The sequence below is a fragment of the Gorilla gorilla genome, chromosome 1, assembly GCF_029281585.2.
Source record: "Gorilla gorilla gorilla isolate KB3781 chromosome 1, NHGRI_mGorGor1-v2.1_pri, whole genome shotgun sequence".
NCBI lineage: Eukaryota > Metazoa > Chordata > Mammalia > Primates > Hominidae > Gorilla > Gorilla gorilla.
The window spans coordinates 7,673,731-7,745,819 of record NC_073224.2 but is presented as its reverse complement, the minus strand read 5'-3'; the positions used below and the strand labels follow the sequence as shown (position 1 = coordinate 7,745,819).

The 72,089-nt window shown below is 37.7% G+C and overlaps 3 protein-coding genes across 3 annotated transcripts; 1 reads left to right on the top strand and 2 right to left on the bottom strand.

The window, feature by feature from the left end:
• Positions 1–21,751: 21,751 nt before the first annotated feature.
• Positions 21,752–26,964, bottom strand: OR6F1 (olfactory receptor family 6 subfamily F member 1). The gene is made up of 3 exons (XM_004028723.4): positions 26,649–26,964; positions 24,205–24,268; positions 21,752–23,133 (listed from the first exon to the last, which is right to left on the bottom strand). Exon 3 carries the CDS (start codon positions 23,069–23,071, stop codon positions 22,145–22,147), a length of 927 nt encoding a protein of 308 aa, XP_004028772.1. The 5' UTR covers positions 23,072–23,133; positions 24,205–24,268; positions 26,649–26,964; the 3' UTR covers positions 21,752–22,144.
• Positions 26,965–33,260: 6,296 nt separating this feature from the next.
• OR14A2 (olfactory receptor family 14 subfamily A member 2) lies at positions 33,261–66,040 on the bottom strand. Its single transcript, XM_019032842.4, has 5 exons — positions 65,717–66,040; positions 42,599–42,672; positions 41,289–41,546; positions 40,385–40,485; positions 33,261–34,366 (listed from the first exon to the last, which is right to left on the bottom strand). The coding sequence occupies exon 5, from the start codon at positions 34,345–34,347 to the stop codon at positions 33,403–33,405; it is 945 nt and encodes a 314-aa protein (XP_018888387.3). The 5' UTR covers positions 34,348–34,366; positions 40,385–40,485; positions 41,289–41,546; positions 42,599–42,672; positions 65,717–66,040; the 3' UTR covers positions 33,261–33,402.
• OR14K1 (olfactory receptor family 14 subfamily K member 1) lies at positions 41,343–46,673 on the top strand. The gene is given in 2 exon segments (XM_019032852.2): positions 41,343–41,479; positions 45,728–46,673. Coding segments are annotated over 2 exon segments (1,083 nt in total).
• Positions 66,041–72,089: the final 6,049 nt, after the last annotated feature.

Below are 72,089 nucleotides of genomic sequence, written 5' to 3'. Positions count from 1 at the left end.
CTTAGATATTTTTGGCTTTAACCTCTTATCAAATGTATGATTTTCAAATAGTTTTTTCCATTTCATAGGTTGTCTCTTCACTGCTGATTGTTTCCTCTGCTGTTTACAAGCTTTGTAGCTTGATGTAATCACATTTATTTTTGTTTTTGTTGTTTGCAATTTTAGGATCAAATCCAAGAAAGTCATTGCCAAGACCAATTTCATGGAACTTTTCTCTTATGTTTTCTTTTTGTACTTTTACTGTTTTAACTTTTACCTTTGCGAGTATAATCTATTTTGAATTAATTTTTGCTTGCAGTGTAAGATAAGGCTCTAACTTGATTCTTTTGCATATGGATATCTAGTTTTCTCAGCAACATTTATTGAAGAGACCGCCCTTTCCCCATTGTGTGTTGTTGACATATTTGTCAAAAATCAATTGGCTATAAATACATGTATTTATTGCTGGGCTCTCTATTCTGCCCCATTGATCTGTTTGTTTTTATGTCAGTAAGTTGTTGTTTGGATGACTATAGCTTTGTAGGAGATATCAGAGTAATACTGACCTTGCAAAATGAGTTTAAAGTAATTTCTTTCTATTCCAATTTTGTAATTTTTTGAGAATAATTGTTACTAATGTTTTCCTTAAATGTTTGATAGAATTCAGCATTGAAGCCATTTGATCTTGACATTCTTTTTTTGATGGGAGATTTTTACCACTGATTCAACGTCCTTATTCACTATTGGTGTGCTCAGATTTTTTTTTTTTAATAATACAGTTGTGGTAGGTTTTATGTGTTTAATAATTTGTTCAGTTCCTGTAGGTGTTCCAATTAGTTGACTTATAATAGTTAATAACAGTATTTTATGATCCTTCATATTTCTGTGGCATCAGTTGTGTAAGGTCTTTTTTAATCTTTTATTGAGTCTTGTCTTTTGTTTCTAAGTTATTTTGTCTATTTTTTCAAAAAAATTATTTTTTTCATTGCTCTTTTGTAACTTTTTGTCTCTATTTTGCTTATTTCTGCCCTAACCTTTATTGTTTCTTTTCTTTTAATAATTTTCAATGAAGTTTGTTCTTATTTTTCTATTTACTTGTGGTGCAATATTAGGTTGTTTACTTAAGATCTTACTTTTTTGATGCAGGTGTTTATTGGCATAAATTGAATTTTTAGAACTGATTTTCCTACATCCCAAGATTTTGATATGTTGTATTTTTTTATTTGTCTCAAAAATGTTTTTAATTTGCCTTTTAATTTCATCATTTACCGATTGGTTGTTCAGAAGCATTTTGTTCAGTTTCCATGTATTAGTAAACTTTCCAAAGTTCCTCCTCTTGTTGATTCATAGTTTTATATAATAAAATACACTATAAATTTTAATATTGTTAAATCTGTTAAGACTTGTTACGTGGCTTGATGTATGATCTATTCTAGGGAATGTTCCATGTGCAATTGAGAAGCATGTGTATTCTGCAGCTGTTGGATGGAATGTTCTGTAAATATCTGCTAGGCCCATTTGGTCTAGAGTGCAGTTTAGTTCTGGCAGATTTTACATGTCTAGGAATTTCTTCATTTCTCCTAGCTTATCCAATTTGTTGGTGTTTTCTTGTTCGTAAGTGTCTCTTATGTCCTCTGTATTTCTGTGGTATCAGTAGTAATGTGTCATTTCTATTTCTATGTCTCATTTTTATTTCTATTTTATTTGAGTCTTTCATGAGGCTGTTTGTCAATTTGTTTATCTTTGAAAAACAATAACTCTTAATTTTGTTGCTCTTTTCCATTTTTTGTCTCTTTTATTTAAATCTGCTCTGAATCTTATTTCTCTCTCTCTCTCTCTCTCTCTCTCTCTTTTTTCTCTAACTCTGGGCCTAATGTGTTATTTTTTCCAGTTCTTTGAAGTGTAATTTTATGTCTTTTTTTATTTGGGAGCCTCTTTCTTTTTAGATGTAGGCTTTTTTTTGCTATAAACTTTTGTCTTATTACTACATTTTTTAATCCCATACATTTTGGTATCTTGTATATTCATTTTGTTTGTCTCAAGATATTTTTAATATCCCTTTTATTTTCTATTTGAACCGCTGGTTGTTTCAAAACATGGTGTCGAATTTCCATATATTTGTGAATTTTCTGATATTTATTCTCTTCCTGATTTCTAGTTTTATATTGTGTACTCATGAAAAATACTTGATAGTATTTCAGTCTTTTAAAATGCTAAGGCTTGTGTTGTGGCTAAACATATGATATGTCCTGTAAAGGGTTTCATGTGTGCTTGAGAATAATGTGTATTCTGCTGCTATTGAATACATAATATACATTCTGTATGAGTGTGTTATAATTTAATCTAAATTGTAGTTCATGTCCAATGTTTTCTTATTGATTTTCTTGGTGGATAATGTATCCATTGTTAAAAGGGAGTAGAGAAGTCCCCTGCTCTTATTATATGGCAGTTTATCTATTTCTTTATATGTACTAATATTTGCAGATCTGATAATATTAATATTTTACCAGAAGGTGGGAAGGAAGGAGAGGTGAAGAGAAGTTGCTTACTGGGTACAAAAATACAGTTAGATAGAATACCTTCTACTGTTTGTAGCACAGTATGGTGACTATAGTTAGCAAAAATTAATTGTATATTTCAAAATAGCTAGAAGTGAAGATTTAAATGTTTCCAACAAGGGAAATGATCAATCTTTGAGGTGATGGGTATTCTAATTACCCTGATTTGATAATCACACATTGTATGCATGTATCACAGTGCCGTATGAACCCTATAAATATGTACAGTTACAGTTATACTTTGATAAAGATACTGCAAAAGTTAAAAAATGAAAAGAAAGATCATATTAAAACAATGAGGAAAAATCTTGATGATATTCATTTATAAAGAATGGATGTGTTGCACTGTGTACTAGTGTTAAAATACAGTTTAAATGTGCAGTTATAAAAATGTTGTTACTAGTGAGGGAAAAAATAAAATGAAATAAAACAAAAACTTAAGCTTGGAAATAGACTGTAGCATACATAATGTTTTGGTATTTAATAATTTTTGCATTTAAAATCAGTAAAGAAGTAAATTATCTAGAAAGAAATTGTGGAGTAATTAATTAGTCCTTTGGGACACAATAACTCAGCTCAAAACCACATTCTCTAAACCAAAATTAATTACAAAAAATATGATTTCAAATAGTAAAATAAATAAAACTACAGAAGCTATCAGAATTTTTAAGAATTATCACTTCAATCTAAGGATTTACATTCTTGTCTGAACACAAAAGCAAATACAATAAAACATGACTAACAAAAAATTCAAATTTATTATTGAAATTATTGTAAAGAAATACAATATAAAATATAAAAATATTGGAAAAGAATATTTGGGATATATACGACGAACTAAATTCAATATTATGTTAAGATTACAATTAATTTAGTGGCTTAAAATAACAATGAAACAAATTTATTAACATACATTTATATAGTTTAGAAGTCCGAGATTGGTTTCACTGGGTTAAATTTAAGCCATCAGCAGAATTATATTTCCTTCTGGAGGCTGTAGTGTAGAACTGATTTTCTTGCCTGTTTTTGTTTCTAGAGGCCATTCATTTTCCTTGGCTATTATCAGCTTCCTTCATGTGAGAGCTAGGATCGTTGTACCAACTCCTTCCTGCCCTGCCATCTTTCTCGTTCTCTTACATGTGCCTCCCTCTTCTACTTTTAATGAATGTTGTGATTACATCAGGCCCACCTGAATCATCCAGAATAATCTCCCTATTTTTAGATCAGCTGATAAGCAAAGTTAATTACATCTGAAACCTTAATTCTATTTCCCCATGTAACCTGACGTATTTACATGTTCTAGGGATTAGAACTTGGACATCTTTGAGAGCTCATTATTCTGCTTATTATAATTGCATGTCTCAAACATCATTGATGAGGCAAGTTTTCATTTTAAAACAAAACTTCAAAAAGTCCATTGCTTTTGTTATCACAAAAAAATTGTTAACTGACTCAACTGAACATCTTTACATGAAAATATTTATTTTTGAAAAGACTTTAGTGTCTGAAGTCTGGATCAAGTACAAACTTCACATTCAACTCACCTGCCCATGTCTGGGCAAGTACAAAACTCACATTCAACTCACATACCCATGTCTGGCAAAATTGCTACACTGAAACAAAAACTAAACTAAAACGTACAAAATAGCAGAATAAACTAAAACAAAAAATAATATAAGCCCTAAATCTGAAGTAGCATATTTCAATAAACCATCAAAAACTGTTAAACCAATCTCATGCAGTATAATTTTCTATAAACCTTAAGGATATTTGATGACAATACAATTTTTATTATTATTATTATACTTTAAGTTTTAGGGTACATGTGCACAATGTGCAGGTTAGTTACATATGTATACATGTGCCATGCTGGTGTGCTGCACCCATTAACTCGTCATTTAGCATTAGGTATATCTCCTAAAGCTATCCCTCCCACCTCCCCCCACCCCACAACAGTCCCCAGAGTGTGATGTTCCCCTTCCTGTGTCCATGTGTTCTCATTGTTCAATTCCCACCTATGAGTGAGAATATGCGGTGTTTGGTTTTTTGTTCTTGCGATAGTTAACTGAGAATGATGATTTCCAATTTCATCCATGTCCCTACAAAGGACATGAACTCATCATTTTTTATGGCTGCATAGTATTCCATGGTGTATATGTGCCACATTTTCTTAATCCAGCCTATCATTGTTGGACATTTGGGTTGGTTCCAAGTCTTTGCTATTGTGAATAGTGCCACAATAAACATACGTGTGCATGTGTCTTTATAGCAGCATGATTTATAGTCCTTTGGGCATATACCCAGTAATGGGATGGCTGGGTCAAATTGTATTTCTAGTTCTAGATCCCTGAGGAATCGCCACACTGACTTCCACAATGGTTGAACTAGTTTACAGTCCCACCAACAGTGTAAAAGTGTTCCTATTTCTCCACATCCTCTCTAGCACCTGTTGTTTCCTGACTTTTAAATGATTGCCATTCTAACTGGTGTGAGATGGTATCTCATTGTGGTTTTGATTTGCATTTCTCTGATGGCCAGTGATGGTGAGCATTTTTTCATGTGTTTTTTGGCTGCATAAATGTCTTCTTTTGAGAAGTGTCTGTTCATGTCCTTTGCCCACTTTTTGATGCGGTTGTTTGTTTTTTTCTTGTAAATTTGTTTGAGTTCATTGTAGATTCTGGATATTAGCCCTTTGTCAGATGAGTAGGTTGTGAAAATTTTCTCCCATTTTGTAGGTTGCCTGTTCACTCTGATGGTAGTTTCTTCTGCTGTGCAGAAGCTCTTTAGTTTAATTAGATCCCATTTGTCAATTTTGGCTTTTGTTGCCATTGCTTTTGGTGTTTTAGACATGAAGTCCTTGCCCATGCCTATGTCCTGAATGGTAATGCCTAGGTTTTCTTCTAGGGTTTTTATGGTTTTAGGTCTAACGTTTAAGTCTTTAATCCATCTTGAATTAATTTTTGTATAAGGTGTAAGGAAGGGATCCAGTTTCAGCTTTCTACATATGGCTAGCCAGTTTTCCCAGCACCATTTATTAAATAGGGAATCGTTTCCCCATTTCTTCTTTTTCTCAGGTTTGTCAAAGATCAGATAGTTGTAGATATGTGGCGTTATTTCTGAGGGCTCTGTTCTGTTCCATTGATCTATATCTCTGTTTTGGTACCAGTACCATGCTGTTTTGGTTACTGTAGCCTTGTAATATAGTTTGAAAGGTAGTGTGATGCCTCCAGCTTTGTTCTTTTTGCTTAGGATTGAGTTGGTGATGCGGGCTCTTTTTTGTTTGCATATGAACTTTAAAGTAGTTTTTTCCAATTCTGTGAAGAAAGTCATTGGTAGCTTGATGGGGATGGCATTGAATCTATAAATTACCTTGGGCAGTATGGCCATTTTCACGATATTGATTCTTCCTACCCATGAGCATGATGGAAGGACAATACAATTTTTTTAAGTTGAAATGTTGGCTGACTTGTCATTTGGCAAATTAGCTTTTTTTTTATTTGACCTCATGAAGTTGATTTTTCAGTTAACTGTTTCTGTAAGTGAGGCTTTTAAAATAAATAAATAAATTAGTAAATTCACCTTTTGAGCAATTAGTTTGCTGTGAATTTGGTCATTCAGTAAATTAGTCATGAATAGATTTTGATGAATTGGTTTCGATCAAATTGGCCCAATTTGTAGTAATAAGTCCTAAGGTTCTGGGCAAGATTAATTAAGACTGAATAACTCTGGGCTAGCTGAATGGTGAGTATTTTTATTTGCCAAGTGGTATCCTCCATCCAATGAGACTCAATCTCAGCGCAGTTTGCTATTATCCTGAACTGCATGGACATGCTATGTTTTTGATCCTCAATCAAGGATCCTGGATTCAGTACAAGGCAGATGAGTTAGAAAGGAGATTTGAGAATGTAGAAATCCCACAATGCTAGGATTTGCTGTTTTGAGGGCTGCTGAAAAGGGAGATCAATGAGAATGTCTTGGTTACAAGGAGGAGGTACCTCAGAAGGCTCAAGAGGGAAAATTGGTAACAAGGGCCCCATGTATGTCAGGGAAACAGATGTGTTCTTTCTTCTGATAGGGAAAGACCACCCACATGAGCCTAAAAAGAAGCTGTGGACCGCAGCACAGCACCAAATGCAAGGGCTCCTTTTAGCAGTCTGGCTTTACCCATCCTCAGAGCTTCTCTGGAAAACCAAAGATCTCCTAATTTTTAGTGGAAGATGGGTGTGGAGAGAGGAAACAAGCCTCACAGAAGCCTGTATCCCATAATTAACCTAAAATCAGTCTCAGAAGAAAGGACTTCAAAAGAGAGGATAAGGATAAATGAACTTAGACATCCCAACAGTGACAGCAGGGCAGGCAGAACGTAGGCCATACATAGGCTTTCTGACCTCCAGAGTTGCTTAACACCTGGTCTTTGTGCCTTCTTTCATACTCTGGGAGAGAAATGGTGTGCTACCAAGCAGGAGACATTGATTCAAAGTACATTCTGCAGGCTGCAACTTTATCTCCCTTATAACCTGGCTATCAAATCAACCAAGGCGTGAGGGAAGGTGGAGGACAAGGAAGATGTGAGGGAGCAGACCTTGCCTGTTCTTGGATCCTTGACAGAAAGCTCTTCTAGCCTTTGTTCAAGATTCCTATGAAGAGTCTTCATTCTGTAATTGGGTTTACCTGTGTAGTCAATCAGCGGGGTCACTTCTTGTCAGCCCCCTTCCACCCAGTCCCCAAGCGTCCTGCTAGGGCACCTCCTCTTTCCATACAAATGTGGCCTCCAGATCAAGAATTCATTGACTATGGTCCTCTCCCATGGGAGGATGTACACGTAGGAATTGTTCACTCTCTGTTTGAGGGCTGTGAAGATGCTGCAAATGACAACTAGAATAAATACAGAGCACATGAGCCATGAAAAGCCCATGACTCCGTATAACAGGAATTCTTCCTGTTAGGTGGCACGCTTCCCTGTGTGTACCCTATTAGAAAAATACGTGATATTATACATGAAAAACCATAATCAATGATAAAATGAATATCAACAATAAAAGAATTCAACATGGTAGCAGGATATAAAGTTAAGATGCAAAAGTCAGTAGCATTCATATAACAAATGGTAGCCATAAAATATAATGAATAGTTAAAACCCAACTTACCAAAAATTGATCTGAATCCATGTGAAGAAAACCATAAAACATCCTGAAAGATACCAGATAGACAAGGCAAGGAATAGAACAGTATAGACCATTTCTTCTCACTCCACTCTACTAAGCACAACTATAAAACCTGGACAACTATAAAAGTGAAACCACAGAGCAACGTTTAAATGTGGTAGGAAGAATGCAACCTAGTCTGGGAATCCAAAACTGGATGAACAACACAATGATGGGGTATCCTAGTCCCCCACTTGACTCAAGAAGGAGAAACAGACCCAATCTTTTTTAATTCCCAACATACCAACAAACACAGACCAGCTAGGCTTACCCTCCCACAGGTCAAACCATACTGCATTACTATAAGAGCAAGAGCAAAATGATCTCACTAACAATTAGAAGGCAAGGGAAGCACTCTACACTCTTGTCAGGCCTGAGACCCTCCAATCCATCTAAACCTGCTAACCCTACTGCTGAGAAGAGCCAGCAAGAGGGACTCTACCAAAAGGAGTAATATTTCTGGAAAGTCTCTATCCCCCAGCTCCTAGAACAGCAGTCCTTAACCTTTTTGGCACCAGGGACCAGTTCTGGGGAAGACAATTTTTCCATAGATGGAGGAGGTTAAGGGATGATTCAAGTGCATTACATTTATTGTGCACTTTATATATATATTTACAACTCACCATGATGTAGAATCAGTGGGAGCCCTGAGCTTGTTTTCCTGCAACGAGACAGTCCCATCTGGGCATGATGGGAGACAGTGACAGATTATCAGGCATTAGATTCTCACTGGAGTGCACAATCTAGATCCCTCGCACGCACAGTTCACAGTAGGGCTCACACTCATATGAGAATCTCATGCCATCGCTGATCTGACAAGAAGCGAGATCAGGAACCATAATTGTCTGTGGCCAGGGGATTGGGGACCCCTGCCATAGGAGACCCCAAAGTAGCCAAATATGACCACCAGCAAATATGATTATCCCAAAATAGGCACAGTGAGAGGTCAAGGAAACCTCTTTTCTCCAGAAACCTGATACTCCCCTCCCATGCCAATTGGGCCTATCACTACTGATCCTTCAGCTATTGAAAAGACAATACAACCAACTTTATGCTCATAAATTCAACAACTTAGAAAAAAGAATAGACCAATTTCTCAAAAATTGTAAACTACCCAAACTCAACGAAGATGAAGAGGTAATATGAATATTCCCATAACCGCTAAGGAAATTTAATTTATAAATTAAAGCCTCTGACAGAGACATTTTCAGCCCAAAATGGTTCACTAAAGAATTGACCAAACTTTTAAAGAAAATATTAATGTGGATTTTATACAATATCTTATGAGGTTAATTTTTGTTTTGTTTTGTTTTGTTTTTGAGACAGCGTTTGCTCAGTAGCCCAGGCTGGAGGGCAATGGCGCGATCTCAGCTCACTGCAACCTCCACCTCCCGGGTTCAAGCGAGTCTCCCATCTCAACCTCCTGAGTAGCTGGAATTACAGGAACCTGCAATCCTGCCTGGCTAATTTTTGTATTTTTAGTAGATACGGGGTTTCACCATATTGGCCAGGCTGGTGTTGAACCCCTGACGTCAATTAATACAACAAAGAAAATATAAAAACAGTACACACACAAAAAACTACACTATTTCTTATGACCAGTGACTCTTATGAGCCTAGATATAAAATCTTTAAAAAAATATGAAAACAAATCTAACAATGTATAAAAAGTATGGGATAACACAACAAAGGACATTTACTCCAGGTATGCAAGCTTAGTTCAATATTTGAAAATTAATAGAATCAACTATGTTAACAGGGAAAAGATGCAGCAAAAGCATTTGTCAAAATTCAGCTCTTATTTATAATCATTTTATTTAAAATTTTCAGCAAGTCAAAAATAGACAAATTATCTTAACCTGCTGAAGACCATCTACAAAAAAATCTACAGGTAACATCAGACTTAATAAAGACTAAATGCTTTTCCAAATAGTAGGGAACAAGGTAAGAATGTCCATTTTCATCTTTCTTACTCAATTAAAAGGTACTGGAAGTTCTAGCTTCTATAATAAGAGAAGGAAAAATAATAAAAGGTATAGAGATCGGAAAAGAAGAAAGAAAACAATCTCTAGTTGCAGATGACATTTTGTCTATGTAGAAATTCCCAAAGAATCTGCAAAAAAAAAGATAAACATCCAATTTTAAAAGGAACATAAGACATGGATAGATATTTCACTAGAGAGGATATACACATGGCAAATAAACACATGAAAATATGTTCAAAATGACTAGCCGTTAAATAAATGTAAATTTAAACTGTCACGAGTTACCAGAATGACTATTTTTTTTAAAAATCAGGATAAAGAAAAACTGGATTGCTTATGCATTGCTAGTGGGAATGTAAAATGGTACGGGGCCTCTGGAAAACAGGTTCATCAGGTTCTTATAAAACTCAACATGCAATTATTATACAATCCAACAATTCTACTCTTGGGTGTTAATCCCACAGGAATGAAGATACATATATATACATATATATTTCATATATGCATATATGTATATACATATATATGCAATATGTGCCATATATCTATATATGCAATATGTGCCATATATCTATATATGCAATATGTCCCATATAGCTATATATACATATGTGCCATATATGCACATACATATATGTATACACGTGCATACATACATGTCCCATACATGTATACAGGTACATACATACATGTCCCATACATGTATACATGTATATACATACATGTCCCGTATGGGTGTATGTGCATACATGTCCCATATAGGTATATGTACATATATGTATGCACATATATGGCATATATGTATATATAGATATATGTATATACATAGGTCATATGTATATATACACATATGTCATATATGTATATATACACATATGTCATATGTATATATACACATATGTCATATGTATATATACACATATATGTTACAAACTTGTACATGAAAGCTCATAGATAGAAGTTTTCTTCATAATTTTCAAAAAGTGAAAGCATCCCAGAAGTCCTTCAATAGGTGAATGGTTAAATGAACTGTGAAACATACATAGCATCGTATGCTACTTGAAATAAAAAGAAGTAAACTATTGATATACATAACAATTTTGATAATCTCAAAGAAACTATGCTGAGTAATAAAAGGTAATACTATAATATTACAAGTTGTATGATCCACTTATAAAACATTGTTGAGATAATAAAATGTTAGGAAAGGATACAGATTGGTGGTTGCCAGCGATAAAGGATAAGCAGTGGAAAGGAAGTGGTTGCTATAAAAGGACAACATAAGAGACCCTTGTGGTGATGGAACTGTTTATTATCTTTGCTACAGTGGTGAATAAACCTTCACATGTGATAAAATTATACAGAAATAAATTTGCACACACAAATAAGTGAAAGTAAAATTGGGGAAATTGGAATAAGATTGTGAATTTTATCAATGTCAATTGCTGTTTGTGATATTGTACTAAAGTTTTGCAAAATGTTACCATTGTGAGAAACTAGTAAACTGTACCAAGAACCTCTTAGTATTATTTCTTAAAACTACATGTGAAACTAAAATGACCTTATAATAACAAATTTTAATGGAAAAGTATACTTGCATAAATTGAAATGTAATCTATGTTCTAAGTTAGAAAGTCTCATGAAATGGTCAGTTCTAAAGTTATTTTTATACATTTAATACAAAAGCAATGAAAACTGCAAGCTTTTTGGTCAAGCTAGACACATGATCCTAAATCATGAAAAAGTAAATACGTAATATTAACTAGAAAAATACTGAGCAGAAATAGTTAGGAGGCAGGATTTGCTGTATTAAATTTTAAAATTACTGCTGAGAGTATAATAGAATAATGAGGCATTGGAGCCTGTTTGAAAGGAGAGAAGAAGGAAAGAGACCAGGAAGTGAGGGGAGGGAGATAGAAGACAAACCTAGAAATAGGTCCTACTACATATAGAAATTTAACATATGATAAAATCACTATTGCAAATTACTGGGGCAAAGATAGTTTTTTAAATATATGGAGTTAGAACAACTGTATAGTTATTTGCGAGAATCAAAATTAGATTCATTCCTCATGTTACCCACAGGAAAAAAAATGGTTCAGAGATCTAAATGTAAAACTGGAAATGTGGCAATTACAAATACTAGGAAAAAATGGATTTTTTTTCCTGTACTCTCAGAGTAGGGAATGGCCTCCTAACCAAGACTTAAAATCTATGTGCAATAGAAATATAATCTGTTTGACTACATAAAATTAAAGTAAAATACAGGGGGAAAACACCATGAGTAGTTAAAAATAATGGAGAAAAAATATTTGTGGCATACATTATAGGTGAAAGGCTAACATCCTTAATATATAAAAAGATTAAACATTGACTAAAGATTTTTAAACTCTATGGAAAATTGCAAAAGATATTAGAGCAATTCATATAGAGATATGAAAATCGTTATTAGATATATTTTAATGGTGAATTTCACAATAATAAGATAAATGCAAATTAAAACAACCTTAAGATACCACTTCTCATGAAACTGGCAAAAATGCAAAACCTTGACAGGGCATTCTGTTGATGGGAATGTGGAGAAACAGGCATTCTCACATATTATTCATGATAATACAAATGATGCAACCCCATTTTGGAAATTTGGGTTATATCTAACAAAACTAACTAAACATCGACCCAATAATTTGCTGATAACCAGAAAATAGATCTCTGACAGTACAAAAAAGATGTAGAAAATTATTCATCACAGCACTATTTATAATTGCTAAATATTGCAAAATAACTTCAATATTCAGGCATAGAAAATTGATTGAATAAGCTTTTGTACATCTAGACAATGGAAGCATTATGCAAATGTAAGAAAAGAATGCGGTAGATCTGTATATAGCGTTTCCGAGAAATATTGCTAAGTGAAAAAAGCTAACTACTAAAAAATATAGAGTACAACCTCTTGTATAGAAAGAAAAGGAAAATAGGGAAAGCATATCTGCTAGCCTACAAATGAAAACAAAGAAAATAAAAGTAAAAAAAATTTTAGTGTATTAGCTACAATAGGTGAAAAGTGGGAAGAAGTAAAAGGTATAGGGCAGGGAATATCCCTTCTTGCATGTATCTTCTTGTGCATTTTTGACTTCTGAAGCATGTTAGTATTCTTCATATTCAAAACATAAAATAAAATCTATAACAATGAGAAACACGGAAGTCCTAAAACTGAAAGAAAATAAAAGCAAATAAACTCAAGCATACTTGAAATGAATATCAGATACACACTGAAGGGGGAAAAAGAAGACAGAATAAAATAACAAAACCAGCTTAGTAGTAATATAGTCCTTGATCATATGTAATGTTATGGGTGGGGTGAAATATGGGAGAATTGCTAGCAAATCCTGAACTACTTTTAATAAATGTATTTGTTTATTTATCTAAGTTTTGTTTTAAATTCTGGGGTACATGTTCAGGTTTGTTACGTAGGTAAACTTGTGTCATGGGGGTTTGTTGCACAGATTATTTCATCACCCAGGTATTAAGCCTAGTAGCCATTAGTTATTTTTCTGGATTCTCTTCCTCCTCCCACCCTCCACCCCTGATACGCCCCAGTATGTGTTGTTCCCCTCTATGTGTCCATGTGTTCTCACCATTTAGCTCCCACTTAAAAGTGAGAACATGTGGAATTTGGTTTCTGTTCCTAGGTTAGTTTGCTAAGGATTATGGTCTCCAGCTCCATCCATGTTTCTGCAGACGACATGATCTCATTCTTTTTTACAGCTGCATAGTATTCCATGGTGTGTATGTACCACATTTTCTTTATCCGGTCTATTTGTGATGGACATTTAGGTTGATTCCATGTCATTGCTATTGTGAATAGTGTTGCAATGAACATACGTGTGCATGTGTCTTTATATATTGTAATGATTTATTTTCTTTTTGGTAGATAGTAATGGAATTGCTGTTTTGAATATAACGACTAAATATAATTTAATTTTACCCTCACCATTGTACAAAAATTATGTGTGCATAGATTTAATTTTTAGATTGATTGTTATATTCCTTCAGTGCTGTATTTGTTGTACAAAGGCAATTTATTATGGTTAAACCTATTTTTTTCAAACTTCTATTTTCCTTGATGGGGCATCTATTGTTTTTCCACTGCCAGTAATTTATTACTGGAAGATAATTCTGAATAATAATGTATTTTATCTACAAATGTATCATCGTAAGTTATAGGCTAAAGAAAGAAGAAAGAAAAGTGAATCAGAATTCTAGTAGTCAAGTATATTTGCTTGAAAATTAATTATGCAAATCATGCTTAAGTGGGGTGTGTTTTTAAATCAGTATAGAAAGAAAAGACCTGAGTCAATGAAAGCATTCTGTTCATTTCGATACTCCTTCACTTAACATTAAGTTTTAGATACAATTCCATATCAAAATGATTCATTCACTTGAAAAGCTGAAGACTACATTCTTCTTTTCAGTACTGAGGTGAGTAGCAGAAGTAGAGAGGTGTTGAAGATAACTCTTGTTGAGATAGATAGTAGGTGCTGCTTTTGGAGGTTTTGGAAATTGAGGCCTAACCTATGGAAGCAGGAAGGCTATTCATCCTCAGAGGGTAGCAATCTGATTTTTATTAGGAATTTTGATTTTTAGAAATCTCCAATAATATGTTTAGGAATGCCATGGATTTGAAACTAATCCTCAGAGTGAATAAATGAAGGGAACAGATCAGGTATGCAGTGTTTTTTATGAGTACTGTATTAGGGTTCTCTAGAGAGACAGAACTAATAGGATATATATTAACATATATATACATGTATGGAGAGTTTACTAAGTATTAACTTACGTGATCACAAAGTTCCACAATTGGGTGTCTGCAAGCTGAAGAGCATGGAGAACCAGTCCGAGTCCCAAAACTGAAGAACTTGGAGTCCTATGTTGGAGGGCAGGAAGCATCCAGCCCAGGAGAAAGATGTAGGCTGGGAGGCTAGATCTTTCCTTTTCATGTTTTTCTGCCTGCTTTATATTCCCTGGCAGCTGATTAGATTGTGTCCACTACATTAAGGGTGGATCTGCCGTCCCCAACCCACTGACTCAAATGTTAATCTCTTTTGGCAACACCCTCACAGACACACCCAGGAGCAATACCTTGTATCCTTCAATCCAATCAAATTGTCACTCAGTATTAACCATCACAAGTCCACCCTTTGTCAACTTGAACCCATACACATCTCCTGAAATCATACCTAATCTTCAAATAAAGACAATAATAAGGTCATAATTATGCCTAACATAATACAACTATCCCTCATACAACTGGAAACACACCAATCCCCAACTCAAATACTATTACATAAAGTTAACAATATTTAAATGCTGATATGAAGTCAATAAATTTTATGTCACATGATAAAGGAAAAAAGAAATAAAATACAGATATTTTCTTAATACAAGTGTATACATGCACAAACATGTTTTTAACAAAAGAAGGAAGACATACTCAATGACAATTACAGTCCCCATTTCTGCAGCTGGTCATGGGGTCACAGTTGGTACTGATGACTACCTTCTTCTACTACCCATTCTGTATTCCCTTTGCCCTCAGCAAGCACCTCAACACATCATGGTTATTTTCCTGATGCAGTGACCCAAACTTTCATTCCTGAAGGGTCTGGGCCATTTATAGTCCTGCCTGGATTGGGCTGTTGTAGTTTCCCATTGACATTAATCACAGGACATGGTAATACTAAGAGATGCCCTCATGGATCTCCTGTATTTCATGCATACTCTTCTTCACCTCCGTTGTGGAGTAGTAGACTGATTTCATCTTGATAGTCTGGGCCAATCACCCCAGGCTCCAGCAGATCCTGAAGGCACAAGTAAGTTACATGAGGAAATGGCTCAAATGCCCATAGTCTCCACTCCTGCCACCTGCCTTCTCTCCCCAAAGCCTGCACCGATGGCCTCATCAGGAGTTCCCTATGATAAGTTGACAGAGGAAGAGATGACTAGGGCCTGTTTCACAGATGGTTCTGCATGATATGTAGGCACCACCAGAAAGTGGACAGCTGCAGCACTACAGCTCCTTTCTAGGACATCCCTGAAGGACAGCAGTGAAAGGAAATCTTCCCAGTGGGCAGAACTTCAAGCAGTGCACCTGGTTGTGCACCTTGCGTGGAAGGAGAAATGGCCAGATGTGTGATTATGCACTGATTCATGGGCTGTAGCCAATGGTATGGCTGGATGATCAGGGACTTGGAAGAAGCATGATTGGAAAATTGGTGACAAAGAAATCTGGGGAGGAGGTATGTGGGTGGACCTCTCTGAGTGGACAAAAACTGTGAAGATATTTGTACCCCATGTAAGTTCTCAGCAATGGTTGACCTCAGCAGAGGAAGATTTTAATAATGAAGTGGACAGAATGACCCATTCCGTGGACACCACACAGCCTCTTTCCCCAGCCACCTCTGTCATCACCCATGTCTTTGGCCCATGGACAAAGTGGCCATGGTGGCAGGGATGGAGGTTACACATGGGCTCAGCAACATGGACTTCCACTCACCAAGGCTGACCTTGTTACGGCCACTGCTTAGTGCCCAACTTGCCAGCAGCAGAGACCATCACTGAGACCTCAATATGGCACCATTCCTCAGGGTGATCAGCCAGCTACCCAGTGGCAGGTTGATTATATTGGACCTCTTCCATCTTGGAAAGGGCAGAGATTTGTGCTCACTGGAACAGACGCTTACTCTGGATGGGAGTTTGCCTATCCTTCAAGCAAGGCTTCTGCCAGGACTACCTTCCATGAACTCATAGAATGTATTATCCACTGTCATGGTATTCCACATAGCGTTGCCTCTGACCAAGGCACTCACTTTATGGCTGAAGAAGTGCAGCAGTGGCTTATGTTCATGGAATTCACTGGTCTTACCATGTTCCCCATCATCCTGAAGCAGCTGGATTGATAGAACGGGGGAATGGCCTTTTCAAGTCACAATTACAATGCCAACTAGGTGACAGTACTTTGCAGGGCTGGGGCAAAGTTCTTCAGAAGGCCATGTATGCTCTGAATCAGCGTCCAATATATGGTACTGTTTCTCCCATAGCCAGGATTCACGGATCCAGGATTCAGTGGGTGGAAATGGAAGTGGCACCACTCACCATCACTCCTAGTGATACAGTAGCAAAATTTTTGCTTCCTATTCCCACAATATTACGTTGTTCTTGTCTAGAGGTCTTTGTTCCAGAGGGAGGAATGCTGCCACCAGGAGACACAACAATGATCCTATTAAACTGGAAGTTAAGATTGCCACTTGGACACTTTGGGCTCCTCCTATCTTTAAGTCAACAGGCTAAGAAGGAAGTTACCTTTCCAAGATGGAAGAGGTCCAATATAATCAACCTGCCACTGGGTAGCTGGCTGATCACCCTGAGGAATGGTGCCATATTGAGGTCTCAGTGATGGTCTCTGCTGCTGGCAAGTTGGGCACTAAGCAGTGGCCGTAACAAGGTCAGCCTTGGTGAGTGGAAGTCCATGTTGCTGAGCCCATGTGTAACCTCCATCCCTGCCACCATGGCCACTTTGTCCATGGGCCAAAGACATGGGTGATGACAGAGGTGGCTGGGGAAAGAGGCTGTGTGGTGTCCACGGAATGGGTCATTCTGTCCACTTTATTATTAAAATCTTCCTCTGCTGAGGTCAACCATTGCTGAGAACTTACATGGGGTACAAATATCTTCAGTTTTTGTCCACTCAGAGAGGTCCACCCACATACCTCCTCCCCAGATTTCTTTGTCACCAATTTTCCAATCATGCTTCTTCCAAGTCCCTGATCATCCAGCCATACCATTGGCTACAGCCCATGAATCAGTGCATAATCACACATCTGGCCATTTCTCCTTCCACGCAAGGTGCACAACCAGGTGCACTGCTTGAAGTTCTGCCCACTGGGAAGATTTCCTTTCACTGCTGTCCTTCAGGGATGTCCTAGAAAGGAGCTGTAGTGCTGCAGCTGTCCACTTTCTGGTGGTGCCTACATATCATGCAGAACCATCTGTGAAACAGGCCCTAGTCATCTCTTCCTCTGTCAACTTATCATAGGGAACTCCTGATGAGGCCATCGGTGCAGGCTTTGGGGAGAGAAGGCAGGTGGCAGGAGTGGAGACTATGGGCATTTGAGCCATTTCCTCATGTAACTTACTTGTGCCTTCAGGATCTGCTGGAGCCCGATCAAGTATATACTACTTCTATTTGATGATGGAATGCTGCTGTGCACAACCCACTTTATGGCTGGATGGGTCAGAAAGCACCCAGTTCATGATAGGCAGTTCAGGTCGCATTTTGACTTGATGACTTATAGTCAATTTTTCAGTTTCCACCAAAGCCCAGTAACAGGCCAAGTGCTGTCTCTCAAAAGGAGAGTAGTTATCTGCAGAAGATGGCAGGGCCTTGCTCCAAAATCCTAGAGGCCTCCACTGTGATTCACCTATGGAGGCCTGCCAAAGGCTCCCAGACAGCATCACTATCTGCCACTGACACCTCAAGCACCATTGGATCTTCTGGGTCATATGGCCCAAGTGGCAGAGCAGCTGGCACAGCAGCCTGGACCTGTTGCAGAGCCTTCTCCTGTTCTGGACACCACTCAAAACTGGCAGCCTTTCAGGACACTTGATAAATGGGCCACAGTAACCCACCCAAATGAGAAATGTGTTGCCTCCAAAGTCCAAGTAGGCTCACTAGGCATTGTGCCTCTTTCTTGGTAGGAAGGGCCAAATGCAGCAAATTATCCTTCACCTTAGAAGGAATATCTCTACAGGCCCTATAACCACTGGAACCCTAGAAATTTTACTGAGGTAGAAGGTCCCTGAATTTTAGTCAGATTTATTTCCCATCCCATCCTTTGGCATGCAAATGTCTCACCAATAAGTCCAATGTGTTTGCTACTTTTTGCTCTTTTGATCCGTCAGCATAATGTCATCAATGTAGCCAATCAGTGTGATATTTTGTGGAAGGAAAAAGCGATCAAGATCTCTCTGAATAAGATTATAACACAAAGCTGGAGAGTTGATATACCCCTGAGGTAGGACAGTAAAGGTATATTGCTGGCCTTGCCAGCTGAAGGCAAATTTCTTCTGGTGGGCCTTATCGACAGGAATGGAGAAAAACGCATTTGCCAAGTCAATGACTGCATACCAAGTACCAGGAGATGTGTTAATTTGCTCAAGCAATAAAATTACATCTGGTACAGCAGCTGCAATTGGAGTCACCACTTGGTTAAACTTAAAATAATCCACTGTCATTCTCCAAGATCCAAATGGGAGAGTTGAATGGGGATGTGGTGGGAATCACCACCCCTGCGTCTTTCAAGTTCTTGATAGTGGCACTAATCTCCACAGTCCCTCAAGGGATGCAATATTGTTTTTGATTTACTATTTTTCTAGGTAGAGCAGCTCTAATTGCTTTCTTTTGGCCTTTTTCACCATAATAGCCCTCACCCTACCAGTCAGGGAGCCAATGTGAGGGTTCTGGCAGCTGCTAAGTTCTGCTAAGTTCTGGCACTGGGGAAATGACGACAGGATAAGTCTGGGGACCCACTGGACCCACTGTAAGTCAGACTGAGCTAAAATTCCATTAATTACCTGACCTCCCTAAGCCCCTACTTTAACTGGAGGTCCACAATGATATTTTGGATCCCCTGGAATCAATGTCAGCTCAGAACCAGTGTCCAGTAGTCCCCACAATGTCTGATCATTTCCCTTTCCCCAACGTACAGTTACCCTGGTAAAAGAGCAGAGGTCTCCTTGAGGAAGGATGGGAGAAAGACTCACTGCATAAATTGTTGGCAATGTAGTGGGGTCCCTCCTCAAGGGGACCCAGCCTCCCCTTCAAGGTAGCTACACCCACTTTGCCTTTTACAGTTGAGTGCTGCTGCTTAGCCCCTGACTCCTTGGGATCCAATTATTTTCATTGTATTTAAATTTTGTAGTTGAGTAACTGCAGTTCCCACAGTTAGATCTGACATACAGAGAATAGCAATTACAGAGCTCTTCAAAGATGCAGGTGCTGTCCTCACAAATCTAATTCGCAAGGCATTGGTCAAGCGTATATCTTTTGGACCCTCCCAGCTGGGATGAGTAGGTCTAAAGTGACTAATCCACCCTACCATCCCAATCTCCCTAAGCCTTTGGATCTGTTCCTCTACATTAAACCAACGGAGATCAGGCATTTCCAGCTCACTCACAGTGGGCCATATTTCAGCTAAACAAACAAATAAACTATTAGAACCTTTTTTAGCTCCCTGATCTGCAAATTAAAAGCAGGGTCCCTACTTAGTGGGCCCAAATCAATAAATTCAGCCTGATCCAATTTTATGTTCCTTCCACCATTATCCTATACCCTTAATATCCATTCCTATGCCTGTTCTCCAAATTTCTGTTTATATAAATTACAGAACTCAAACAGTTCTTTTTGAGTGTAGCACAGCTCCTCAAGGGTCACACTCTCAACCTCACCTCTAGGGACCCACTGCGACTTTAGTCTAGTTATAGGTCTGGAAGTAAACAGAGGCATTGGGGGTGGCTGCTGAGGAGAATCAACATTATCTTGCCTGGCAACTGCATCAGGGGAGGCCACCACTGTTGCCTCGGTCAGATGTTCAATGGCAGAAAGCATCCAGCACAGGAGAAAGATGTAGGCTGGGAGCCTAGGCCAATCTCTCCTTTTCACGTTTTTCTGCCTGCTTTGTATTCCCTGGCAGCTGATTAGATTGTGCCCACCAGATTAAGGTTGGGTCTGCCTTTCCCAGTCCACTGACTCAAATGTTGATCTCTTTCGGCAATACCCTCACAGACACACCCAGGATCAATACTTTGTATCCTTCAATCCAACCAAGTTGACGCTCAGTATTAACCATCATAGGTATCTTAAGAGGTAGACTTTCGACATAGATACAACTTCTGAAAGTTAATATGCATCATTCTCACAATGAGATATCTTCCCCTATTTTCTTCAAACATATAGCTTTCTTGTTCTATATTATACCACTTTACTTTTGAAACCAGAAGGGGTTTCAAATCATACAAACAAGCAAGGTCTGAAGAGTAGCTTCTTTTCTTTTCTTTTCTTTTTTTTTTGAGACAGAGATTTCGCTCTTGTCGCCCAGGCTGGAGTGCAATGGCGCGATCTCGGCTCACTGCAACCTCCGCCTCCTGGGTTCAAGCGATTCTTCTGCCTCAGCCTCCCAAGTAACTGGGATTACAGGCATGCGCCTCCACGCCCTACTAATTTTGTATTTTTAGTAGAGACGGGGTTTCTCCATGTTGGTCAGGCTCGTCTTGAACTCCTGACCTCAGGTGATCTGCCCGCCTCGGCCTCCCAAAGTGCTATGATTACAGGCGTGAGCCACTGCGCCAGGCCTGAAGAATAGCTTCTATCCAGCCCCTTAGGCATTTCTTTGAGAAGCAGACTACTTTGTCTACTTTGTACACATGTGAGTCAATATGAGTAAGACAAACAGAATATCCCTGCAGCCTATGTTAGCCTGCTGGAGCCCCCATTTTCCACAGCCATACAATAATGAGGAAAGGGAGGAGAAGGGACCTATCATGTGTTGGTGGTTGAAAAGGAAAGTATTTTGCTTTCTGTGGAATGCAGTACTTTGGAGGAAAATCAGATAGTTATTACAATTATTGTTTCCTATGGTTATGTTTTCCCTGAAACCACTGGATGTTCTATACTTGCTGACTTGACAATGGAATCTTTAGTATTTTTCCTTTTCTATGATCAATATTGTTATGCAAGAAACTTCTATTGCTTTGTTCAAACTCTCCTGCAGTCCCGTTTATCTACTTTTCATCATCCACTTTTTGGATTGCTTTGTTCACTATCCTTGTGAAACAAATGTGGCACCTTGTAATGATCAAGTTCTAATTCCATATCTGTCTATTTTACTATACATTATCAAAAAATACTATGCTGCAATAAGTGCACACACTCTAATTTCAGTTACATGTTTTAATTCATTTAACCTTTGCCTATTTCTCTTCCCTCGTGTTCCACAAATGTAGTTCTCAATATTTTATACTAAGACAATTTTGCTAATCTTTAAAAAGAAACAAGAATTTAGAGTTGATATACCAAAGCACTCTTTTTATTGCAGATGTCTCTAATTTATAAACCAAAGTCCAGAGCAAACCCAATTCAATGTATAATTATTTTTTGCTTAAAAATCCCATTTGCTTATGTCAAAACCTCCCATTTTTATCATACATGATAATGTATAGAAAATACAGTATTGCTTGTTTTGTTTGTTTGTTTTTTCTCTGTGTACCAAGAAAGATTTGCCCTATTCCTCCACATTCTTACTTGGAACCTCTGTACAGATGCAGAGACCATTTACAGGACATCTGTTGTGGCAGAGGAGATTTATTTTCCCTTCCATTTCTTCAGCAAAGTCTCTCTTACTTCCTTATTACGAAGCGTATAGATGAAGGGGTTTAAAACTGGAGTCACCACAGTGTTCAGGACGTGGACAGCTTTGATCAGATCCAAGGCGTCTTTGATAGAGGTGCGGACGTGAAGGAAAATTGTGGACCCATACCAAATGAGCACCACGGTGAGATGCGAGGAGCACGTGGAGAAGGCTTTGCTCCGGCCACTGGCAGAGGGGATCCTGAGGATGGTGCTGATGATGTACACATAGGAGACAAGGGTGATGAGGCATGAACTCAGGATAACCACAACAGCAATCACAAAGGCCACAAGCTCTACTGCCTGTGTGTTGGTGCAGGCCAGGGCAATCCAGGGTGCAATGTCACAGAAGAAGTGGTTGATGGCACGGGGGCCACAGAAGGACAGGCCACTGATGAGGGCTGTGGGCACTGCAATGGCCACGAAACCACAGACCCAGGAGCCCAGGGCCAACTGCGCTGAGAGCAGGCTACTCATGATGGCTCCGTAGTGTAAAGGATAGCAGATGGCAAGATAGCGGTCATAAGCCATGGCTGCCAGGAGGAAGTACTCTGTGCAGCCTAATGAGAAAACAAAGTACATCTGCAAAAGACAGCTTGTAAATGATATGGTCTGACTTCTCCCCCGTAGGATGGCCAGTGCTTTGGGCACTGCTGCTGTGGTATACCAAATCTCCAGGAAGGAGAGGTTGCTCAGAAAGAAGTACATGGGGGTATGCAACTGATGGGAGGTGCTCACCAACATCAAGATAGCCACATTACCACTAACTGTGAGGATGTACATCACCAGAAAAAGCATGAAGAGAGAGAGCTGAAGAGTTTGAGAACCAGGAAAGCCCAGTAAGAGAAAGTCCTGGGGCAGAGTTTTGTTGCCTGTGTCCATTGTGGTACTTAAACCAGAAAACAGAGTCCCCGCACTGAGCCCTTTAACCCAATCACACAGTCCTAGAAAGATAAAAAGAATGGATTCATGAAAGAGCTCCAATAATTAAATGTAATTATTGGAGATATGATGTAACTTTCATTGAATGCCTGCTCTGTGTTTGGAGGCATAGTTAATATCAGTTATTTTAATGAAACAGTGAGATATGTATTATTATAACCAATTATCAGTTTAGAAAACAAATGTGCAAAAAATGTCAGCAATTCTGGAAAGACTGCACTGATAGCTACATTTCAGCTCCAAGATTCAACTCCAGTCTTTCTGCCTTCATCCCACTCTGAGTCACATTCCAGCTCAGTCCCAGATTACATCTAAACCCAGAAAGCGCTGACTGAATTTACTACATTTTAACTAGACTCTGCATGCCCCTGGCCGAAACATGTGATTTTGTCTTTGTTTAGAAATTGGCCCACTAAACCTAAGTTCTAGTCACATACGTATTTAGCAGTTGTAGCTTCTAAATTGATCTAATTCATAAGATTTGTCTTCAAAAATAATGTTCAAAAGTCACCAAAGGTAACTTTAAAATTAGTTTCAAAATGAGTTTTGTCTTCTCTTGATGATTTCATGTTTAAACATTATATGACAGATACTTCTCATCAAAAAAATATATTTCCATATTGAACAATACACTGAAGCTAACAATCTAGGAAATCCTGATGCCCACTTGGAAGTGAGTACACTGAAAGCAGGTGAAGGGCAAAAAATCATTGTGAAACCAGTTTTTAAAATTCTCATAGTTTATTTCTAAGCACTAGTTTTGAGAATAGAGTCTGTAAATTCGAAGGTCAATTGGGAAGCTATTACTGTCAAACGTACAGGTGACCAAAACCTATGTTTAGGAGACAGAGTTTTGAAGAAAGACAGTGAAGACTTTGGCGGCTTCATTCTAGGAATTCCCTTATAAATAGAAATGTTCTCTCTCCATCGTCATGTGTCGTACCCTCGCGTTCACCGACGCCGAATGTTGTTTCCCGCATAAACCCAAATGTGCTGCACGTATCCACTGTCGCTAAGGGCAGTTAGACTGTAAAATGGGTCTACAAAGTAAGCGGTGCATACATTGGCTTCACCTCATTGACGGCAGAAGCGGCTTCCAAGCAGTGCTTCTCAAGCTCTAATGGGCACATGAATCACCTAAGGGTATTGCCAAAATGCAAATTTTGATTAATGCACCCTTGACATACAGCCTATGGTTTTTCATTTCATATGTTTCCAAATGTCACTGGCCAGGACCATACACTGAGAAGCAAGGATCTAGCATCTTTCTCATTTTATAAAAAGGTAATAAATCTGCAGCTTTGCTTGACTGGGTAATGAAGAAGTTCAGAGTATGCCACCATAAAATGTGCTCCTCTGGCACTGGATTATTTTGAACTGAAGACACTTGTGAAAGACAAAAAATAGAGAGACACAAGAAAAACTCTCTGGCCGCCCCCTTTCTACCAGGAAGGATTGGATGATTTTTAATCACCAAAGACAACTCTAGGGTCTTATCGTCCTAGAGAAGGCAACAGAGGAATATACTCAACAGACCTTGCTTAAATAACCCTTATATTCCACTAATCTCCCCATATATCTACCTTCCCACAATTCATACCCCTGAGAACCCCTTCCTTTGTCTTGTCGCTTCTCTACAAATTTATTGTATTTTTGTTAAAATACTATATAAGACCAAGTTCTAACCAATTCTTTGAATTACTCATCCCTGAATTCTCCCGTGTGTACGTGCAACGCACTTGTCAATAAACTTCTGTTTTTTTGTTGCTTATATGTCTTTGGTTAGTCTAAATTGCAGGATTCCACCCACTGAACCTAAGATGGGAAGAAGGAAAATATTTTTTTCCTCCTCTACACTGGTAAAGGAGCCTAGATTATGAATTCATTACCCTAATACAGAAAAAAATGCCCTAGATACTGATGGGTGACATAGAATAAGAAACACAAAGAAAAGGTGTTCTTTAACAATAAATACTAAATAATAGATTTGCAGATTTCTTAAAGCTAATATATTCCAACATATGTATCATTCACGGCCAACCCGTACATGTAATAACTATTTTTGAATTCAAGTGCCAGTGTCAACTGTTAATGTCTTTTGGTATAATCCATTTTTTTTTTCTTTAAAGGCCATCAGGGAGCATTGTTAAGAACAGCAAAAAGTAGCTACCATAGTGAATGGTGAATTGCCAGTCACTAGACTGTTAGCTAACGTGATCTTTGTAAACCCTATTAGCTTGCTTTTATCCTACTTGTTTCACAAATGAGAAAACCGAAACACAAAGAAGCTGAAGAAGTTATTCAAAGTGGAGCCATGACTGTCAGTCCAAGATGTCTGATTCTGGAGCCAAAGCACTTTGAACTTGAGGCTTTCAGATATTTTTTATAGTAGGTTCCTACGGCATCTGATTGGCAGATTTAAAAAATATTTTAATTTATGTTCCAATAGAAATCGCTGGGCAAAGCTATTTTGAAAAGCTAGTATGAAATAATTCTATCTTAATTCTTAACTTCTATGAGTAATGTGAATAAGGCAATTATACTCATAATTTTCTATATTCAAAATTCAAAAATCATTTTGATAACTAAAAATTATAAAATAAATATCCAGAACCATATTATGAAATGACATTTTCGTATTTTACTTTTAATTTTGCTGCTGAATTTGTCAGATACCATGACCTAATATTTACGTGAAGCACATGATGATCAACCCCACATGTGAAAACCTGTATATATTGCTCTAGACTCGAGTGTTTCTAGTTTTACTTCTAAGATAGCCTAAATGGAAATCTGTGGATGTGACTTAACAAGAGCTTAAAATAAAAATCAGAGAAAAATATAGTTTGATTTATTAGGTTGAAGTAAATTGCCTTTTAATTTTTCAGATTATCTAACAGATTAATCTTTCTTATATAAGTAGATTGAATTTTTAATAATTTTTTTGTTTGAGTATAAGTAATTTTAATTTCTTACATCTGAAAAATAATTTTAAATACATAATATGACAGTTATTTTTTCATAGAAAATGCAATATCTTATTTAAAAACACCTACATTAAAATTGTTTCTTACTCTCAGGAGGTTTTCAGTATTGATTGAATACTATAATGGATCAATCATATACCACAATTTTGTGATTACAAATTTACCCATCTGGCGGACGTGGTGACTGACACCTCTAATCCTAGCACTTTGGGAGGTCAGGGCGGGGGGATCACTTGAGGACAGGAATTTGAGACCAGCCTGGGTGACATGGTGAAACCCCCTCTCTACTAAAAATACAAAAATTAGCCAGGTGTGGTGGTGCATGCCTGTAGTCCCAGCTACTCGGGAGCCTGAGGCAGGAGAATCATCTGAACCCAGGAGGCAGAGGTTGCAGTGAGCCAGGATCGCGCCACTGCACTCCAGCCTGAGTGACAGAGTGAGACCCTGTCTCAAAAAAAAAAATTAGAAATTACCCATTGATGAAACACTGGACAGAACTTGTCGAATGCAGAATCACCCTTTTCACTTACCCAGTTGAAATTCTTTCTGCCATAAACTCCAAAAGCTTTGTCTCTTGACCTTACTTTTACTCATTTTTTATTCCATGATTTTCTTTATTTAAAAATAATATATTTTGATTGCAATTATTCCCTCTATATCTCTGTTTTTCTTTGATTATCTTGCTATTTAATAGTGTGCTTCCTTCGGTTGAAATCCATTACTCCTTTATTAACTCAAACTTTCATAATCTTTGAAATTTGAACTCAGTCTTTTTCTGTTTCCTTTTGTTCTTATGCTCTGACCCCATTCTGTCCTAGTTCCATTCCACTTCCCTTTTGTTGTTTTGTATTTTCTCCATCTCTCTTCATCATAATTGGCACGACTCTGGAAACCACTTGTTTTTAAGTAATTGCTTGTGTACGGATGAATCTTCTGGGAGATGTAGTCTCTCTCAGGTATCTAGGGCTAGTTCAAAAAGACATGATGCCCTTGCACTAAATCTTTCCAAATGGATGACTTCAGAATGTTTTCAGTTATTTAATTTAAACAACTAAATTGTAAAGTTATTGGAACAGGAAAAGGATATCTCTTTGGGCTTTATATACGCTAATCTAAGTATTTTGTCTTGCGGAGAGTTTTTAGCAAATACAGCCATTTAATAAGTTCAACAAGTTTGTGAAAAACTCTTTAAAACAAATCAAACAGAATAAAATTGGACAAATGACCTTAACTAAAAATATAATTAAGTAATATGAAGCATGATATAACTAGAAATTTAAAATTATCTCTGAATTAAAAAAAAATCTGCCTGGCTGTTCATCAGACTAAAATAGCAAGGGAAGAAAAAGCCAGTTATAAATATATCAGAAAACAATTTTACCCAAGGACGTGTTGGAGTTGTAAATTGTCATAATGATTCCCTTCTTTGAGTGATAACTGTTTTCTCACTGAGAAAATTTCTTATTTAAAAATCTTTCACATCAGAAATTTGTTGTTTTCAATCATATGGATAAGAAAAAAATATGACACCCTTTCTAGGAGTACCTAATTCACACTGACAGAGACATACAACCTCACATTCTATTCGAGGAGCAGAGCTTCAGATAAAAAGTTTCTGAACACAAAATTTCTCATGTATCTTAATTTTGTAGTTTCCAAGGAAAAAGAACATTTGTGTCCAGATCTGATGTTGACCTTCCATAAGGAGCTTTCTTTGCTTTCCGCCTATTAAATCACTTCTTTTAAATTTCACCTTAACTTCACCCTTCCCCAAATTTAAAATAATTGTCTTTTACATTGTTTAATGAGATGCCCTGTGATCCTTGTGATTTGCAGCCTCCTTTACGTCCATGGGTCAATAAAGCTGACTGCTGGACTATAAGGATGCCTCTAGAAGACTTAGGCTGATTGAGCTCAGGTAAAACTAGAAGAGTGAAAACACATGCCGTGATCCTTCTACAGAAATATTTCCTAAATTCTAGAAAATTCACTTGCAAACTTATAATTGTTCTACACAATTAAATTTTAGTTAAAGGTATATTATCATCTATGTGCTCGTAGGGTAGGGAAAATGGCTTTCCTTCACCCTTCTAGGTTCTTTGACAGGGCTACAAATTAAATTGCCACAAGACAGACTAACAGGAGAAAAATTACATTCAATAATGTTCATATACACAGGAGTCCCACAAAATATGAGATTCAAAGAAGGGCCACATGATTGAGGCTTATATAACACCCTTAGCTATAGATAAGATTAAGGGGTAGGGATCTCTGGAGCGTAGCGTTGACAGGTTATGGGAGCATGAGGGGGAAAAATGTATTGTGCATACACATTGTCTTGTTATGCAGATAGAAAGTATATCAGATAATGAAAGTTGCCCTAGAGCAGCCTTCTTCCTGATACAGATACATTTTCTATTGTAGATTTTCTCTAGAGATGTAGTTTTTTAAAAAATAAAAAAGTAGCCATGTCTGCAGTTTCTCAAAGTAACCTGCTGGAAATTTGCCCAAGAAGTATACTTTGAGGTGACGTATTCTGATCTCTTACAGTCATATTTTGGAGTTGTATCCTAAGCCCCAACACGTTGATAAGCATTTTTTTAAGTTATTGAGAAATAAATCACTGTGCAAAACAACTTAAGAGATAGAAAAGAAATAATAGAATTTTTCTCCTTTGCTGTTTATATTTAATATTTTTAGTTTGTTTGTTCATGTGAAACAATCTGAAAATTCTACGGTAACACCAGTAATGCTTATGTTTGGGCTCAGAAAATGATACCTCAAAGTATGACACTTTGGCATGCTGAGTACTTTGGAAAAACTGGATAGCTATATGCAGAAGAATGAAATTGGACCCTGTCTCACACAATATGCAACAATCAATGCAAAATGAATTAAAATTCCATGACTTTGGTCTGAGCAATGATTTCTTGGATAAGACCCCCAAAACACTGGCAACAAAAGCATTAGACAAATGGGATTGCATCAAACTAAAAGGCTTCTGCATAGCAAAGGAAATAGTTAACAAGAGACAAACTGAATTAGGAGAAAACTTTTGCAAACCATATGTCTGATACAGAATTAATATCTGAAATAAATAAGACACTAAACGCAATAGCAAGAAAACAAATAATCTAATTTAAAAATGGGCAAAGGACCTGAACAGTTATTTCTTAAAAGAAGGTATATAGTCAACAAATATATGAAAAAGTGCACAGCATCCCTGAAGATCAGGGAAATGCAAATTAAAACCACAATGAGACATCACCTCACACCTGTTAGAGTGGCTATCATAAAAAAGATAAAAGTTAAGTGTCAGTGAGGATGTGAACTTCAGCATATTTAGGTTTGTAATTCATCTGAATTTTATTTTTTGTATGTGTAGTGTAAGGTGGATTTTAAAAATATTTAATTCTATTTTTTTCTACATCATTTTCCTTTCTAGTCCTTCCTTTTCCAGTGACATATGATTTATCCTCTGTCATATTCTGGTCACCATTCATGAATGGATTGAGTTTTCTTCCTTTGGTCCATTTTCTATCTCTAAACAACCATAATCTTTCAATTACTATAATATTATAGACATGTTTATATCTGAAAAGCCATTACTCTACTTCTTACTTTTTCATCTTAAAAATTGTTTTAATTTTCATGGCTGTTAAGTTGTGTATATGAATTTTTTAAAAACTTAAGTTCCATTTTGAACTACTTTAAGACTTCAAATGAAAAGTTTATTGGTTACTTATGGAGAATCAACACCTTTATTGAATCTTCTCATCCCTGTACACAGTATATAATCCAACTACTTTCATTTTGTTCGTACTTTTAGGTACTTAAAAAATTATATTCTCCAAAAGTTATTTTTCCCCATTGATGAGTTATTCTCAGATACCATATACTTTTCAATGTTCTTGTGAATATGTAATCCATCTTTAGTTTCTTTTACTGTAGGACTCTCCTTGGTCATTTTGCCCCCAAATTTGACTTTTTGAGCTGTCTCATCAGTCTCTTACAGGATGTCTCATAGTATTCGTTTGTTCAGTTGTTTCTCGTGTGGTATTATTAAATTTCTATCTTCTGTTTTTCTGAAAACTGGAAGTTAGTTCTGAGGCTTGATTAAACTCCAGGTTAAATATTTTAAGAGAATATTTCAAGGGTGATGTAGTCTACATATTGTAACATATCAGGAGGCACATAAGTTATTTTACTATTATTGTTACCAGTTTGATCAATTAGATTATGGAGGCTACCATCATTCTCTTTATTGTAAATACGGAATAGATAGTTTGAGGTTAAAAGCTTGTCATTATGAAGATATCTCATTTTCTTGCAACTCTTTTTCTAGTGGTTTTATCATCCATGGCTGATTCTTGCCTGAATCAATTCCAATATAGATGATTAATATTATGAATTTTTAAATTCTATTATTTCTTAAATATTTACTAGCTGTCAATCTTCTAAAAATGGTTTTTTATCAATTTTTCCCTGGTAATTAAAACATATTATAGAAAAATAAGGCACTGATATAATTTGGACAGCTGTCATTAAGATGGCTAACTAGAAATGCCCAGCACTCACCTACTCCACAAAGAAGGACTGAGATAGCAAGTAAATAGCCAAATGTTGATGGCACTGTCTAGGAGAGAATGCTGGTATCCAGCAGGGAAGCAAAAGGAACCTTCTGAGGTATGGAAACTCAAAATGGTAGCATAGAGAAGGAAGTAAGGCAGCCAGTTGGATGGGCTAGGAGCCACGAAGTACTTCCCTTCTCATATGGAAAAAAGGTAAATGAGAGATCCATGTAAGTACACATGTAGGCACCTGCACACACTGTCCAGAGGCTGAAGAGTGGTGTGTCCAGCCTACTGGAACCCACACACCCCACCCAGGAGCCTGAGGGCCAGCCTGCCCAGCCTGCTGTTTCTACAGCCAGCATCCTTGTTACACACTCAAAGGTCCAAAGACTGGCCTACTGAGGGTTTGCTGCCACTACTGCTAGCACTTGCACACACCACCAAAAGGCCTAAGCACCAGTCAACCTTGTGTCCCCATCTTCAGCAAAGGCTAGTCAAAGCATCTGCAAACAACTGCAACCTAAGCCACTAAGGAACGCACAGAAACTACTGACATTGATAACGGTAAAAGAAATCATACAGTGGTTACAGTATGGTGTATATCCAGAACCAAAGCCAAAGCAATCTGCCCAACCAAAATTGAAGCCACATATATAGTAAGAAAAAGTATTTCTTTACAGAAGCTACTCCATAAACCTGGAAGAAGTGACTGTTAAATGAGATGCACAGATATCAACATAGGGATGAAAGAAACACAAAACAGCAAGGAAACATGACACCTACAAAGGAAGACAATAATTCCCCAGTAAAAGACCCCAAAGAAAAGGCATATAAAATGCCTGAAAAAAAATTATTCTCTGAAAGAACCCGAGTGAGATACAAAAGAACACAGATAAATAATACAAAGAAATAAGAAAAAAAAATCATGATCCGAATCAGAAATTCGACAAGAAATAGGTACCGTAAAAAAGAACAAATAGAAATTCTGGAACTAAAGAATTTAATGAATGGAATAAAAATGTAATTGAGAGCTTCAACAAAATACTAGATGAAGTAGAAGAAAAAAATTTTGAACTTGAAGACAACTCTGTTGAAATAATTCAGGCAGACAAAGAAAAACACAAATACTCCAATTTGATTATTATACATTATATGCCTGAATCAATATATCATATGTACCCTATAAATATAGACAATTATTGTGTATCAATAAAACTAATAAAATATAAGAAAAAGAGGACTATAATTATAAAATATCAGATGCTACTAAAAAACGAAAGGGAGGACACTGAAAAATCTCAACAGATTCTCCACAATGCACGTAATTTCTTAAATATTTAAACCAAAAACATTTCACCAATATAATTTAACTGAGGGTAGGGTAACAGTCTTTTCTCTTTTACAACTCTGCCTACTCAACTCTGACAATAGGTAGATGTACATGTCAAAGTAATTGATTCATGTTTAGCATACATTTTTTTCTTTAAAGGGAAAGAACAAATAATTGTGTGATTTTCCCTCTGGTAGAACTTAAAGGAAATTTTATGTGTAAGATATATCATGAAAGTTTAATTTAACCTTATTTATATTTTTAGCATCTTATTTTGGTATGGTAAAAATCAACATAGCTGTCAGAGGATATTTGGGACATGATTAAATAAGATAACATGTGACTCAGAATTAATACCTGGCCATCTAGTTAATTCAGTGGTTAATAAAACATTAGTAACATGATTGAAAAAAGAGCATAATAATTGAGAACAATCTTAGGAATATTTGTATTTTTTCTTAGATAAATAAGAACATGACAAAGTCAATATAAAACCCACAAAGTTATTGTAATAAGACACAGAATCTCTAGGGGGGTTATATAGAAGGTAAAGAAAAAGGTTTCACATTGTAGACACTAGTGGTTAAACCAAAGGAAGTCTATCACAACTGAATGACTTGGGAAATCATTTTAACACATTTCCAAGCTTCTTTTCAGAATCAGATTTAAAACATTATTCTTTATACAGGGAGAGGTGAAGGCCTTTCTGAACTATAGACATGCAGACACATAGAAACACACAGTTCTCAGACCTTCAGAACTCTGCCTGGTCTGTTTCTGGAAATACTATTTACTGGGTGACCACCACTTGCCTAGGAGACCTTGGCTCAGACATGTCTTCTCACCTCTGCTTTAGGTGTCCTGCCGATTGTTTACAGATCTGGGCACACCTCTAAAATGGCCTTAGCTCACTGTGTTATTTTTGCCTAGTATTTGCTCAGCTCTAGCTAGATTCTCAGGGGAGTCATGTGAATTTTATCTGGGTAGTATAATGCAAATGCATTATACTGCACTCATTGAATCACCTCAGCATTTTTAATTTGTTCTCACTGAATAAAATAGAGAAAATGGGTTATTAAGAGACCAAAGATGAAAGCATCATGTTAAACAGAACCAATTCTTTCAGAAAGTTATAATACAAAGGCAGAAATGCTTTGTCATAGAAGAATACCAAATGATTACTATAACACTATGTATTATCCTGATGTAATGCAATTAAGTGACTTAGAAATAGTCAGTTAGGCTCTTGAGTATTTATTTCTTCAGGGAAAAAATAATTTGAGTATATTGCTTTCTTTTCTCAGGTCTTTCCAAAGTTACAAATAAGGAAAGTTTCTTGTGATCTGTAAGGCACTGTATCACTGACAGAACTTGAAAGTGTTAAATGAAGTAAGCCTCCTGACCATATGTTTTCTGCAACAACCTTATCAGAGCACGTTTCATGTCATTGTTCCGCAGGCTGTAGGTTACAGGGTTAAATACTGGAGGCATCACAGTGTAGATCACAGAAAGCAGCCTGTCAATAACAGATGGTGAATTTGAAGGTGGCTTAAGATAAACAAAATAAGCAGTTATGATAAAAACAGTGAAAACAATGAGATGGGGGAAACATGTGGAAAAAGCTTTGGACTGACCTTTAGTGGTAGGGATCTTCAGTACAGTGGAGAAGATATAAATGTAAGAGATCACAATACAGATGAAACAAGAAATGCTTAAACACGCACCAACTCCAATACCTGCATAAATTACCGTTAGTGTTTCAGAACAGGAAATCCTTAGTAATGAAGGAACATCACAGAAAAACTGTGGAATCACACTGGAGCCACAGAAAGGCATGGAAAATGTGCCAGCTGTGTATACAGTACCAAAGAGCCCTCCAATGGCCCAGGAAACACTTGCCATTAACACACAGACTCCAGTATTCATGATTACCTCGTAGTTCAGGGGACAGCAGATGGCTACATAGCGGTCATAGGACATGGCAGTGAGGATAAATATCTCTCCTGCTGAGAAGGAAGTCATTAAAAGTAGCTGGAAGGCACATCCTAGAATGGAAATGGAATTGTTGTGGGTTAGGTTGTTGACAATGAATTTTGGGATTGGAACAGACACCAGGAAGACATCCAAAAAGGATAAGTTCTTCAGGAAGAAGTACATGGGTGTTTGGAGATTTACGTCCAGGGTAATGAGAGCAATGATGAGAAGGTTACTCATTAGGGCTGCCAGGTAAATCAGTAGGAAGAGCACACCATATAAAATCCGCAGCTTCTGGATATTAGAAAACCCCATAAGAAGAAATCCTGTCACCAAGGTGACATTGGCCATACTAGATTCTCTTCAGTGCCTGTCAAGGTGAGAAAATATGCAAAAAAAGAATAAAGGAGAAAAAAATTAAAAAATTAGTCTATACAGACTAGCAAGAGTCATATTGATATACAAAAATATTCAGTGGAAAGGAGTCATGTACCTACCTAAAATGGCTCTCCATTTACTTAAAACTTCATTGTTCATTTTTTAAGATAAACTCCATGAGTAATGTGTAAATTCCATGAGACTTTATGAGTTTTACCTAATCCTATAGCCTCAAACTTAATTTGTTACAAGACACATGTAACTTGACTAAACACAGAAGCTTTTCCAACCCACTGAGAATTTGCATCAAATTATTATTATGCCATGCTTCATGATGAATCCTTTGCTTTCAGAAAAGCAATCCAAAGGCCCATGTCTTTAGATTGTGTTAGTATCCCTAATATCCTATACAGGTGCAAAATATCAATTATCATGTGATGTTGTAAACATGAAGTCACACTTACAGATGTATTGAATAACCTAACACAGGTAAATAACCTTCTCTATTCTAATGATAGTAAGCAAGGGAAAATAAACAAGGATTTGTTGTTCAATGTTTGTAGTATCTTGAGGTCATGCAATTCTAACATAATGAATATCTCACTTAGTGTAGAAATAAAAAATGAATTATTTAGCAAAATTTCATGTTCTTTGAATGTGCATATGTGTACTAAAGCCACATCATTATAAGGGTGGTTGATTTGTTTATAAAGGAATTTTGACAGGGCACCATGATAAAATGGCTTTCCCATCCTAACTGAATAATTTTTCTTGATCATGGTCAGTTGTCGATAATTTACTTTGTAAAACTATCAAATATCTTCTTTCAGTGTTTAAAATATTTCCCTCAATTATTAGTTACTGATGTAGAGTTATTTATTCTTTATTGAAAAGATCAAAAAAATGTTCCATATATATCAGACATCAAACTAGATGGTAGAGATTTAAAAAATAAACAACTTTGTTTTTTCCTAGGAGCTTTCTGTTGATGGGAGGAGGCAGAAAAAGAACAAATAAATTAGCAAACAAGATAAACTCAGATTGGGGGAGGCATTAAGATAATATAAAGGTGTTATTTTAGAGATTAACCAGATGAAAGGGCTTTCTATGTGGGTGACCTGGGGGCTGACAACAAAATGAAGAGAAGAAATACAGGACAAAGATCTGTAGAGAAGATGCTTTAGGAAAAGAAGCTTAAAAAATAAAGTAAAGGTTATGGACATTTGGATCACATGTGGAGAAGCAGTATATAGTGAACTTGGAAAATGTGGTAGAGTGATTCAATAATTCTGAAGACATTTATTAGCTTACTTCAATGGTCAGTCTGGAGAAATACACAAGGAAGGACAAAAGGGAGGAGGAAGGATAATTAATTTTTTTTGTCTGCCCTAAATTTCCTTAATATCTACAAGATTTTAAAAATTTTGCTTTGAAACAGAGTACTTTAACATTTTACCAATAGAAATTTGAAATTAATACCGTAAAATAATTCCAATTTTTCAACCACATGGACACAGGACTACTCATCAGATGTCCTTAAGGAGATAATTCCATCACATCTACACAAGGGTAGAAATATTTCTTCCAGAATAAAAAGTTTAATTTGTCAGTTGATTACCTGAAATTAAAACAAAACATCTAGGTTCCTTCATAAACTCCGTGTCAACATAGCACATGATTCCATCTCCAGACTTTTGGTAAAAGACTCAAAGAGCTCTGCAAAGCTGTGGTAGTTTCTTCACATGGAAGGATGCATACTACCACAATGAGGAAGGCTATTTGCCTTTCTTTTATTTCAAATTTGACATAATTTGTAAACGTCTATAGTCAAGGGACTGCAACAAATTATTTTTAAGGCACTTGGCTAATACTTTAGAATTCCCCAAAGAAAAATGTTTTAAATATTTTCTGAATCACCTTGTTAAGTGATTATCTCTTAAGACCATTAGCATTATAATCACATGTGTTTTCTGTAGCGAGGAAACAACTGTTTCCAACGTAGGTCCAGAACATTCTGAAATACACTGTTAAGGACATGACTTAGTCTTTTAGCAGAAAAATAATAAAGTACTCAAATATTCCCTTAATTCTACTTATCATAGAGTTATAGGCTATAGGACAGTGATAACCAAGCTATGTAATATACTGTATAATAATCATCTGAGCACTTTGCTAAAAATGAAGACTCCTGAAACATACAACAAGCCAACATAACATAGTTGAAGATTTGCTTGTAGCTCTGTTCCCCTTTAGACTAAGAGTTTATATTAAGGCTATGGTTAAGTTACTTAAAATGGTTTCTTTCTATTTTCTTTTGAACATGGTTATGTTTTTCATTCGAACCATAGTTATTTCATTTGATTTGGTTTGCATTTAATTTTAAAGTTTTTTGTCCTTTACTTTTGTTGACAGTTTTTATATGTAAAAAATCAATATGCTTCTCCAAAGTAAAAATACACACAAAAACCCCACAGAATACTATTCTCAATGAAATGTCACTCTCTATCCTTTCCACCCCATTGCTCGAGATCTACAGAAAAGCAATTTCAGGGTTTACTGGTTTGTTGTTTGCAGGTTTCAATTTTACAAAAAAAGATTTGCTCATGTTTTCTTGTTACTTATAGCATACGAAGTATCCTCCCTTACATTTGATTCTTTAATGTAATAAATGCTGGCAAACATTAGATACAGTTTATGGAAACTGCCTTCATTATCATTATTTTTTAATGGTTGAAGAATACTCCAATGTAAATATAGGTAATAGTTTATTCAGTAATTACTATATGTTTTGGTATTTAGTTTCCAAAATTTTGTGGTTATAAACAAAGCTGCCAAATAGAAACCTTGTGAACATTTATTAAATTACAGGAGGTACACTTCAGGGTATTATATAAATGAGTCAAAGGTGGCTCCTGTAGATTGGCCCTCACGTAGTTTACTTCTTCACAGTTAGCTGTGACAGTTAGCTCAAACCCTGATGACACCAAACTCAAATTGTTACACATCCAGTTGATTCAAACATAGCAAAAAAACCTCACATGTTTTAGTCATATATAACCTGCCTACTTCTACCCTGCATAACTGCACCCAACATCTGCTAGCTATAATGAAAATTAACCCTGGGGCTATAAAACACTTCAAACCACTTACCCTGCCAGATAATTTTTGTTTTTTACTGTTTTATTTCCTCTTTCTTTTCCTCCATTTCTTCTTTCCTGCCATTTTTCAGTGATTATTTGAATAATTTTTAAAATTTCTTTTAAAAATTTGTTGGTTTTCTAGCTGCTTTTTATTGTGTATAGCTGTCCCAGGAATGAGAAAATATACATATTTAACTTTTTCTAACTCTACTTATAATTGAAAATGCACTCCTTCTTGTAAAATAATATCTTTGGCATTTACACATGTATTAGTCAGGGTTCTCCAGAGAAACAAAACCGACTGGATAAAAAAATATATATATTTGAAGGCCTGGAAATGGGAACTCTGATGTTGGAGGGCCAGGAGAAGGTTGCTATCCCAGCCCAAGAAGAGGGTGTGAATTCACCTTTCCTCTGCCTTTTTGTTCTATTTATACTCTCATTGGATTGGATGATGCCTCTCCACCTTGGTGAGGGCGAGTTTCTTTACTCAGTCTACTATTTCAAATGCTAATTTCTTCTGGAAACACCTTGATAGACACACTCAGAAATAATGTTTTACCAGCTACTTGGGCACTGTTTAGTCCAATCGTATTGACACATAGAATTAACTGTCATAGCCCATATATGACCATGTCTGATACTATTAACTTTTTTTAGTATTTCAGTATATTTCTTGTATTATTTATTTCATTCTAAAGATCTTACTTCAGTGTTTCTTACAGGCAGTTTTGCTGTCAACAAATTCCTCTTAGGCTTTTTTAATCTAGTGCTGTCTTTATTTTTCCTTCATTCTCAATTATATTTTTGCTGGACATGAAATTTTTGATTGATAGTTGCCCCTCCAAACCTTTCAACCTTTCAGTATGCTGAGGATGTTTTTCTGTTCTCTTTGTGTAATCATCATTTCTAGTGAGAAGTCATTATTCACAGTATTTTTTCCCTTTATGTAATATATTACTAATTTTTTCTTGCTGCTTTAAAGATTGGTGCTTATACTTTACTTTCAACAGTTTTACTATTATTTATTTTTGTTTGAGTTATTTGTGTTTGTGTTCTGACTGAGTTTTTTAGCACCTTGTACCTACAGATTTCTATTTCCCTCAGATTTCAAAAAATATTGGCCATTATATCTATAATTATTTTTTCTGGCATGTTCTTTTTTTTTCTCCTTCCAATTCATCAGCTTAGATAATTTATATGCTCTATCTTCAATGTGCTTACTCCCTCAGAAAAATTTTAATTTCAGAAATGGAAATTTTCAATTTTGTAATTTCTATTTGGTTATTTTAAAGTATTTCTATTTCTTTGTGGAGAAATCCCATTTGTATACTGAGATTTCACATGTATTGAAAACATATTTTTTTTCTTAATTGAGATAAATGACCAATATAAGTATCTTTGTCTGTTTGCTTCAACATCTGGTTCATCTTGAGTTTGGCCTAGATTTATTTTCTTTTCACATCTTAATGGGTTTAATTTTTAGATTCCTCATATGATGGGTAGAATTTATCCTGAATATTATGAAAGCTGAATTGTAGAGATTCTACATTTTATTTTATTTTTAAGTGAGTATTATTTCTACATATTAACAAGCCATTTCTTCATTGGTCTTGAACTACAATTTTTATTTCATTTGCAGTAGCTTCCATTTCATTCAGATCTTGGTATGGCTGAATATCTTTCGGTCTTTCTGTGCATGTGTGATTCAGGGGTAAGCCAGAGATGTGGGTAGAAAGTGTTTGGCCTAACTTTTTTTTTGTATTTTACTTTAAAGATCTCTACACTCAGGATTTATAGTCCCCAGTCTTCTCTTTTCTGGCGCCCCAATCCAGAAAAAAATAGGATCTATCTCTATCCATTTTGGCCAGCATCATAAGCTCACCACTGTTGTGTTGCTGTATGAATTGCACATATCCCAACACTGAAAGCTGTGATGGAGGAAACTAAAATGGTTAAGCGTCCTTACAACACTTCTCCAAGTGAACAGAAACCTTTGGCCACAGTCTGCCAGCACTTATTCAGGTGTTTTTTATATTATGTTTAGGTTTCACATGTGCTTTCTGTTGGAGAAAAGGAGGGGTCTGAGGAGCTCTTTCCTAGTCCATCTTATTTGGAAGTAAAACCTCTCTTTTAGCAAAACCGAGCATGGCCTTACCAAATGACCTAGTGATTTGGTCCTTTGGTACTTACCCAACTGATTTGAAAAGTTATGTGCAAACAAATCCTGCATATAAGTGCTTATAGAAGTTTTATTTATAATCACCAAAACTGAAAGAAACTAAGTAGTCCTTCAGTAGGTGAGTGGATAAAGTATACTTCAACAATACAGTAGAATACTAATCATCAGTAAAAAGGCATGAGATACCCACACAACAACATGGATGAATCTTGGATGCATTTTGCTAAGTGAAGAAGCAAGTCTGAAAGTCTGGCTTCTTTCAGACTCAGCGTGCCCTTCCCCCAGGCAGGATATGTTTGTAGTAAAGTCTTTTTGCCTGGAGTGGTCCTTTGATCTGGGAAGGCTCTGGGCATGCTATGGTTACTTTTTCCACCTTTTTGCCGGTCCAGGAGAGATTCTTTCTTGGCTTTTTATTTGAAAGCCTTAGTGGGATTCCTAGATATAAAACCAATGAAAGTACGAGGTCCCCCTGAGACTGCGGCCCTCAGGAGTTTCTTACTCTTACACCATCCTGAGAGCATTCGGAAATTCATCAAACTTGTGAGCCTTCCAGTTTATTATTTCTGTGGCTTTCGTTCCTAGTGAGCAGATCTTAGCTGTGACTCTCTATATTCACCTGTCTCTCTAGATTTAAGGATTAATTTCCATAATAATGGACTAAAGACGAAAAATGAATAGATACACTTACCTCATTATCAGAAAACTGATTTGAAAGATTTGAAGAAATTTGTGACAAAAATCCTCAGTAACCTGGTATTGAAGGTAACCTCTTAAACTGATAAAAGGCATCTGAAAAAGAAACAAAAACCAAAGAAATGCATTGGACTATGGAACAATTCCTATTTTACAAACCTTCTAAAACTTAAGGAAAGACATTTCCTGTTTATCTGTTCAATCATGCTATCTGCTCATTCTACTCCCTCACTCCCTGTCCTTTCTAGCCTTCCTCACTCTCCCTATATAACAAAAGCCCTTTCTGCCTGACCATTTAGAGGACTACAGGTATCATGCTTGGGGAAATTCTTTCTATTGCAATACTCTTTTTGAATAAGTTATCTGCTAACTCAAAACCAAGAAGAACAAAAACAAAAGCCAACAAAATGAACAAAAGACAAAACCCTGCAACTAATATCATAGTTAATGCTGAAAGCCAGAATGTTTATTCTGTAGATCTGGATCAAAAAGGATTATTCTCTCACCACCTCTATTTAGCCCCAAGCAGTGAAAAAAGGTAAGAAAAAGAAAAAGAAAATTCATTAAAAATGAAGAAGTGCAGCTTTTCCTCACAAAATGAGTATCTACGTAGACATTTTGAGAAATCTACAAAACAGCTACCAGAGCTACTATGCTAGTTAAGAAGGTTGCATGATAAAAATCAGGCTGTTACATGGTATTAAAAAACAAATGGAAATGGAAAGCAAAAACAATATCATTTACATTATGTTACAGGTTGAACTGTGTCTTTCCAAAATTCATCTTTTGAAGTCCTAACCTCCAAGACCTCTGAATGTGACTGTATTTGGAGAAAAATCCTTTAAAGAGCTTATTAAGATAAAGTGAGGCCATTAGGATGGTCCCCAATCTAAACTTACTGATGCCTTATTAGAACAGGGATTAGGGCACGCAGAGAGACCCTGGGGGCACGCATGCACAGAGACGACCACAGGAAGAGGCGACCACAGGAAGAGGCAGCAAGACAGTGTCCATCTGCAGCCCGAGGAGAAGATTCAGAGGAAACCAAGGCAGCTGACGTCTTGATCTCAGATGTGCAGCCTCCAGAATCGTGAGAAACACCCACTCACAGACGACGTGTTTAAGCCACCCCATCTGTAGTATTTTGTCATGGCAGCCTAAACAAACAAATACAGATTTGGATCAAACTCATGAAGTATCTACTGATTAATTTAACAAAATGAGCTTGGGGGTTGTGTACTGATATGTACTGAAATAACAAAATGTTTCTGAGAATCTTTTAAAGACTTAAAAATGGAGGGATAGACCATCTTTATTGCTCAAAATACTCAATGTTGTTACAAATACAGTGTTTTCTACATTGATCTAGATTCAGTCCCTGTCAAAATCCCTAGGAATACCTTAAAAATCAATAAGCTAATTTTTAAAATGTAGATAATGAAGTCCTATGGGGCTGGATGTCATATGTCTCTTATGAAATGTCATAAAATGATGAAGAAGAAGGTCTAATCTAAACATCAACTTCGTGATGAATGTGGGGTGTCCACAAGAGGTTGCTGGATGACAGAAACAAGCTCTAGGCAGCATAGAGGCTGTGTCCACCAGGATATCTAGAAAGTCAGTCATTCAAAGCAAACTAATGAGCAAATAACTAGAAATTATGTGAATATAATATTACAAGATCAAAATCTGAAAATAAACTGTACCTCATCCCAACCCTGGAGAAGACCCTGCTGAGTTTCATTTTGTTGCTGCTTCCAAGAGAAGCCTGAACTCATAGGATGCTCATGAGGATGCCCCTGGCATCACTTAAGAATGAAACAGATGTTGGAAATTTGGTGCTCTTGGGAACTTTCTATACAGGCATCTCTTGTCATTTGTGAGAATCTGAAGGGACGTCATCTTCACTGGAGGCTTAAATCCAGAGTGAGAGGAGAAAAGAAAGATCCAAGGGAAGTGTGATGGCTCAAGGACTTAAACAAATCCATGTTTCAGACCCCAAAGTCAGAGCACTGCATCTCCCAGTGTCCTTCTCAGTTGAAACTGGACTGAGATTATTACACTCAATTTAAAGATTCTGTGTACACACACCTAAATTTAAGTTGTCACATGCAAATGAATGTCTAGGATCCATTAGTCACATATTATGGATGCAATAAATAAAGGTTTATTCTCATGAGACCCAGAAAGATCTCCTTTTCTGACTCACTGGAGGAAAAGGTGTGGCATCACGTCTCAGATCTGAGGTGAGAGTGAAGAGCTGGGTCTCCAGGGCTTTAAAACCTATGAAATAAAATATAAGTACAAGTAAAAGTGTGACCTCCCAGGAGAGTCCCATGTAGTCAATGAAAGTCTGTTTAAAGCTGCTTTAAAAGCCTTGCTCCTTCTTGAAGAAGGAAGTGCCTGATACAGAGGACATCAAGCAGAGCTTGGAGACTGCACAAAAGAAATAAATACTGATACGTAGAGGACAGAAGTGGTCAGTCAAAATCATCGTGAGTTTAACCCAGGGAGTTGGGGTCTTGAAGCAGGAATCGGTAAGCATATAGGAAACTGTTTGCAGCATTCACTAGATCTCCCTAAGAATTGAAAACTAGAGCTCTCTTTGAACAAAAACTGTGAAAAGAAGTCCTAAATTACTTAGACATTTCATTTTTATTTTCTTCTGTTCTGAAATTATTTTGAAATAAATATAGAACTGTTTGGGAAAGCATTCTCACCGGCCTTTGTTATGAATATTGCTTCTATTGATCTTACTTGAGGATGGAAACATTTTCCGGGGCTGAAGATTCCATATAGCCTTTGTTATGAATGTTGCTTCTGTTGATCTTACTCGAGAATGGAAACATTTTCCGGAGCTGAAGACTCCAGATAGGCCTCTCCTCCCCTCCCCTCCCCTGCCCTCCCCTCTCCTCTCCTCTTCCCCTTTGCTCGTTTATTCTCTCCATTCATCATATTCTTGACAAAAGTGACAAAATTTGTTGTTAACATGATATAGAAATGGTAAAGAAACATATAAACCTGAACTTACCCTATCTTCCCAGCCTCCTTAGATACCCCTTGATTTTAGGATTATTTTGTGTATTATATGTATTTTCCCAGTTTTAGATTGATTGAGACTCAGATTGCATATTTTTATTTAATCATGTGGAATTTCCCTGGACCTAATAAGTATATAAATATAATGAGGCAAAGCTTTATTGTTATTAATGTTATCTGTAAAGAAAAGCACACAGACTTTTAAACTAATGCTATCACTCATTTCATATGTAAGCATGTGAAATAAGGTGAAATATAAATCAAAAATGAGACTGAAGGGATAAAGATCTAGCGTTGGAGTCAAACATCACTGGGGTGGAAGGAACTCAAAAGGACACCCACTCACTCACTGAGCTACCCTGGCTATCTCTAAAACACACAGGCTAATGCAACAGAAACAAGGATGGATGGTTTGCTAGTTTGGAGGTAGCTCTTGGGGTATTTTGACACTGCTCCAGGTTTTATTCCCCAGCAGGTCAAACAAAGGAGGCTTTACTTTTGGGGCTTCCGTGAATTAGCTCATGTTAAGTTATGAGTCAGGCTCTCCGTTAATGCTCTAAAGCTAGGGCCAGTGCTTTCTCCAACAAGAAAGCCCAAAGTTTGCAACATAGTAAGGAATTTCCATTTGCTCATGAGTCTTTTCAACTTAAAACATTATTTTATTTAATTTTTGTGGGCACAGAGGGGTCTCATCTTGTTGTCCAGGCTTGTCTCGAACTCCTGGCCTCAAGAGATCCTCTGGCCTCAGCCTCCTAAAATGCTGGGATTACCGGCATGAGCCACCATGCCTGGTCCCTTTTCAGCTTTAAATCACTTGTTAATTTAGTTCTCAGAAAATCACCTGTACTGAAATGGATGTATTCTGTGAAGGTTAGAGGTACGACTGCTCATCCTGGAAAAGCTCTGTTTATTCTTGCTCATCCTCTCGGCTGTGTGTGTGTGCATATGTGTCTATAGAGAAGGAGGAGAATGTATGTTGTAATGGTCTGCTACATTCTCTTTCAGTTGAAAAACTGCTGAGCAACAAAGTGAGACCCTCTTGTGTCTACAAAAGTAAAATATTTTTTAAGTTGAAAAGACTCAAGAGCAAATGGAAATCTCATGCTATGTTGCAAACTTTGGGTGTTCTTGTTGGAAAAAGCTTTAGAGCAATAATGGAGAGCCTGACTTATAGCTCAACATGAGCAAGGTAATGGCTGCCCCAAACTTAAAGCCTTCTCTGTTTGACCTGCTGGGGAGAATAAAACCTAGAGCAGTGTCTACATACCCTAAGAGCTACTTCCAAACTAGCAAACCGTCCACACTGTTTTCTGTTCTGTGTGTTTTAGAGATGGCCTGGAAACCAAAGGGGAAAGTGAAAAAATTGCCATTGAAGTGATACTAAAGTAAAATCAAGAGAGGTTCTAAAGACAAGATGATCTGAGGGAAAAACATGGCCAAAACTCTCCCTCATGTTGGGGTGTGCGAGGGATCTCAGATGACAATCTCTGAATGTCTATCACATAAGAGGACACACTGCATCTCTGGTTAGATGCAGTAGATATCCCTGTCTGTTGCTTCCTGTGGTTAATTAAATCCTTCCTAGAATATTATGTTAATCATCTGGCTAAGTCTCAGGTTTTTGTTCTTTTCATGAAAAATGACACTATATATTTGAAAACTGATTTGTGGAAATAACGACTACTTTTTAATTTTTGTGCTATGCTATGTATATGGACTAAAGAAAGAAAAAAATGATACTATAATCACATTTTCACCAAAGGAGTAAACTTTAATGCAAAAATGGGAGAATAATCTTAACATCCTTCAGTAAGAAGGGGATAGTAAATTAGAGTATCACCTGAGGATAATGACTATTTTAAATATTGCAGTAAGTAGCAAGCAGAAATTTCATTCATAACATTTAATACACACAAAACTACATTAACCAGGATATTTATACATGAAAATGTATGCCCTATTACAGTTTTATATATAATTGCATAGCCAACCCTGTAATTCCCAAAGGAAATAAAATCACTCAAAAGTCATTTCAAGTAATGAGGGAGAGAAGTGAAGTTCTTTGCTTCTTTCATAATAAATCTTAGTCCAGGACTACTAAGTGTTAGACTGATATACCCACAGTTGTTTTACACCCGAGTCGATGAGAAATATAAATTGCTTGATATTTTTAAACTTTTTGTCTAGCCCTTGATGCTACACATACCTTCATTCCACAAATGAAGAAACAAATGATACTTTTTAATATTAGTATGACACTTATTTTCCTTTACTCAATAGGTCGCTTGTAATTTTGAACTGTGACCAATCAGACACAGATGATGGAATTCTTGCTTATGAAATTTACTGAGAATTGGATGCTCCTGAGGCTGCATGCTTTGCTCTTCTCACTGATCTACCTCACGGCTGTGCTGATGAATTTAGTCATCATTCTCCTCATGATTCTTGACCATCGTCTCCACATGGCAATGTACTTTTTCCTCTGACATTTGTCCTTCTTAGACCTGTGTCTCATTTCTGCCACAGTCCCCAAATCCATCCTCAACTCCATCACCTCCACTGACTCCATCTCCTTCCTGGGGTGTGGGTTGCAGCTCTTCTTGGTGGTACTGCTGGCTGGATCAGAGATTGGCATCCTTACTGCCATGTCCTATGACCGCTATGCTGCCATCTGCTGCCCCCTACACTATGAGGCTGTCATGAGCAGAGGGCTCTGTGTCCAGTTGATGGCTCTGTCCTGGCTCAACAGAGGGGCCTTGGGACTCTTGTACACAGCTGTAACATTCTCTCTGAATTTTTATGGCTCTGATGAGATACATCAGTTCTTCTGTGATGTCCCTGCCCTACTAAAGCTCACTTGTTCTAAAGAACATGCCATCATTAGTGTCAGTGTGGCCATTGGGGTCTGTTATGCATTTTCATGTTTAGTTTGCATTGTAGTTTCCTATCTGTACATTTTCTCTGCTGTGTTAAGGATATCACCGAGACAGAGACAATCCACAGTCTTTTCCAACTGTGTGCCTCACCTCATTGTTGTCACTGTGTTTCTTGTAACAGGTGCTGTTGCTTACTTAAAGCCAGGGTCTGATGCACCTTCTATTCTAGACTTGCTGGTGTCTGTGTTCTATTCTGTCGCACCTCCAACCTTGAACCCTGTTATCTACTGTCTGAAGAACAAGGACATTAAATCCGCTCTGAGTAAAGTCCTGTGGAATGTTAGAAGCAGTGGGGTAATGAAAAGATGACTAAAGTTGAAGATGGGAAGTAACTTTTTTTGTTGTTGTTGTTCTGCCATCCACTAGCTGTTTAAAATTATCTCTATTTTGGGATAAAAATGTCATGGAGTCTTGCTACTGATAATCTCAAGCAGTCAGTTTTAATAGAAATAGAAAGCAACTATTTTCCTACAATTTTTGCACTTTTTTTTTTAAATTTTGAGACGGAATCTCTCTCTGTCATCCAGGCTGGAGTGCAGGGGCGTGATCTTGGCTCAAGCAATTATCATGTCTCGGCTTCCCAAGTAGCTGGGATTACAGGTGTATGCAACCATGCCCAGCTATTTGTTTGTGTTTTTAGTAGAGACGGGGTTCCACCATGTTGGCCAGGCTGGTCTTGAATTCCTGACCTCAAGCAATCCGTTGGTCTCAGCCTCCAAAAGTGTTGGGATTACAGCGTAAGCCATCGTGCCCATCTCTTTTCCTATACTTCTTCACTTGACATCTCTTATTCATGTAGAAATAATTAAAGTTTTCCTATGACACCTTCAATGATTTTTACTCTTGTTCTGAAGATCCACATGCATTGCATGAGATTTGTATGAGGTTCTCATACCTCAAAAAGCTTTCTTCTTTTCTGGCATTCTCTTCAGTTAGTTTCTGCTTTATTGTCCTATCTTTTCCAGCATTCTCTTCAGTTAGTTTCTGCTTTATTGTCCTAGATTTTGCATTGCATCTCAGGTTTTATCGATTCAACTTTCTTTATAGCTTCTGATTTTCACTATTTGGTAAAAGTTGTAATTTTAACTTAAAGTTATGATTTCAACTTACTTTTACAGTTTAAAAAATGTACTCAATTTTATTGCATTTTACCTATTTGATTCATGTGTGCTTGGTAGATTTTATACAATTACCCAAACACTTAGGAAGGTGATTTTCTCATGTCTTTTTAAAAATAAATTATGTTTTTGGAGTAGAATATTTTTCTCTTCATTAAAACTTCTTTTTCTCTAATGTATTGATTCCTGGCTTGTGCAAATTGCTTTCATAATGTATTAGAATTAATGAAATAGCATTTAGCACTGTTTCTAACATTGTGATAAATTATACATTTTCTGGACCTTTAATATTATATAACATTTCAAGTACCCTAAATGTGTAGAATTGTTTTCTACTCCTTGCTGCAGGAGACAATCGTGTCACCCTATTTGTCCTCTTGCTGCTTCTTTCCTAGAGATGGAAATTAACATTTGTTGCCTAATTTCACTGTATCAGACACTTTTGTGTATACCACCTCTATTAATCCTCTGACTGATATGAGGCAGCATGTAATACTGTTAAGCAGATGGGACAGCTGAGACTGAGCATCTTTTTGTTTATGTTACTCATAACTTAAGAATGTAATAAAATATGTTTCTAGCCTTTGGCAATACCTTTCAAACTCTGTATGCTCACTACAGCATCTTTGAAACTTGGTCCATATTAGCTTCCTCATGAAATCTTCTATTTGCCCAAATTCTACCCAAATATTAAAATCTAGCTTAGATTTTTAGAGTCTAGCTATAAAATATTATGAAAGTGCTTAATTACATATTTCTCTGTCTCTAAACTCTTGTATGTCATTGTATGTATTGTATGTCAGAAAATGATTTAAATATCTTCTAGGGAGCTTTGCACAAATATTTGACAGAAAATAAATATATTTTTAAAATTTGTTTAACACAGAAACTGGATTATCTAATGCCTGCATGGAAAGTTCATGCATAAACTCTTTGATTTACTCTTACAGTGCAGTTCACAGTTGTGAGCATATAATGGTTTTGTCATTACTTCTTTAACACTGCCTGGATCCTAAGCCAATTCATTTCAATGCACCATAAATTTAGTTATGTGTGTTTAAGGAAAAATAAACATTGCATTAAATGAACTTATCAACTTTGAGTTGAATCCCTGTTATGGAAACACTGAATTGGAATATGAATAAAAAAGTGTGTTTGAGAACTGAAGGCACTGGATAATGACTATATTTTTAGAGAGCAACCATACAGAGTGAGTGATAAATCACACAAGTATGCATATGTTAAATATACATATAGATACAATCAAAGTTTCAATGGAAAAAAGGGTAAGAAGTAGTAACAGGAAGTGAATTTTTGCTGTTTTACATTCAAAGCAAAGAAAGCTGTAAATTGTCTTGAATCTATTGGTCATGTAGTTTTACATTTAAAGAGTACATTGCTGATGTTTGCTCTGATAGGTTGTGCTATGCAACTCTTTATTCACCATTGTGACACTTCTCTCCTTACTTTACGAAACGTTCATTGTACTATACCTACGTGCATTAGATGGAGACATGCCACAATGATTGAGAACCCTGCAAGCTTACAGATCACTTCTGTGATACCCTCCCCACCTTGTTTTCCAAAATTTAACCTTTACAGTGATGATACAGATGAAAGTAAATTGAAATAGTACTTCTATTTCAGTTCAAAGGAATTCCGAGTATCTGGAAAAAATAGCTTTGCTCAAATGTTGAAACAAAATGTGTATTGCACTTTTGGAAAGCTTCTTCACAGTAGTTTGTTATGGGTTTATGGAAAAGTCTGAACTTGGTATGGTGTGAAACAGATTGCTTTATTATTTTATTTCAAATACCATGTAATTTTTATTTTAATCATGTAATTTCCAGTCTGGTTTTCTTATACCTCAATATTGAAATTTTGTTGAGATAATACACACACACACACACACACACACACCATGAAGTGAAGACTGTGTTTACCGTTGTAGAATGTAATCTGACATAACAAGAAGCTTATTTAAAAGACCCCACCAGTAGCTAATTAAATCAAATATCTAGTACTAGCCACTTAACTGCTTGTTCTAGGAAAGTGGGCTTCTATTCTCTGTGGGGCTATATGACAGAGGATAATCAATCAATATGATAATAAAATAGGGAATTAAGAAGATTACAAATATTTGATTTTTCCATTTACAAATTTAGGAAACTAATATGTGGAAATAATGATTTGAGACAACAAAACAACAGGAGGATACAAAGATGGGGAAAGACACAAAAAGGGGCACAAAAGTTTTCAAAAATATGCCTTGGAAAGTAGATATAGGTTATTTAATTAGAGATAGGAACTCTACAATTAAAAGTAATTTTTCAAGTTAAATGTATCTAGAACTATGCTATCAAATATGGCACCACTAGACACACGTGACTACTGTGTACTTTGAAATATAATTCGTATAACTAAGGAGCTAAATTAGTACTTTTAATTAATTTGCATTTAAAAATTGATAGTTGATTCATTTATTGGAACATTTTTAAGTGTACTTGAAACAACCAGAGTATGGACATCTATTTTTTTCCACTTCAAATTTCATAAAGTCTAAATACAAATTATTTCCAGTGGAAGTTTAGTGTTCCACTTCCTGCCCACAGAGCCCTCCACTGGAGTGCTTCCTGACTGTGGTGTCCCCTACCAGAACTCCCCCTACCAGAGCACCCCCTACCCATGGCACTCCTCTCTGGAGTGACCCCACTTGCAGAGCACCATGCCAGAACACCTCCCACCTATGATGCCCCTGCTGCCTCCACTGGAGCGTCTATAATGGCAGCCCCCAGTCATTTCCTACTGAGTGCTGTTGCCAGTGGTCTGGGAGCACCTTGGCCCCTCCAGCCCAGCCAGAGATTGGCCTCAAGGGACAAAGTTTTGCACCAATTTTTATTTCCACCAATCATCTGTGACAATTTCTATGGTTCTGCAGTTTCAGGACTAATTGATATTTGGGAGGCCTTTTAATTTTAGGCATTCTGGCGGTCTGCAGGGACGTTTCATTATGTGTTTAAGATGCATTTCATTCATAATTAATGATTTTGAACACATTTTCAAATGTTTGTTGGCATTGCCTTTTTTTGTGTGTTGCCTCTTCAAGTTTCTTCATTATTGATTTATAGGAGTTTTTAAAAAAGTATTTTGGGTATGAGATCTTTGTTGGTTATATGCATTTCCAGTGTCTTTTTGTACCTTAGAGTCTATCTTTTTAACTGTCTTCATGGAAACATAAGTCTTTAAGTGTGTTGTAATTGGTAAAAATTTTCCTTCGTGGTTGGATCTTTTTCTGTTTCATTGAAGGTTTATTTTTCTAACCTCACGAGAAATATTGAATATATTCTGCTATATTATGTTTAAAAGCTTTATATTTTACCATTAAATTTTAGATCAATTATCTACCTGTAATTAATTTTTTGCACCCGGGGTAAAGTAGGCATCAAATTTTATTTTTAACCATATGGACATTCGAATGACTGCATCTTTTTCTCTGAAGTTCTACCTTGGCCACTGCTCATGTCATATATATGCATGGTATAGTTTTTGGCCCTTATGTTGCCTATGCCTGAACAAATACCATAGTGTTCTAATGATTGTAATTCTGTAATATATTGATATCCACAGAGCAAATTATTTTTCCTTTATGATGAAAGTTTTAGCTCTTTTCATATAATTTACATATGTTTTAGAACAGACTACAAATTTTCACACATATACATGTGATAGCTGGGATCTTTTTGTCTTATTTACTCTAATGTAATCACTTTAAATCTGTTGATTAAGGAAAATAGAAATATTAATCATTTGGATCTTCAAATACATAAATATCATGAATTTTTATTGGTCTTCATTCCTCAATATATCTCTGACCTTCCTACTTGGATAAATATTATTATCTAAGAAGAACACTAATTTTCTTTGGGACAAATTGGTTAGGGTTGAATTCTCTGAGGTTTCTTAATTTCTTCTATTTGTGGGGGTTAAGAGTTTTGGGTGTATTACACCTCTTCAAAGCAGATGCCGAATCAAAATTTGACATGAAAGATATCTATTGGTGGAGGACACTGTCCATAGATCTAGATCTTTATTATTCCCATGTATCTTGATGGATATGCCAAAAATGTAAGCCTCTTCTTGTTCTTTTTAAATCTAACCTTAAGGGGTATACATGCAGTTCTGCTACATGGCTATATTGCATAGCCATGGGCCAAGGTTGAGCACAGCTGCCTGAGACATACTTTAAAGTTGCCTCAAGGAGTGCTTCAGAAAACAAAGGAGAACCTCCAGTTTTTAAAGAAAAAGGAACAAATCAGGAAAGGGGGAGATTATGAAGTTATCTGTGGGAAATTGGACATACATTGTGGAACTATAGGGTAATGGTTACTCTGTTCAGTGTATGGTATTTTATGGCTACTTGGTGTCAGTCTAGAGCCCATGCAGAGAGTGGCTTCAAGAGTTAATTATTTAGCTCAAGGGAAGGAGTAAGACATGACTGTTATTGCACTTCAATGCGTTTCTTGGCCTGAAAATTAAAGGGGCTATCACTCCTCACATAAAAATATATTCTCTTTCTTACCTGGAAAACTAAGAATAATAGTATATTGAAGTAATAAGATAATTCTATAATTACATTAATAAAGCCATTGTGATCTATAATTAGGTAATTATCACCTATGAAATGCAAAGGAAAATATATCCAAACGTGATTAATAAGTTATTACTTAAATCATTTGGAAAAGGAGCTAAGAAAAATTCTACAGTGATGCTATGAAAACATACACATTTAAAATACTCCTGCTGAGTGAAGGGGTTAAAAAAAAAGATGGTAGTTTGGAAAAAAAATAGAAAGATGTCTTTTGGCTTTTTTTTTGATAGTATGAACCATAATATAGTAAAGGAGAGAAAAAAATCTTCCCTAAGCAAAACCCCAAAGCCAGAAGCCTTAAAGGAAAAGATCAGTAGATTTAACTAGATTGAATAAAATCTCATGGTCAAAATGTAATCATAAAAAGAGTTTTAGAAAGCAGCTTTAATTTTTCTTTTTTTCTTTGTATTTAAGAAGCATGAGACCTACAGGACCTAAATTTTCTAATATATAGAAAACTTAAGCAAAGCAATAAAAATCAATAACATAGGGAAAAGTTATAAAAAGACATCAGACAAAAAAATTAAAACAAATGGCTCATATACTTGGTAAAACTTGCCCAGACTGACTGACAAATATATGCACACCAGAACTAGGAGACATTTATTTCTCCTCTCATAATGTTAAGGAAGGATGGACCTAGATTAAAAAGTTGAAATAATCTGTTTTTTTGAGACTTCCTTGCATTTCTAGGGGTAAAATGAGGCAGCTCCTGTAAAGTCTTGTTCTTTCCAAGGGCAGGATGATGGTTAATTGGGTTCTACTCCCAGGATATTTACTTAACCAATTAGGAGAATCACCTTAAAACAGGGAAAAACCATGGGCACAGCCGTTCATGGTTCTTGCCCTGTCTGGACAAGATTGTGTACATGATCATCTCTGCAGCTAAAAGAATCCAATTAAATTCATGCCGTTATTGTTTTCCAAACTTTTTCTGTCCTTTTCTTTGCAACCCTAGTTGGATGTCTTAACTTCTGTAAGTATTCACCTTTTGTCTTTAGATTGTGAATAATTGGTCTACTTTGAAGCTCAGAAGAGTCATTGTGAGTAATATGGATAGAGTAAAAGAGTTATGACATTAGCTGTTAGTGACATTAGCTAGAAGCCCACAACAGTCATAGAAAGGGGGAGACTTCACAACACCATCTGCCTGGTATCCACTGGACTTTGATGGGTGGCATCCACTAGCGGAATTCAGAAAAATGAAGGTGTGAAATCGGTTTTTATAAAGAAGAGAACCATGCTATGGAGAAGGATTACTGTATCGCCTCTTCAGAAGCCTTGTATGATGCCATCCTGGGATACAGCTGAGTAAGCCTGCATTCTTAACATCATATAGGACATTCTAGCATAGAAGCCTATGGAATGAGGCCACCTGTTTTCAAATCCAGCCCCCACCCTTGTGTGACCATGGGCTAATTTCTTAAGCTCCCCACAGTTCCAATTTCTCCATATAGTTGGCATACAAGGGTTTGTTTTGAGCATTGATGTAAGTTATATCCAGTAATATTTGCAAACATCTTAGAATGTGGCTGGTGTAGGTAAGTGCTCTCGATCTCACATTCCCAAAAGCACATTTCTCAGACCATGAGTCATTCCTGCCTCTGACCATCCTGCCAAAATGCATGCCTTCTCAGGTCCCCTTATTCTGAAGAAAATAAAACAACAACGTGTTGTTATTGAAGGATTAGAGTGTGGGAGGATGATCTGTATAAACTTCTTGATATATCCTCCTACACGTAATCCATGGATCTGACCTCTTAGATACTTAAAAAAGGTGGACAGTTTACATCAAAATTATTTGTAAGCCTAGAAATATTTTCAGAGGCTTACCAAAATACAAGCTTTAATTTCATTTCAATTGAGATTTGAATTCATTTGTTTATCTGAATCAATATAATTTAAGAAACATCTTCTAATATCTTGCCTTGGTCTAAGATGGTTAAGAGTTTGCCATTGTTTTGACATGTACAGTTGGGATCTTCCTTTCCATAGTAGTCCAAGGAAGGGAAGAGAGACAAATACCACTTCCACTCCAAGCCTAGGCACCAAAGCCAGGGTGAATCAGCCTATGGGAAGTCTGCTAGTATTTGAAGGGACAAAGACATTCTTTCCCCCCGTATAAACACTTCTAACCATGAACTGCTAATGCGAAGACTTTTTTTTTCTTTTTTTTTCTGAGACGGAGTCTTGCTCTGTTGCCCAGGCTGGAGTGCAATGGCGTGACCTCAGCTCACTGCAAGCTCTGCCTCCCAGGTTCATGCGATTCTCCTGCCTCAGCCTCCCAAGTAGCTGGAACTACAGGCGCTTGCCACCACGCCTGGCTAATTTTTTTGTATTTTTGGTAGAGAGGGGGTTTCGCCGTGTTAGCCAGGATGGTCTCGATCTCCTGACCTCATGATCCGCCCACCTCGGCCTCCCAAAGTGCTGGGATTACAGGCGTGAGCCACCGCACCTGGCCTTAATGCAAAGACTTTCTAAACACTAGTGGTAAGGTTTTCATTTGTATTTCATAATTAATAAAGATATCTATAAACAGTTTATGTCAAGACATAAGTTATGGTGATCGTCCTCACTAAGGTCAGAACACCCTCTTGCAGGCCCTCTCTCCCAAGTCTTTAATTAACAGAAGAGTTTTCTATAGCACTGGGGTCTGGGACACGAGCAGGTCTGAACAAGAAGAGCCACAGTGGGAAGGAGGCAGAGATAGGAGGCTTGCTGGGAGCATCTACTTCTACCTCCTTCCTAGTTTCAAAGCAAAGGTGGAAAAACTTATATTCACCCCTCTGTATCTAGCATTTTGCTTTTACATTCATTTCACTTTACTTTATTCAAGAACACATTCGAACCTCCCATTCATCTTCTTTCTCAAGTCAGTTTGTGTTTTCTCTTTCGCTTTCATAACTATTATGACCACTTATTTCAAACCTTTTAATACTCATAGTATTTACTATTAAGTAATATCCTCACTAGTTTCTCTGCCTCAAAAATATCTTCTCTGCAAAAGTGACCTTATATAAAGAAAAGTTAAGTTATAGAAAATGCCGCTTTCATTATGCCACTTCCCCCTTAACCACTGAAGTGCCCTTTGCTGTCAGCAAGGTGAAAGCTAAACCTCTCAGCCCATTGCTCATCCTTTCCAAATCCCTCATCCTCCTAGCCCACACCACATGCACAAACCTTTGCTACAAAGCATTCTACGTACACATCGCTCAGGATGCTGAGGTCCTGCTATGTTCACACTGTTCTTGTAAAGGAAGGGTGGCTTTAAAAACCTCTGTTCCCTTTTCTTTTCCTAAACAGTATCCATTTTCCAAAAGTTAATTATGTCATTTCCCACATTTCTACATCAAATGCACCTCGATTCCCTCGAACTTCTGAAGTACTTAGTGCCTTCCCTCATCTGGTTCAACAGACATCATTGTACATACTTATTACAATGGTAAGGAAGGAAGATATCAGTTGTTGAGAAATTAAAATGTATAATCAGAGTACTAAGTAATGATGAAATAAGTAACTGGATTACCAGAGGAAAGTTGGGATTGATGCTAAATTAATTTTGATTGCTGGAATTCCCAAAGTATACTCTGGAAGTAGAAAAGAAGAAAAGCATAAGCAATTTGGGGGTAGGGACAACCGCTTCTGAGAGAAAAAAATGCAAGTCTTCCAGAAAGAAATTTTATGAATCAGGACACTCTAACGCAGTGGTTCTGAAACTCTAGCATGCATACTGATTATTTAAAGGGATGGTTAGAACACCTCTCACTGGGCTCTACTCCCAGAGTTCCTGATTCAGCAGATCTGGGGTGGGGACTTGAGACTGCCTTTCTAGCAAGCTTCCCAGTGATACTGACATAGCTGAGACAAGGACTACGCCTTGAAAACCACTGGTCAGGCCCGTGAAGAAGATTGTGATAAATATCAAACAGATATTTGTTGTAAATTCCAATAAGAGATCAAAAAAAAAAAAAAGAATTGACTCAATTGTTCATGGATAATAAAATATTTTATTTTGTGTTTGTTGGCTGATTGGTTGCTTAGCTGGTTTCACTATAGGGCGTATCAGATGGATTTAGGGAGAATATATAATTTCTGATTTCTCCTGCTGTGAACAGGCAGCCTGCATGAAGCAATCTTTTAGAAAATATGAAGTTTACAGTGGGAGAAATTACAATGAGACCCAGTTAAATAGATTATGAGAAAATACTTTTTTGAGATAAGAGAACTCTGCTGGATACTATCTCAGCTGTAACTGACTTTGGAAAGCTAATTTTTATTTATTTTCTAAAGTGTGACTATGCCCCAGGCCAAACAGTGAATTCTACCCTATTTTCCTTGTTGTGTAATTATATCTAATGATCGCTCATAGAATAGAAGCCTCTAGTGTTTTTTTTCCATTGAGCATATACACTTATAGCCAACACCAGCACTTTTGTTGAATCTTATGTGGTTATTTGAATAATGGAATTCAAAATGAAGGAGAGAGAGGGGAAACCAATAAAGAGCAAATTCTTGGATGCAGAAGTTTTATCAAGATCTAGACAAAAAACTTAGTAGTAAAAATTAATAATATAGTTTAGGAAAAACTAACTGAGCAAACAGTTATTAGATTAGGAATCCGAAATACTGGGGAAAATCCTGAATCTACTTGATGTAGCCTCATAATGGGATCCCGCAGAGGTTACTTCCTGTCAACAATGCTTATGAACAGGTACATTAAACATGGCTTATTAAATGACATTGAGTGTTTCCAATGTTAGATATTGCACTGCAAACTTAGGAGGAAATAATTTTTTCTCTGAGACAAGGAAGAAGGAATGGAAATATGAGCAGAAAGCAGCTTGGTGGAGAAATACAGGATTAATTTGCTATTCTCAGCCATGCAGATGATGAGGTAACCCACGGACGATGGAAGGAATATGGACAGTGGTGAAAGTTCAGGGCAGGAAGAACGACAAAAGAAAAGGGAGAGCCGGCCAAATAGCTATGAACCAAAACGAGAGCTTGTTGTCCCAGATAACTAAATAGGAGCCTTGACTAAAAACACATGGAGCAATTGCTGAAAGGTGACAGTACTAATGCTGAGAAATTTGCTAGAAGGTAAAGACTTTAACATATAATAAATGAATGTGAATATTATGTTGCACAATTCAGATATTTCAGTACTATTGAGGGACAAGTTTTCATTGAACAAAATGTAATACAACAAAAGGAATGAAAACTGATACTTTTTCTGTGTGTTAGATAAATTAGAATGATGTTTCTAAGATCTCACAAGTTTTTTCATAAAATTTGACTGTGTCAGTAATCACTGTCCATGTCAGATGCTAAAGGGTATTTTTTTTAAAACAGGATAAAATCATGAGTCTCCTATGAATATAAACACAGTTCAAAGATTTTATTTAACTCAATAATTAATGGGGGAATTTGCAAGATATTCCAACTGGTTCAGAAGAGAAATCAAAGTACCGCAGTGAAATCAAAGTACCACACATATAAGGGCAGATAAAGAAAGCTGAAATAAATTTACAAATAGATGTAAAATAGGTCTACCTACAGAACAATAATCAATTACATTATATCAGAATATAACTAATTTGTATTTTTATGAGAAAGAATAATTTGCATGTTAACTGCTTCCTACAACTTCCAGAATTGTAAAGTAGCTCAAAGATAATAAAATACAATTAGACAGGACGCTTAGTACTTTTCACTGTTGTTATTTTCTTATTTCAAAGTTTTTCACAATTTTTCCCAACTCTGGCGTAAGAATGAAGATTGGATGAGCAGATAAAATGCTATTTGTTAAAGTCCTCCTTGTTGCTTGGTGTTGTCTGATATGATCTTGAACTTTTTGGCAGATGCACATGTGAGTGGGAGAAAGAGAAGTGAAGGAAATAAAACAGTAAACCCTTTTGCCCAAGTCTAAAACTGCTTACTTTATTTTTTACAGCAACTGGTAAAATGTCCAAAGAAATGAACAACTTCACCTTTGGTAGAATATTCTTCCTCATGGGGTTCTCTGACATTCGGGAGACCCAGATCCTACATTCTGTGCTCTTTTTGCTAATTTACCTAGCAGCGCTGCTGGGGAATCTTCTCATCATCACCCTCATCATCAATGATCATCGGCTCCACACTCCCATGTACTTTTTCCTAAAGAACTTATCTTTCCTGGATCTGTGTCTTATTTCCATCACTGTTCCTAAGTCCATCACAAACTCCCTGATGAATCGCAACACCATTTCATTCCTCGGATGTGTGTGTCAGGTTTTTTTCTTCTTTCTCTTAGCCACTACAGAAATAGCTCTTCTCACAGTCATGTCCTATGACCGCTATGTTGCCATCTGCCACCCACTCAGATATGAGGTCATAATGAGTGATGAAGCCTGTGTGCAGATGGCTGTCTCTTCATGGGTCAGTGGAGGTCTCAATGCAATCCTGCACACTGCTTGTACCTTCTCTGTACCCATGTGTGGGTTTCCTGAGGTTCATCAGTTCTTTTGTGATATCCCACAACTGCTCTCCCTTGCCTGTTCTTATAACATTGGTGAATTAGTAATCACTGGGCTCAGCCTCGTGTTGGACTTTGGCTGCTTTGTGTTTATTGACATTTCTTACATTCACATATTCTCCACTGTGCTGAGGATGCCCTCCAAAGAAGGCAGGTCCAAAGCTTTCTCCACATGCCTGCCTCATCTCATTGTTGTGACTTTATTTTTCTCTTCTGGGTTTTTTGCCTATTTACACTCTCTGCCTAAATCTCCATCACCCTTGGATTTGCTGGTTCCAGTATTCTACACTGTGATGCCACCCATCATGAATCCCTTCATCTATAGCCTAAGAAATAAGGATATGATGATGGCACTCTGGGAACTACAAATTAGTAGACAGCATCTTTCAAATTAGAAGAGTTATTCTCACATACAGCATTAGCTTTTCATAATCATTTAAACCATATGGTTACATAGTCTGTCAATAATATTGGACATCTAGAGTAAGAGTTCCCACGTAAACTCTGGTGGCACTCATTGAAGTGCTATTGAGAAGTGCCCTTATACCCAGATCGAGTGTGTGGTAAGGCCAGTAGTGTTCCACTTGTAGACACTGGGAAGATGTATGCCTTGTATGTGTCACCCTAGTGGGAGCTTCTTTGTTTCTGACAACTAGACAGGATGCTGGGACATTGGAGATAAACTTGGACACTCCCAGGAAAACAAAATGTATAGTCATTCTTAACAAAGGTGATACCTGAAATGCTATGTGAGATGACATGTAGAATCAATTCTCAAAGGGACTAGGTAGAGGTGATAGTTGCACAACCTTGTCAATGTACTAAATGTCACTGAATTGTACAAGCTATAATGGTTGATTTTATGTTATGTGAATTTCACAACACCAATAAGACAAAACTAAAACTGAACAAATCTCTTTTCCTCTTTTCTTTCCCAAATCTACTAACATTTCCTAGCATAGCATGCGTCCTTGTCATCTCGAAAGCGACAGATATATTAAAACTCAACTTTACTATATATCAATACATATATTTTTTAATATTAAAACACGTTCCTGGGTGCACTGAGTAAAAGTGCTCACACTAAAGAGCTTAGAAAAAATTTGGGTGTAGGGAGGCAATATAATATTTTTTGGAAACGGAAATATCTAAGCTGTATTTGAGAGGATGAAAAGGAATAAACCTGAAAAAGAGAGAGAAAGACCAAAATGAAGGCTGAGAGGAAAGCAAAACTAAACAAAACCCACGAAGACTGGGAGAAGATGAGAACCTGGTCTAGAAGGGGAACTACAGTGAACTGTGTCCTGAAAGACATAGAGAAAAGCTTGGGCAGAGGGGTAAAGGCTGGGCAAAATTTTGAGAGGCTGAAAACACACACAGGGAGATGAAGCTTTGCTCGACTGTTGGTATGAAGAGAAAGTAGCTACAGGGGCCTTTCTATCACGTGCCTAAGCTATTAGATATGTTTAGAGAGGCAAAAACAACAGCCAAGAAAATCAAGGTTACTCCCAATAACAATTTCAGATCTTATAACGTCTGGATATGCAACTCCCTGTGATTTTAAGTCTGCTTTGCCTTCCTACTGTAATGATTATTTTCCTGTTGTGGTGCAACGTAGTCCAGATCACCTAGGCCTAAGAATGCTGCAGAGGAGCTCCAATTCTCTCCTTAGATGCTCTCCCAGCCCCACTGGCCTCTCTATGATGGTGCTTATTTTGGCTGTGATTTGACATTCTCTCTCTAAGTCTTTGATATCTGCCATCTTCCCTCACTAAGCTGTGCATCATGAAGGTAGATTTCTTTCATATAAATATAACTTTAAGTTCTGGGATAAAATATATATATATTATTTAAGTTCTGGGATACATGTGCTGAACGTGCAGGTTTGTTACATAGGTATACATGTGCCACGGTGGTTTCCTGCACCTTTCTACCCGTCCTCTAGATTTTAAGCCCTGCATGCATCAAGTATTTTGTCCCAATGCTCTCCCTTCCTTTGTCCCCACCCGCCACAGGCCCCAGTGTGTGATGTTCCCCTCCCAGTGTCCATGCGTTCTCATTGTTCAGCTCCCACTTACGAGTGAGAACATGCGGTGTTTGGTTTACTGCTCCTGTGTCAGTTTGCTGAGGATGATGGTTTCCAGCTTCAACTCATAGTTTTTATGGCTGCATAGTATTCCATGGTGTATATGTGCCACATTTTCTTTATCCAGTCTATCATTGATGGGGGTAGATTTCTATCTTTAGAATATGGCTTCATGTGTGGCCTACAGTGGACCTTTAGCAACAATGAATGGGCGCTACTCACATCTTTCTCTGTTGCCACAAAATTTTGTTATTCTCCCTATCTTTAAAAACTTTTAGGCCCCTGTGCCTGCCAGACATTGGCGGTCCCATGACCCCTGGGAGCCTGCGGCCATCCCGACGTAGAGGGACGCGTGTGGCCGCACAGCCTCTGCCCGGTTGCCAGGTGGTGCCCGGGAGGCCGTGGGCCAGGGTAGGCGCTCTTTGTGGCTGTAGGTGTGTCAAGATGGCGGCCGTGGCAACGGAGGAGGGGGAGCGGGAAGTGGAGGAGGTGTGGGAGGGGAAGCGGCACGGGGAGGGGAAAGGGGAGGGGGGAAAGGGAGGGGTCACCAGTCCCCGTGTGGCGGGTCCTGAGCGAGCGCCCACCCGTGGGTCCAGGCCATGCGGCCGGAACACCCCGGTCTGTGGTGGAAGTCTGCTCTGGGGAAGCAGCCCTCGTGCCCAAACTACAAGGAGCTGAGCGTGGCAACAAGGAAAATGCCCGAGTCTCTCCCTCCTCATCCATGAGGAGGATCTAGGCGAGCACAAGCGCCCAGCGGCGGCTTCTGGACGGAGCCTGCCGCAAAGCCCGGGTGAAGCCTTGCCGGGGCCCCTGGCCGCTTGTGTTGCAGGCTTGCCTAGGGCTGCCATGGAATCTCTGCAGAAACGGGCTGGTGTCTTACGTGAGCACACTGATAACATGGAATTTCCGCCACAAGACATGAGGGAGCCGGAAGAGACGTTCACGACAGGTTTTCAGGAACTTAGGGAGCCCAAAGAAGGTGGCCAGGGTTCCCCGCCCAGAAGAGGCCCTCAGACGCAGGCTGAGAGGAAGCCATGCTGCAGCCCCTGGGGACCCGGCGCCGGTGAGGGAGCCTGAGCACGGTGGCCCGTGGGCGTCCTGGGGAGGGAGCACAGGGCCGGATGGACAAGAGCCTGCGCACGGTGGCCTGCGGGCGTCCTGGGGAGGGAGCACAGGGCCGGATGGACAAGAGCCTGCGCACGGTGGCCTGCGGGCGTCCTGGGGAGGGAGCACAGGGCCGGATGGACAAGAGCCTGCGCACGGTGGCCTGTGGGCGTCCTGGGGAGGGAGCACAGGGCCGGATGGGCACTTGGACCGTCTCCTGTCACACCTGCGGAGCTCTGACTCCAGGGTGCAGCTGCCCGGATTTTCACATCAGTGAAAGAAGAGAAAAGCCTCGACTGGTACACTGTCCATAAATCAAATGGCTCCCACCTTACCACACCTGCCTTGGTTGTGGAGCGGGATGCTGTTTTTATATCTGTAGAATGAGAAGAAAAAATAGCTATTTTACATGAAAATTTAACAACCGGGAAGCCAGAAGATGCATATGAAGACTTTATTGTGAAGCCTCCCGTGAGAACGCTGGTCCATGACGAGCAGCTGGCAGCAGAGAGTGAGTAAGTGCTTCTAATGAAGGAACAGCCTCTTCTTGAGGAGCAGCCAGCCTCGCCACGAGAGCCTCCGAAGCCCGTGCAATAGACCCCTCAGGCTTACCAAGGACCCAGAGCCGGCCAGGGAGGTAACCACTGTGGCCAGTGCCTCTCCAGGCCGTCAGTAATGAAGCCAGACTGAGACATCCAAATAACGCAGTAAGTGAAGGGGTGTCGGACAGCTTCTGCAAAAAGTCTGTTGAGTGAAAAAACAGGCTCTCCTAGAAGTGCTGGTGCTGGTAGGATATAGAGCAGAGCACAACCAAGAAGTCAGGACAAAAGACAATTGTCACATGTTCTGGAAGAACTGGGTAGAATGACTCAAAAACCAGACTCAATGGTTAACAAACTCTTCAACAGAAAATGAAACCTCATCCTCTTTAAAAAGTGCATTATGTCAAACGACCAAATAACAGTGTATATTAATCTATTATACTACGACCAGGATTTTTCTGGTATGTCATACACTATCGGTCTTTTAGGGCAGAGATGAACTTTAGAAGAAAAGAAAAACTTTATTGGCCTGTCCAGTGTGAAATGAACATTTAGGAAGGTTACATGACAGACCCCTTTGTTAAGGATAACCCTTGGGCTCTTGGGCATGTGGCTCTCTTGTGGGAAGCAAGTACTGCTGACTCTTTATGGAGGGGAAGGTAAAGCAAAAGAAAGGGGACCCACTTTCTATCAGGGTGGAGCAAATGAGGCCAGGAAAGCATTGACAGATGCTTGTGGTTAGCCTGACAGATTTTGCTTTAGCAAATTCACTTATTCTTGGGGAGCAGATTAAGTAGCAAAAAGTCCAGGAAAGTGAAAGACTAATAGGAGGAATGAGAGCAGTGATGGTGGGGAAGCTGAACTTTGAAGGAGGTGGAGGAAGTAGCGGATGAGTGGTGTTAGCAAATATTGTGTATTCAGTAGAAGTCAAAGTATCATTGTTTAAAATTAGAAGCAAAATGGGAATTAGGCTTGATCTGAACACATCTTTAACTTACAGAATATATATTAATTGTGAGGGTGCCTGAGTCAGGTGGGGCTGACCTGGGGGTGGGAACGATGACAGCTGCCCAGGACCTATGTACTTAGTGCAAGCTGTGTTCTTCTGGGAGGTGCTGGGCTCCACACTTGTGTTGTCGGCCAGTCACTGTGGGGTATCCTCAAAGTCAGCAATTACAGAATTAGTTTATTTTGAGTTGTTTTTTCTAAATAGCTCCTGCTGGCTGGGCAGGGTGGCTCACACCTATAATCCCAGCACTGTGGGAGGTCGAGGCAGGCGGAACACGAGGTCAGGAGATCGAGACCATCCTGCCTAACACGGTGAAACCCAGTTTCTACTAAAAATACAAAAAATTAGCCAGGCATGGTGGCACGCACCTGTAGTCCCAGCTACTCAGGAGGGTGAGACAGGAGAATTGCTTTAACTCAGGAGGCGAAAGTTGCCGTGAGCTGAGATCGCACCACTGCATTCCAGCCTGGGCGACACAGCGAGACTCCATCTCAAAAAAAAAAAAAAAAAAAAAAAAGGCAGCAATTACAGAATTAGTTTATTTTGAAATGTGTTTTCTAAATGGCTCCTGCTTTGTTTTTTAAAAATTATTAATTTTTTTTGCTACCACAGGCTGGCCTACTAATAGAAAATGGGTGATAGACCTCTCATTTTACCATAATGCAATGTGTCACTGAATGTTTGGGGGAGGCTTTTAATGTAATTGCACTCTGGTTAATTGATTTCCACAGATCCCTGCCTTACAGTCCATGGAAACCTTCACAGAGTTCCACTGATGCAGAAGGGTCTTGCCCTAGTTCTCTGGTCTCATCAGTGCTATCAGATTGACAAATAAGTGTGAATGTTTTATATTGAAACTGAAAATGATAGATTTATCTTGTTATGTGTTTTCATAACAGGTAGCATTTTTTTTTCTTATGGAAATAAAAGTTTCAGGTATCTGCCCACTTAGGAAAAAAATTCAGGAACATTGTCATGTCATACTAACATTCTAGAAATGGCTTCTGTGAATTTGAAATGGCACTTTTAATTTTAAACATGATACAGGGCATTTAAATGCAAACATTACCATGAATTTAATGCATAAAATTTTGTTGTCAAACTAAGGGAAAAAAACCACAGTTCACTATATGGAGTTTTCATTTTTATATGAATATTTGTTGTACTGTGTCTGAGCATAACATCCCTAATGTCATTACTTTTACATACCAGATTTGACTGACGACTAATGTAGTACTGGGCATAACTTAATACTCTATATTGTATACAAGACTCTTAAGACTATCTTGAATTGCTTTTAGAAAGGTTGGAACACTGTGAAGGAGAAAGCCACCAAATCAGAAGAGTGGGAGGAAAATTAGGAACACTAGTTGGGAGAGTCATAGCCAGATATTGGAGGAAAACAGAAGAATTGAGAATTTTGTAAGGAGTGACAAAATGTGCAAGACATCAGGATTCATTTCAATTTATGAGTAGATAACAAAGTAGAAAGCATAAGTAACATTCCACCCCTTGGTTTATCAGAGGTGAAAAATAGCTCACAGACAATAAACAGGATTATGATCTAATAATCCTGGAGGGTATACTGTACTTTCCATTGAAACATACAATTTCTTAAAAAAATATATACACACACACACACACACACATATATACACACTTTTTTTTTAAGAGACAGGAATCTATGTGGCCCATGCTGGACTCAAACTCTTGGTTTCATGAGATCCTCCCACCCCTCTCAGCCTCCCAGGCACGAGGCACTACCCCCAGCCAACACAAAATTTCTCTCGACAGTCATTCTGTTTTCCTAATTTTTTTTTTTTTGAGACAGAGTCTCGCTCTGTTGTCCAGGCTGGAGTGCAGTGGCCTGGTCTCAGCTCACTGCAGGCTCCGCCCCCCGGGTTCAGGCCATTCTTGTGCCTCAGCCTCCTGAGTAGCTGGGAGTACAGGCGCCCGCCACCTCGCCCGGCTAATTTTTTTTTTTTTTTTTTTTTTTGTATTTTTAGTAGAGACGGGGTTTCGCCGTGTTAGCCAGGATGGTCTCGGTCTCCTGACCTCGTGATCCGCCCGCCTCGGCCTCCCAAAGTGCTGGGATTACAGGCGTGAGGCACCGCGCCCGGGCCTGTTTTCCTATTTTGAAAATGAGTTTGGTCTCATTAGATTTGGTCTCAGTATTTACGTAAGTGCAGCAAGAATGATGATTCACCATGTAGGACTTTTTGAATTTTCTTTGCTGGAATTTTTTGTAAGGAATCTCACATTAGACTTTTAAGTCTCGAGACTAGAAAGCCAAACCATGGCTCACCACAAGATTTCATTTGTAGTACTTACAGAATTGAATGACTGCCTCTCTTCTTGAGGTCTCCAAAATATCCTATGGTTCCTGAGAGTACCGGAAAGTGACCTTCTATACTCACTGTAAGGCTAAGCATGCTATAAGCCAGGTACCAGGCTAATTTTTTCAAGAGGATTTTGTAAGCCTTGACCTCATAAAGTCAGCATAGTTCCTTAAAACTGTCTGATCATATCTGATTCTATGAATGTCATTTTCAAATATCACATTCCATTCAAAACCTGAGTAATATAACTGATATTTCTAATTACATCATGTTAGGAGGAAAGATTCTTATTGAACATATGCAAGTAGTTATGTCACAATGGGAATTAGAATACTCAATAAGCATTTCTAAATTCTGGAGGGATAAGCAGGGATAAATATATAAAAGTTTTATATCTGTTTACAAAAGTATCATCTACAAAATTATTTATAATATAATGGCTTTAAAAGAGGTTTCTTACATCCATAATATAAAACATTAAAGAGCTAATGATGTTCCAAAATAACACCATAAAAAACAACCACACTTCATTAGTTCATCTGCCATATGTAATTGATTCTTGTTCTGCTTTAACTTCGGCTACCAGTTTGAAGAACCCATCAGCTTCTCCATTAAATTTCCGGAACTGTAGACTTAGACCAGGTGTACAGTCTCAAAGTTATTTAAGCAATGGCATCAGATGCTTGTACCCCGGATTACCTGTGATTGTTCTTTCCATGGGTCACAGAGATAGTCACATTTTGTTAAAGATGAAGCACTCTGGCTTGTAGCGGACTGCAAGAGCTTTCAGAAAAGCATCAGAGTAGAACAGACTATCTGTGGATGACAAAAGACTTGAAATGATTGTGATTTAAGAGCTAGTGAGAGGTCATTTAATGAGAAAATTCGGTTATTCCATGGCATAAAACATTTTAAATAGTAACTGGAATTATGACTGATCACATTATACCAGGACATATTATGGGGCAGCCAAAAATGACAAAATTCTATATACTTCATAAAATTTATGAAAAATTTATATTAAGAATGTTTTCCTATTTACCTATACAAATACAGTCTAGGGAAGGTCACATTTTTTTCTTATGTGACAATACTTTTTATGCACTTGAGCATATCAAACAGACCTAATTTTTTTTAATCTCTATTTTTATGAAGTCAAAGAAGAAATCCTTTGAGATTTTCCAGAGCCCTATGGGAAATTTCAAAGTCAGTTCAAGTTTAAGATTACATTTATGATTTAATTTTCGGAAGGCAAAATATCAAAAAATTTGAATACTTAATTAAATGGAATCACAGATCAATGTGAAACAATACTTAGTTATCCATTTAGCCAAAGTGACAATAAAATATTTCAAAAGTGAATATGGAGTGGAGTGATGTTAGCAAGGTGGCCCTTATCTCCTCACATAGGCATCAATTTGAACAACTACCTACACATAAAATTACCTTCATGACAAGTAAAAATTATGTCATGTGGGTTTAGCAGAGAAATAATAAAAGACTTACCGAAGAGGATAGGAAGGACAGCTTGACATTCCTTACATCATCCCTACATCAAGCCCAGGCAGCACAGCGTGGAGGGAGATACCCTCCATATGAAGGAAGGAAAGTGAAGTGAACATCCAACTTTGCAATCAGTACCAGCACCAGGCCCTTGAATAAACTCTAGTGCCAGGTCAGCCCCTTTGGCTTCATGCTTCAGACTTTATCTATGGACTAAGCCTTGAAGCCCGTCCAATTGGTACGCCAACTCCCACAGCTCAGACCAGCCCCTGTAGACTCAGCCTCCAGACCTGCCCTACCGCCAGACCAGCTTCCATGGCACTAGACTACAGGCCAACTCCACAGACTAGTCTTCGGCCATCTTTAGCACTGGGCTAGCACCCGCAGATCCCAGCTCCAGGCTTGGCTCTGTGGATATAGGCTCCAGACCTACGCAGTTCCAGGACAACCATTGTAGCCCCAGGTACCAGGCTGGCCTCTGTGGCAGTAGGGTCTAGGCCAACCACACAGACAAAGCCACTAGGCCAGCATCTGAGACCTTGTTTCCAGGCTGACTCTCATGGACTATGGTCTAGGCTAGCCCCTCATGGCCACAAGCAACAGGCCAGCACACATGGACCCAGATCTTAGACCTCTGTGGACTAAGGCCCCAGGCTTGTCCCAGTGCCATGCTTAACCCAGACCCTGGGGTGGTCCCCATGGCCCTAGGTTCAGAGGACTCAAGACCAGGCCCACCCCTGCAGACCTAGGCTATGAGCCTATGAGCCCATCCCTGTAGACGCAGCCTCCAGGCCTGTCCCGGTACCAGGATGACTCCTGTGTACTCAGGCTCTAGGCCTATATGAACCCAGGCACCAGGCCCATCCTAGCACCAGGCTAGCCCTCACAGACTCAGTCTCAAAGCTCATCCCAGCACAAGGTAAGTTCATGTGGACCCAGGATTCAGGTTGGTTCTTATGGACACAGGTACCAGGACCACCACCGAGGACCCAAGCACTAGGTCTTCCCTAATGTATGTAGTCAGAAAGTTCACCCAAGTGGACCTCTGTGACAGGTCAGCTCCCATGGACCCAGAAACCAGATGCCCAAGTGGACATTAGCCTGAGGTTTTCCCCAGTGGATCTAGGTCCAGGCCAGCTCCTGTAGAACCAATAGCCAGGCCCACTCACCTGCTGACCAAAGCACCAAGCCACCCTGCTCAAGGACTCCAACAGCAAGTCTGCCTATGGATCCAGTCATATAGTTCTCCCAGAATCTTTGGGCAAGCTGATTTGTGAAGGGCTCTTCCTACATATGCTGGTCTGTAAAGATAGAAAAGGTGAAAAACTACTCAAATATGCAGGCATAAAAACGTGGCCACAGAGGTCGTAAAGAATCAGGGAAACATGAGAGCACCAAAGGAAAAAAAGGACCAGTAACCAACCCTAAAGAAATAGGATATACAAACTTTCTAACTAATAATTAAAAGTAATCTTTTTAAAGAAGCTCAGTGAGTGACAGAAAAATACAAATAAACAACTAAACAATATCAGGAAAACAATAAAAGATGAGAAATTTGACGAGATGGAAATCATAAAAAAAAGTTGGAGATAAAGAACATAATGTCTGAACTGAAAAATTCCATCAAGAACTTCAGCATCAAACTCAATCAAGCAGAAGAAAGAATCAGTGAGTTCAAAGACAGTTCACTTGAGATTACCCAATCATTGGAATGAAAAGCAAAAAGACTAAACCATGGAAATTCTGGGACACTATCAAGAAAACTAATGCACACATTATGGAAACTGCAGAAGAGTTAGAAAAGGGAAATAATGTTTAAAGAAATAATGACAGAAAATAATATTTAAAGAAATAATGACAGAAAACTTACGAGATCTAGAGAGGACAATGAACATACAGATCCATGAAGCATAAAGAACCCCTAATAAATAAAAAGTCATCTGTACACTGAACTATAAAACACTGAAGGAAATTGAGAAGAAACAAATAAATGGAAAGATATCTCATGTTCATGGGTTTTAAAATTAATACTGTTAAAATGTGCATAGCGCCGAAAGCATTTATGTATTCAGTGCATTTCTTACCATAATTCCAATGTTGTTTTTCATAGAAATAGGAAAAAATCCAAAAACTTGTATGGAACCACAAAAGACTGCAAATAGCCAAAGCAATCTTGAGCAAATAAATAAATAATAAAAGAAGAAAACAAACAACAAAAAAATGAAAACAAAGCTGCCAAAGCTGCAGGCATTATGCTACCTGATCTAAAAATATAATACAGATATATTTGACCATTTTAAAATAAGATTGTTTGTTATTTTGCTATTTGAGGTGATTGCATTCCTTGTATACTCTGGATATTAATTATCTTTCAGATAAATGGTTTGTAAATATTTTCTCTTTTTCTGTAGGCTGTCTTTTCACTCTTTTGTTTCCTTTGTTTTGCACAAGCTTTTTTAGTTTGATATGATCCCATTTGTTTATTTTTGCTTTTGTTGCCTGTGCTTTTGAGATCTTATTGATAAAGTGATTTCACAGACCAACTCTTGAAGTATTTTGCCCATTTTGTCTTTTAGTAGTTTTATTGTTTCTGGTCTTATATTTAAGTCTTTAATCCATTTTGAATTTTGTATAGGGAAAGAGGTGGGGATCTAGTTTCATTCACCTGCATATGGATATTTAGTTTTCCCAGCACCATTTGCTGAAGAGACTGGCCTTTCCCCAGTGAGTGCTCTTGGTGCCTTTGTCAAAAACCAGTTGACTGTAGATACATGAATGAATTTATGGGTTTTTGTATTCTGTCTCATTTGTCTATGTTTCTATTTTTATGCCAGTACCATGCTGTTTGGTAACTATAGTGTTATATTGTTTTTAACTTTTAGGTTCAGGAGTACATGTGTAGATTTGTTATATAGGTAAATTGCGTGTCGTGGGGGTTTGGTGTACAGATTATTTTGCTACTCAGGTAATAGGCATAGTACTCAATTTGTGAAGGGCTTTTCCTACACAAATTTCCTACACCTAGTTTTTTGATTCTCGTGTTCCTTCCCCTACCCTCAGGCAGGCCCTTGTATCTGCTGTTCTGTATTTTGAAGTTTGGTAGTGTGATGCCTCCAGCTTTATTTTTGCCCAGGATTGCATGAGCTATTTGGGGCCTTTTGTGATTCTATGCAAATTTTAAGATTTTTCTTTCTATTTCTGTGAAGAATTCATTGGTATTTTGCTAGAGATTGCATTGAATCTGTAGATTACCTTGGGTAGTATGGCAATCTTAAATTAACATGGAATGAATTTAAATAATCTTTCTATTTGTGTGTGTCCTCTTCAATTTCTTTTATCAGAATTTACTAGGGTTCCTTGTAGAGATCCTTCACCTCCTCAGTTAAATTTATTCCTATTTCCTATATTTCCTGTATTTTAATAAATATATATTTATATATTTATTTTAATAATAAAATAAAATCATTTTTTAATTAATGCCATAATATTTTTATTAAAAATAATTTATAAAAATAACAAATTCGTGACATGAGAAGCATTGTTGTACAACTTTGCAAATTTCTTTAATGTCTGGCTTGACAGAATGCAGTGAATCTCAGATATAATTCATTTATTCTGTTGTAATTGTTTTAGTTGAAATATGTAATACAAATGCACAATTAGAAAAGGTTAAAGAAGCACCTTCATTGCACATTAGAATAGTTCATACTATACAAATTGATCTCTTACAAAACAGTTGCAGTTTGCAATCTGAAACCATTAGCATTCTTTTTTTTAAATTTTATTATTATTATACCTTAAGTTTCAGGGTACATGTGCACAATGTGCAGGTTTGTTACATATGTATACATGTGCCATGTTGGTGTGCTGCACCCATTAACTCGTCATTTAGCATTAGGTATATCTCCCAATGCTATCTCTCCTCCCTCCCCCCACTCCACACCAGTCCCCGGTGTGTGATGTTCCCCTTCCTGTGTCCATGTGTTCTCATTGTTCAGTTCCCACTTATGAGTGAGAACATGTGGTGTTCGGTTTTTTTGTCCTTGCGATAGTTTGCTGAGAATGATGGTTTCCAGTTTCATCCATGTCCCTACAAAGGACATGAACTCATCATTTTTTATGGCTGCATAGTATTCCATGGTGTATGTGTGCCACATATTCTTAATCCAGTCTATCGTTGTTGGACATTTATGTTGGTTCCAAGTCTTTGCTATTGTGAATAGTGCCGCTATAAACATATGTGTGCATGTGTCTTTATAGCAACATGATTTATAATCCTTTGGGTATATACACAGTAATGGGATTGCTGGGTCAAATGGTATTTCTAGTTCTAGATCCCTGAGGAATCGCCACACTGACTTCCACAATGGTTGAACTAGTTTACAGTCCCACCAACAGTGTAAAAGTGTTCCTATTTCTCCACATCCTCTCCAGCACCTGTTGTCTCCTGACTTTTTAATGATTGCCATTCTAACTGGTGTGAGATGGTATCTCATTGTGGTTTTGATTTGCATTTCTCTGATGGCCAGTGATGATGAGCATTTTTTCATGTGTTTTTTGGCTGCATAAATGTCTTCTTTTGAGAAGTGTCTGTTCATGTCCTTTGCCCACTTTTTGATGGGGTTGTTTGTTTTTTTCTTGTACATTTGTTTGAGTTCGTTGTAGATTCTGACAAAAACAAGCAATGGGGAAAGGATTCCCTATTTAATAAATGGTGCTGGGAAAACTGGCTAGCCATATGTAGAAAGCTGAAACTGGATCCCTTCCTTACACCTTATACAAAAATTAATTCAAGATGGATTAAAGACTTAAATGTTAGACCTAAAACCATAAAAACCCTAGAAGAAAACCTAGGCAGTACC

Coding starts and splice junctions, on each gene's coding strand:
- OR14A2 (XM_019032842.4), bottom strand. CDS start 34,347: ATGGCCAATGTCACCTTGGTGACAGGATTTCTTCTTATGGGGTTTTCT.
- OR6F1 (XM_004028723.4), bottom strand. CDS start 23,071: ATGGACACAGGCAACAAAACTCTGCCCCAGGACTTTCTCTTACTGGGC.